Source organism: Triticum dicoccoides, chromosome 3A (genome assembly GCF_002162155.2).
Source record: "Triticum dicoccoides isolate Atlit2015 ecotype Zavitan chromosome 3A, WEW_v2.0, whole genome shotgun sequence".
Taxonomy (NCBI): domain Eukaryota; kingdom Viridiplantae; phylum Streptophyta; class Magnoliopsida; order Poales; family Poaceae; genus Triticum; species Triticum dicoccoides.
This window is the reverse complement of record NC_041384.1, coordinates 206,997,319-207,069,407: the sequence shown is the minus strand read 5'-3', so window position 1 is coordinate 207,069,407 and position 72,089 is coordinate 206,997,319.

The window sequence follows — 72,089 nt, the reverse complement described above, 5'->3', positions numbered from 1 at the left end:
GTGGAGATCGGCGGCGGGGTGATGTGTCGCGTCCTGATTGGACGGAGCGATGTGGCGGCGGGGCGGCGGACATGTCCGGGCGGCGTGGACGCGTCCGGCGGCGTGAGGGGAAGGATTTTTAGGGTTTGCACCGCGAATTTCGGAGTGGAACACATATATATAGGTGGAGGGAGCTAGGAGAGTCCAAATGAGGTGCGGTTTGCGGCCACGCGATCGTGATCGAACGACCGAGATGATGGAAGAGGTTTAGGTGGGTTTTGGGCCAAATTGGAAGGGTGTTGGGCTGCAACACACACGAGGCCTTTTCGGTCCCTCGGTTAACCGTTGGAGTATCAAACGAAGTCCAAATGATACGAAACTTGACAGGCGGTCTACCGATAGTAAACCAAGGCCACTTGGCAAGTCTCGGTCCAATCCGGAAATGTTTAATCCCCACGCACGAAAGAAAGGTAGAAATGACCACCGGAGGAGAACGGAGCGCCGTATTGCAAAACAGACAACGGGAAAAATGCTCGGATGCATGAGACGAACATGTATGCAAATGAAATGCACATGATGACATGATATGCAATGCATGACACGCAAGCAATGACAAGGCAACAACAGCGAATAACTGCACGACACCTGGCACATCGGTCACGGGGCATTACACATCACCTCGCCCTTAACTAGTCTCTGTTTATTTTGCAAATCTCGTTTCGAGTTACTACTTTTAGCAACTGAACCAGTATCAAATACCGAGGGGTCTTCTATAAATACTAGTAACGTACACATCAATAACATGTATATCAAATATACCTTTGTTCACTTTGCCATCCTTCTTATCCGCCAAGTATCTAGGGCAGTTCCACTTCCAGTGACCATTTCCTTTGCAGTAGAAGCACTCAGTTTCAGGCTTGGGTCTAGCTTTGGGCTTCTTCATGGGAGTGGCAACTTGCTTGCCATTATTCTTGAAGTTCCCTTTCTTTCCTTGCCCTTTTACTTGAAACTAGTGGTCTTGTCAACCATCAACACTTGATGCTTTTCTTGATTTCTACCTTCGTCGATTTCAGCATCATGAAGAGCTTGGGAATCATTTCCGCTATCCCTTGCATTTTATAGTTCATCACGAAGTTCTAATAACTTGGTGATAGTGACTAAAGAACTCTGTCAATCACTATCTTATCTGGAAGATTAACTCCCACTTGATTCAAGTGATTGTAGTACTCAGACAATCTGAGCACATGCTCACTGGTTGAGCTATTCTCCTCCATCTTGTAGGCAAAGTACTTGTTAGAGGTCTCATACCTCTCGACTCGGGCATGAGTCTGAAATACCAATTTCAGCTCTTGGAACATCTTATATTCTCCGTGGCATTCAAAACGTTTTTGACGTCCCGGTTCTAAGCCGTAAAGCATGGTGCACTAAACAGTTAAGTAGTCATCATACCGAGCTTTGTCAAACGTTCATCATAATGTTTGTATTTGCTCCTGCAATAGGTCCGTCACCTAGCGGTGCATCAAGGGCATAATACTTCTGTGCAGCAATGAGGATAACCCTCAGACCATAGAGCTACTCTGCATCATTGCTACTAACATCTTTCAACTTATTTTTCTCTAGGAACATTTCAAAAATAAACGGGGAGCTACATCACAAACTATTGATCTACAACATAGATATGCAAATACTATCAGGATTAAGTTCATGATAAATTAAAGTTCAGTTAATCATATTACTTAAGAACTCCCACTTAGATAGACATCCCTCTAGTCATCTAAGTGATCACGTGATCCAAATCAACTAAACCATGTCCGATCATCACGTGAGATGGAGTAGTTTTCAATGGTGAACATCACTATGTTGATCATATCTACTATATGATTCACGCTCGACCTTTCGGTCTCAGTGTTCCGAGGCCATATCTGCATATGCTAGGCTCGTCAAGTTTAACCCGAGTATTCTGCGTGTGCAAAACTGGCTTGCACCCATTGTATGTGAAGTAGAGCTTATCACACCCGATCATCACGTGGTGTCTCGGCACAACGAACTTTCGCAACGATGCATACTCAGGGAGAACACTTACACCTTGAAATTTAGTGAGAGGTCATCTTATAATGCTACCGTCGATCTAAGCAAAATAAGATGCATAAAAGATAAACATCACATACAATCAATATAAGTGATATGATATGGCCATCATCATCTTGTGCCTGTGATCATCTCATACTATAAAATTTAGCATCATGTCTTGACTATATCACATCACAACATGCCCTGCAAAAACAAGTTAGACGTCCTCTACTTTGTTGTTGCAAGTTTTACATGGCTGCTACGGGCTGAGCAAGAACCATTCTTACCTACGCATCAAAAACCACAACGCGGTATAGTGATTGCTTTTTGATCTTCAGAAAGAACCCTGTTCATTGAATCTGATTCAACTAAAGCTGGAGAAACAGACACCCACTAGCCACCTGTGTGCGAAGCACGTCGGTAGAACCAGTCTCGCGTAAGCTTACGCGTAATGTCGGTCTGGGCCGCTTCATCCAACAATGCCGCTGAATCAAGAATCAACTAGTGATGGCAAGCAATATGTATATACCCACGCCCACAACTCCTTTGTGTTCTACTCGTGCATATAATATCTACGCATAAACCTGGCTCGGATACCACTGTTAGGGAATGCAGTAATTTCAAAAAAATCCTACGCACACGCAAGATCATGGTGATGCATAGCAACGAGAGGGGAGAGTGTCGTCCACGTACCATCGTAGACCGTAAGCGGAAGCGTTATGAGAACGCGGTTGATGTAGTCGTACGTCTTCACGATCCGACCGATCCAAGTACCGAACGTACGCCACCTCCAAGTTCAGCACACGTTCAGCTCGGTGACGTCCCACGAACTCTGATCCAACAGAGCATCGAGGGAGTGTTCCGTCAGCACGACGGTGTGATGACGGTGATGATGATGCTACCGATGCAGGGCTTCGCCTAAGCACCGCTACGATATGACCGAGGTGGATTATGGTGGAGGGGGGCACCGCACATGGCTAAAAGATCAACTGATCAACTTGTGTGTCCATGGGGTGCCCCCTCCCCCGTATATGAAGGAGTGGAGGAGGGGGAGGGCCGGCCCTCTACTACGGCGTGCCCTGGGGAGTCCTACTCCCACTGGGAGTAGGATTCCCCCCTTCCATATAGTACGAGTAGGAGAGAAGGAAAGGGAAAAGAGAAGAGAAGGAAGGAGGGCCGCCGCCGCTCCCCCTCGTCCAATTCGGACTAAGCCTTGGGGGGGGGGGGCGCAGCCTCCCCTCTCTCTTTCCCCTAAAGCCCAATAAGGCCCATATACTCCCTGATGAATTCTCGTAACTCTCCGGTACTCCGAAAAATACCCGAATCACTCGGAACCTTTCCGATGTCCGAATATAGTCGTCCAATATATCGATCTTTACGTCTCGACCATTTCGAGACTCCTCGTCATGTCCCCGATCTCATTCGGGACTCCAAACTACCTTCGGTACATCAAAACACATAAACTCATATTACCGATCGTCATCGAACGTTAAGCGTGCGGACCCTACGGGTTCGAGAACTATGTAGACATGACCGAGACACGTCTCCGGTCAATAACAAATAGCGGAACCTAGATGCTCATATTGGCTCCTACATATTCTACGAAGATCTTTATCGGTCAAACCGCATAACAACATACGTTGTTCCCTTTGTCATCAGTATGTTACTTGCCCAAGATTCGATCGTCGGTATCTCAATACCTAGTTTAATCTTGTTACCGGTAAGTCTCTTTGCTCGTTCCATAATGCATCATCCCGTAACTAACTCATTAGTTACATTGCTTGCAAGGCTTATAGTGATGTGCATTACCGAGAGGGCCCAGAGATACCTCTTCGATACTCGGAGTGACAAATCCTAATTTTGATCTATGCCAACTCAACAAACACCATCGGAGACACCTGTAGAGCACATTTATAATCACTCAGTTACGTTGTGACATTTGGTAGCACACAAAGTGTTCCTCCGGTATTCGGGAGTTGCATAATCTTATAGTCAGAGGAATATGTATAAGTCGTGAAGAAAGCAATAGCAATAAAGCTAAATGATCATAATGCTAAGCTAATGGATGTGTCTTGTCCATCACATCGTTCTCTAATGATGTGATCCCGTTCATCAAATGACAACACATGTCTATGGTTAGGAAACTTAACCATCATTGATGAACGAGCTAGTCAAGTAGAGGCATACTAGGGACACTCTGTTTTGTCTATGCATTCACACATGTACTAAATTTCCTGTTAATACAATTCTAGCATGAATAATAAACATTTATCATGATATAAGGAAATATAAATAACATCTTTATTATTGCCTCTAGGGCATATTTCCTTCAGTTAGAGCATAAAGCATATTGGGCAATTAAGGAGCTCAATTATGATTTGAAACTTGCCAGTGAAAAGAGCTTATTTGATGTTAGCTCATTAGACGAATGGAGAACCCAAGCTTAGGAAAATGCCAAATTGTTTAAAGAGAAAGTTAAAAGATTACATGATAAGAGAATCCAAATACGGGAATTCAAAGTAGGTGAACATGTTCTATTACACAATTCTTTTTTTAGATTTTTTGCAGGAAAACTTCTTTCCAAGTGGGAAGGACCATATATGATCGAAGAAGTCTACTACTCTAGGGCATATTTGCTTCAGTTGCCACCATCAACTGCATACTCAGCTCATCATTCAGTCCCTCCAGGAACTTCTCTTGCTTCGCGGCATCTGTGGCCACATCATTTGGGGTGTAGCGTACTAACTTGCTAAACTCATCCACGTACCGCGCCACAGTACGATTCCCTTGGCGTAAGTTGCGGAACTGAAGCTTCTTCATACTCATGGCTCCAGTTGAGACATGTGCAATGCGGAATGCTTGCCAAAACTGATCCCAAGTGACATTGGCCACGGGGAAAGTGGTGGTGTAGTTCTCCCACCATGATGCTGCGGGTCCATCCAGTTGATGTGCGGCAAAGCGCACATTCTCAGCATCTGTGCAACCTGCGGTTGTCAGCTCCCTTCCAATCTTGTGGAGCCAGTCATCAGCAACAATCGGCTCGATGCTGCTAGAGAACACCAGCGGATTCAACCTTAGAAAACGGGCTAAGTTATCAACTGGGGGTGGTGGCGGTGGGTTGTTGTTGTTGTTGTTGTTGTTGTTGTAGCAACTACATCAACGCATTCTGCTGTTGGATCAACTGAGTGAGCTCCGGCGGGAAAACGAATCCGGGGTCACGTCTCGGAGGCATCTGATAGGTTTAGAGGGGTGAGAACAGAATAGAGTAAGGTCTAAAGAGATATTTCACTACCCATATGCACATGAGACAAACATATTCAATTCACACCACTCAATTCAAACAAGATTCATACAATTAACCTAACTACTATTACAAGATCTCGCATGATTTGTAACTACTTGGAAGAATACTAATAGTGATATGGTGGTCGACTAAAAATTTTGATCGGTGGAAGACTCCATAATATCTGCTCCAGCTTCGTCTTCATAATCATCATCGCTGTCGGGGTCGGAGTCTGTGTCATCTAGTATGATGTAGTCTTCAGAACGATTGTCCACTCCATGCTCGGGCATCACCACTGGTATTCCTAGCTTCTTCTTCAGGTCTTCATTCTTCTGCACTAGTATAGAAATTTCTTCTCCATATCCATCACGTGTAGCCTTGAGTTCTTCTAGCTCCATGTTCCGGGTCATCACCTTCTTCATATCTATCATGTTAGCGCACATCTGGTTCTCATAACGACAAATATGCTGATTCAACTCATGTATGTAGGCTGCAATAGATTTATCCTTCCTGGTGCGAATCATCTCCCATTCCTCATCTCGGCGTCCACATATCTAGTAGGTGGTGTCTTTAAGATCCTTGTTGTACACCTCGTCTATGTGTCCAATGGCGATGTGGGCGCTTGCTACCTCTTGAGCACTGCGTTGGTTTTCCCTTGAAGAGGAAAGGGTGATGCAACAAAGTAGTGTAAGTATTTCCCTCAGTTTTTGAGAAACAAGGTATCAATCCAGTAGGAGGCCACACGCAAGTCCCTCGTACCTACACAAACAAATAAGAACCTCGCAACCAATGCCATAAAGGGGTTGTCAATCCCTTCACGGTCCCTTACGAGAGTGAGATCTGATAGAGATGATAAGATAATAGTTTTGGTATTTTTATGATAATGATTAAAAGTGAAGATCGCAAAATAAAAGGTAATATAAATAGCTTGTTGATGGAAGATTAATATAATGGAGAATAGACCCGGGGGCCATAGGTTTCACTAGTGGCTTCTCTGAAGATAGCATAAGTATTACGGTGGGTGAACAAATTACTGTCAAGCAATCGATAGAAAAGCGAATAATTATGAGAATATCTAGGCATGATCATGTATATAGGCATCATGTCCGTGACAAGTAGACCGACTCCTGCCTGCATCTACTACTATTACTCCACACATCGACCGCTATCCAGCATGCATCTAGAGTATTAAGTTCATAAGAACAGAGTAACACATTAGGTAAGATGACATGATATAGAGGGATAAACTCAAGCAGTATGATATAAACCCCATTTTTTATCCTCGATGGCAACAATAGAATATGTGTCGTTTCCCTTTCTGTCACTGGGATCGAGCACCGCAAGATTGAACCCAAAGCTAAGCACTTCTCCCATTGCAAGAAAGATCAATGTAGTAGGCCAAACCAAACTGATAATTCGAAGAGACTTGCAAAGACAACCAATCATACATAAAATATTTTAGAGAAGAATCAAATATTGTTCATAGATAGACTTGATCATAAACCCACAATTCATCGAATCTTGACAAACACACCGCAAAAAGAGTTACATCGAATAGATCTCCAAGAAGATCGAGAAGAACTTTGTATTGAGATCCAAAGAGAGAGAAGAAGCCATCTAGCTAAAGATATAGACCCGAAGGTCTGAAGTAAACTACTCACACATCATCGGAGGGGCCATGGAGTTGATGTAGAGGCCCTCCATGATCGATGCCCCCTCCGGCGGAGCTCCGTAAAAGGCCCCAAGATGGGATCTCTTGGGTACAGAAGGTTGCGGCGGTGGAAATAGGGTTTCGTGGTGCTCCTGGATGTTTTCAGGGTATATGAGTATATATAGGAGGAAGAAGTAGGTCGGCTGAGCCACGAGGGGCCCACGAGGGGGAGGGCACGCCCAGGTGGGTAGGCGCGCCCCCTGCCTCGTGGCCTGCTCGGTTGTTTCTTGACTTCCACCCCAAGTCCTCTGGATCACGTTTGTTCCAAAAATCACGTTCCCGAAGGTTTCATTCTGTTTGGACTCCGTTTGATATTCCTTTTCCGTGAAACACTGAAATAGGCAAAAAAAACAGCAATTTGCACTGGGCCTTGGGTTAATAGGTTAGTCCTAAAAATAATATAAAAGTGTATAATAAAGCCCATTAAACATTCAAAACAGAATATATAATAGCATGGAACAATCAAAAATTATAGATACGTTGGAGACTTTTCAAGCATTCCCAAGCTTAATTCCTGCTCGTCCTCGAGTAGGTAAATGATAAAAACAGAATTTTTGATGTGGAATGCTTTCTAGCATATTCTTCAATGTGATTTTATTTATTTCAACATGAATGTTCATATCCGAAAGATTCAAGATAAAAGTTTAATGTTGACATAAAAATAATAATACTTCAAGCATGCTAACCAAGCAATTATATCTTATCAAAATAACATAGCCAAAGAAAGCTTATCCCTACAAAATCATATAGTTTGGCCATGCTTCATTTTCGTCACACAAAATGCTCTCATCATGCACAACCTCGATGACAAGCCAAGCAATTGTTTCATACTTAGCCTTTTCAAACTCTTTCAACTTTTACGGAAAATATGAGCATGAGCCATGGACATAGCACTATGGGTGGAATAGAATATAATGATTGAGGTTGTGTGAGAAGACAAAAAAGGAGAAAGTCTCACATTGATGCGGCTAATCAATTTTCTATGGAGATGCCCACCGATTGATGTGAATGCAAGGAGTAGGGATTGCCATGCAATGGATGCACTAGAGCTATAAATATATGAAAGCTCATCAAAGAAACTAAGTGGATGTGCATCCAACTTGCTTTCTCACGAAGACCTAGGGCATTTGAGGAAGCCCATCATTGGAATATACAAGCCAAGTTCTATAATTAAAAATTCTCACTATTATATGAAAGTGATAAAATAAGAGACTCTCTATCATGAAGATCTTGGTGCTACTTTGAAGCACAAGTGTGGAAAAAGGATAGTAACATTGTCCCTTCTCTCTTTTTCTTTCATTTTTTATTTGGGCCTTCTTTTTTTTCTTTGTTGGCCTTTTTTCTTTCTCTCTTTTTTGTTCGTCCGGAGTCTCATCCCGATTTGTGGGGGAATCATAGTCTCCATCATCCTTTCCTCACTTGGGACAATGCTCTAATGATGATCATCACACTTTTATTTACTTACAACTCAAGAATTACAACTCGATACTTAGAACAAAATATTACTCTATGTGAATGCCTCCGGCTGTGTACTGGGATATGTGATGAATCAAGAGTGACATGTATGAAAAATTAAGCATGGTGGCTTTGCCACAAATACGATGTCAACTACATGATCATGCAAGGCAATATGACAATGATGATGCGTGTCATAATAAACGGAACGGTGGAAAGTTGCATGGCAATATATCTCGGAATGGCTATGGAAATGCCATAATAGGTAGGTATGGTGGATGTTTTGAGGAAGATATAAGGAGGCTTATGTGTGATAGAGCGTATCATATCACGGGGTTTGGATGCACCGGCGAAGTTTGCACCAACTCTCAAGGTGAGAAAGGGCAATGCACGGTACCGAAGAGGCTAGCAATGATGGAAGGATGAGAGTGCGTATAATCTATGGACTCAACATTAGTCATAAAGAACTCACGTACTTATTGCAAAAATCTACAAGTCATCAAAACCAAGCACTACGCGCATGCTCCTAGGGGGATAGATTGGTAGGAAAAGACCATCGCTCGTCCCCGACCGCCACTCATAAGGAAAGCAATCAAAGAACACCTCATGCTTCTAATTTGTCACACAACATTTACCATACATGCATGCTACGGGACTTGCAAACTTCAACACAATTATTTCTCAATTTCACAATTACTCAACTAGCACACCTCTAATATTACCACCTTTATATCTCAAAACAACTATCAAGTATCAAACTTCTCTTAGTTTTTAATGCACTTTCAGGTTTTTATCTTGGATGCCTATGATATTAGGAATAATTTTATAACCAAAGAAAATTACCATGCTGTTCTAAAGGACTCTCAAATAATATAAGTGAAGCATGAGAGATCAATTATTTCTATAAAATAGAACCACCGCCGTGCTCCAAAAGATATAAGCGAAGCACTAGAGCAAAATTATCCAACTCAAAAGATATAAGTGAAGCACATAGAGTATTATACTAAATTCCGATTCATGTGTGTCTCTCTCAAAAGGTGTGTACAGCAAGGATGATTATGGTAAATTAAAAAAAAAGACTCAAATCATACAAGACGCTCCAAGCAAAACACATATCATGTGGTGAATAAAAATATAGCTCCAAGTAAAGTTACTGATGGACGAAGACGAAAGAGGGGATGCCTTCCGGGGCATCCCCAAGCTTAGGATTTTGGTTGTCCTTGGATTTTACCTTGGTGTGCCTTGGGCATCCCCAAGCTTAGGCTCTTTCCACTCCTTGTTCCATAATCCATCAAATCTTTTACCCAAAACTTGAAAACTTCACAACACAAAACTTAAACAGAAAATTTCATGAGCTCCGTTAGTAAAAGAAAACAAACCACCACTTAAGGTACTGTAATTAACTCATTATTTATTTATATTTGTGTTAAACCTACTGTATTCCAACTTTTCTATGGTTCATAAACTCTATTACTAGCCATAGATTCATCAAAATAAGCAAACAACACACGAAAAACAGAATCTATCAAAAACAGAACAGTCTGTAGTAATATGTAGGTTTCAAATACTTCTGGAACCCCAAAAATTCTAAACTAAATTTCTGGACGTGAGGAATTGATCTATTAATCATCTTCAAAAATAATTAACAAAATAGCACTCTTCAGTAAAAAAACGGCAGCAAATCTCGTGAGCGCTAAAGTTTCTGTTTTTTACAGCAAGATCGCAAAGACTTTCCCCAAGTCTTCCCAAAGGTTCTACTTGGCACAAACACTAATTAAAAGCATAAAATCACATCTAAACAGAGGCTATATGAATTATTTATTAATAAACAGAATCAAAAAGCAAGAAACAAAAATAAAATTGGGTTGCCTCCCAACAAGCGCTATCGTTTAACACCCCTAGCTAGGCATAAAAGCAAGGATAAATCCAAGTATTATCATCTTTGGTATGCAATTCTTCAATAGAACACTTATAACCCTTAGGAGTTTCCTTATTTCTATTAATGATTAAACTCCTAGGCAAGAAATCAAGAAAATCATTTGTAGCAAAAGGTTCCTTAATGATAGCGAGAAAGTTGGGGTGAACACCTATGGATTTGAGATCCGCATTTTCCTTACTAGAAGTTTCACCCTTATTTTTAGGAACATACATTAATTTGGCAACTTTGGTGGTATGAGGATTTGGAGTATTCCTTATGGTAGAAAAAGCGGACCCCAAGTTGGTAATAATACCCTCAAGTTTATCCATTCTAGCGGAATCTTGGTCTATTCTTTCATTAACTATGGGTTCTTTTTCTTTAAAACTTTTCAGAGTAACTCCTACCTTAGATCCATATTGGGTAATTTTGTTGTGGATATTTTTATCCAAATTCTCAATCAATTCCACAGTGGCAACTTTATTTTCAATAATTACGAGCCTTTGCATAACATGTTCCAAAGTTAACATAGTTCCATTAACCAAGAGAGGTGGTGTGCCAAACAAATCTATCATAGCATTATAAGAATAAAAAATGTGGCCACCCAAGAAATTTACTCCGGTAATGGTACCAAGAATATATCTATTCCAAGGAGTGATTCCTACATAAAAATTGTGAATAAGAACGGAAGTAGATTGCTTCCTAATAGATCTATTTTGTGCATTACAAATTCTGTACCAAGCATCTTTTAGATTTTCTCCCTCCCTTTGTTTAAAATTAAGGACTTCATTCTCGGGAGATAAAGGAGTGGATAAAAGACTAGCCATGACGACACACGGGATACAAGGGGCAAGCGAAAGAAAAAGCGATCGGAAAAAGAGAGCGAACAAAACGGCAAGGGTGAAGTGGGGGAGAGGAAAACGAGAGGCAAATGGCAAATAATGTAATGCGAGGGATAAGAGTTTGTGATGGGTACTTAGTATGTCTTGACTTGTGCGTAGACTCCTCGACAACGGCGCCATAAATCCTTCTTGCTACCTCTTGAGCACTGTGTTGGTTTTCCCTTGAAGAGGAAAGGGTGATGCAGCAAAGTAGCGTAAGTATTTCCCTCAGTTTTTGAGAACCAAGGTATCAATCCAGTAGGAGGCCACACGCAAGTCCCTCGTACCTACACAAACAAATAGGAACCTCGCAACCAACGCGATAAAGGGGTTGTCAATCCCTTCACGGTCACTTACGAGAGTGAGATCTGATGGAGATGACAAGATAATATTTTTGTTATTTTTATAATAAAGATTAAAAGTAAAGATTGCAAAATAAAAGGTAATAGAAATAGCTTGTTGACGGAATATTAATATAATGGAGAATAGACCCGGGGGCCATAGGTTTCACTAGTGGCTTCTCTCAAGATAGCATAAGTATTACGGTGGGTGAACAAATTACTATCGAGCAATTGATAGAAAAGCGAATAATTATGAGAATATCTAGGCATGATCATGTATATAGGCATCACGTCCGTGACAAGTAGACCGACTCTTGCCTGCATCTACTACTATTATACTCCACACATCGACCGCTATCCAGCATGCATCTAGAGTATTAAGTTCATAAGAACGGAGTAACGCATTAGGTAAGATGACATGATGTAGAGGGATAAACTGAAACAATATGATATAAACCCCGTCTTTTTATCCTCGATGGCAACAATACAATACGTGTCGTTTCCCTTTCTGTCACTGGGATCGAACACCGCAAGATTGAGCCCAAAGCTAAGCACTTCTCCCATTGCAAGAAAGATCAATCTAGTAGGCCAAACCAAACTGATAATTCGAAGAGACTTGCAAAGACAACCAATCATACATAAAAGATTTCAGAGAAGAATCAAATATTGTTCATAGATAGACTTGATCATAAACCCACAATTCATTGGATCTCTACAAACACACCACAAAAAGAGTTACATCGAATAGATCTCGAAGAAGATCGAGGAGAACTTTGTATTGAGATCCAAAGAGAGAGAAGAAGCCATCTAGATAATAGCTATGGAACCGAAGGTCTGAAGTAAACTACTCACACATCATCGGAGGGGCCATGGAGTTGATGTAGAGGCCCTCCATGATCGATGCCCCCTCGGGAAGAGCTCCGGAAAAGGCCCCAAGATGGGATCTCTTGGGTATAGAAGGTTGCGGCAGTGGAAATAGGGTTTCGTGGTGCTCTTGGATGTTTTCAGGGTATATGAGTATATATAGGAGGAAGAAGTAGGTCGGTTGAGCCACGAGGGGCCCACGAGGGGGAGGGTGCGCCTAGGGGGGTAGGCGCGCCCCTTGCCTCGTGGCCTCCTCAGTTGTTTCTTGACATCCACTCCAAGTCCTCTGGATTACGTTTGTTCCAAAAATCACGTTCCCGAAGGTTTCATTCCGTTTGGACTCCGTTTGATATTCCTTTTCTGCAAAACACTGAGATAGGCAAAAAACAACAATTTGCACTGGGCCTTGGGTTAATAGGTTAGTCCCAAAAATAATATAAAAGTGTATAATAAAGCCCATTAAACATCCAAAACAGAATATATAATTGCATGGAACAATCAAAAAAATTATAGATACGTTGGAGACGTATCAACGCTTTCCTAAACTCCAGGTTGGTGCGTCAAAAGAAAACTCGATGGGCTCGGTAATTGGTGCAAAAGTCATTCCTGGAACACGAACTTGTATCGTCCAGCGCTCCTCTTCTGGTAAAGTGGCGGTGAAGGTTCCGGTGAAGCTTGGTATGCCGATGTTCAGGTACCTAGTGACTTCCTTCAAGTGTCGTCCAAAAGGGGTCTCGTCATCCGGTTGAGTGAACTTGTTCCTTGGGTCCGACATCTATAGTGTAGAAATAAAGAAGAGTTAGAAATGAGTAGAGAAGAGTATCCAGTGGCTTTTCCTAGTGGTCGCGTCCTACAGTCAGCGTGTGTTCTGATACCATCTTGTAGCGACCCGATCCCAATGGACCGTAGTCTCTATGCTTAAGTGTCGTCCCTGGATCGGTATTGCTGACACACACAGTACTCGAGGATTTATAACAGAGTTCAATCACACACTTATTACATTGAGTGTCTCAAAAGAGTACTTATTACAATAATATGGCTGAAGGCCATCTAAATAACTTGCGGAAGCATCGAAGATAAATGAGTCCATCCAACTCCACGGCAAAACTAAGTGCATGACAATGACCTATCGCACCTTACTCTTCGTCTGAAAATTCTGCAACATGATACGTTGCAGCCGCGTAGGTCAGCACATGGAATATGCTGGCAAGATCAAACTATAGAGAATAATGATGCAAAAATAACTATTACTACATGCATATTTGACTGGTGGAGGCTCTAAGTTTAATATTTGCATAAAGCTAATTTTTCCCTACAACAAAGGAATAGATTTTAATTAACTACCAAGTTTATGTCATTATTGAGAAGGTTCCTCCAACTCAATCCCAAAATAATATTAATAACCCAACAAATTCATTAAGTAAGTGATGAGATCAATCAATAATTCAAATACCAGATACTCAAAATGTCCATAACCGGGGACATGGATAACCATGATTAGTTTATACACTCTAAAGAGGTTTGCACACTTTTCCCCACAAGACTCGACCACATACATGATCAGATGATCGAGGCATAGTCTTTCTGAAGCATTAACTCTTTACTCTGGGTAGACAGTACCATCCTACTTTCCCCTACATCTGCTAGCCTACCACTGAAAGAGGTAACACAACTTACTCAACTATGCCAGAGCCCATAATGGCTTGTGGCTGCACACGAAAGTTTTTGAGCATGAATAATATTATGATCCCTTTGAGCCTGGGTGGCATTTCATAGGATGATCACACAGGTACTCCGGGATATCCTAGGGCAACACTAGATTGCTCTAGGTGCCCGCAACCAATCCACCTAGATGTGTATTAAACTAGCCACCTTAAGTTTGCCTTAGTTAGAATCTCTCACAACTTGCATGAAACTCACATACCAATACCGTCTATGAGCATGGCTAAGCAATATGAACGTAGCGTATAATCCCGGGGTTGATAAAAAGACAATAGGTTCCTACCTCATCATCTACTTACCCATAACCACATGTTTACAATTCTACTCATGCAATGTTTGAGCGTTGAAACTTATGCATAAAAACTGGGTAATAAAGGGATATGATCAAAGTGTAACTTGCCTTGCTGACGATTGGGAAACCCTAGAGATTCGTAGTAGCAAGCTTCGCACGCCGGGTACTCTATTATAAACAAACAATAGCATACATAATCACTCAAGCATAAGATGCAAAGGTAAAACCAAATAAAAAGATCTGAATAGAAAGTACAAGCGAGGATCTTCGATTTGCAAAAAGAATCAATCAAATTGGAGATACGAAACTCAAACTACGATCAAAAGAAGTTCAAATATAAATCTGTTTGAAACCAAATTTTAAAACTTTCAAAAACATGTTCAAGTTGATTATCTAAACAAAGGAGAACGTAACGAAGAATTTGGCATTGGTTTCGTTGGATTTGGACAAACGAGCAAAAAGTAATGAGGGTTTGAAGATTAGGGACTAATCTGCAATGAAACTTATTACGGATAGGTCCCTAGCCGAAAATAAATAGAAAAAGAAAAATCTATTGGACGAGCGTCCGCTAACAGAGACTAACGAACGAAAGCGTTCATTGACAGATCTAAAAGAACGAACGTTCGCTATCTCATCTAACCTAAATAATAAATCGGCTAAAAAGAAAAACCGAAAAATGGGTTGGCAGTTTGGTTTATACCGATTTGACGGGAAAAACCCGGCGGCGGCGGCAAACTCTGGCAAGGGCGGGGTGGTGCGGGTCGACGGCTAGGCGGCGTCGATGGCGGCCAGCGGCGCGGGGCGGCGAAGCGGGGCAGCAACATGCGGCGGCTCAACTTGGCGGCAGGAGGCAGCGGCGGGCGATGTGAGGAGGAGGGGGCCGGGGGCCTCGGCCTTATAAAGAGCCGGGGGAGGTGGTGGCTTGGAGGAGGGGAAGGCGCCGGCGGGAGTCCGGCCTCGGCACGGAAGCCGATGGCGGCGCGACGATGGTGTCGGGCAGGAGCCACACTCGGTCGGGGCGACGCGGTGCTGGGCCGGCTGGGCTTCGGCCCACTCGGTCCGAAAAAGTTTTTTGAAATAACGCCATGAATAAAATCCAAAATAAAATAAAATAAAAATCCTAATATACTAGAAATAATTTTCACTATCCCCTCCTAATATTTGGGACAATGTGAACATTTTTCTGGGCTAAAATGCAATTATTAAAAATGCAATTTTCCCCTCATTTAATAAAATTCAACCGAATAAAATTTCAAAAAAAATTCAAATAAAAATAATTTTATTCAAAATTAAATTTACAACATTTCATAACTATTTTGAATAAGTCAAACTATTATCTTCTCTCATTATTTTATTTATTTGAAATAATTAGAAAAATAATTTGAATAAAACCACTTTGATCCAATTTACCAATTTTGAAAATTCAAAAATGGATTTTTGTGAAGACCTCCAACTCTCTCGATTGGTCCTTGAGCTGCTTAAGGCTTCATGGATCAAAAGTCCAAATAAAACAAATTCAAAATGCACAAATAATGGATGGCATATGATGACCTAATGATTAACATCCAAATCGAAAATTGGGATGTTACATGTGGCGCGTGAAGCAGCGCCCTGGTGAGACCCTCTGCAAGTACATTCAGCGCTTCAGTCAAGTGTGCCACAAGATCCCGTGCGCCTCTGATGAGGCCATCATCTTGGCGTTCTCCAATGGCATCACAGACATCAGGATGCGCAAGAAGCTCGCCATCAACGATGATTTGAGCTCAGCACTAGAACTGTTCAACATCACTAACAAGTGCGCCAAGGCTGAAGAGGACTGCCTTTTCATCCACAACGACCCCGACGCGGCGCCCAACAATAGCAAGGCCAAGGATAAGGAGGCAAGCGCAAAGGTCCCGTCGTGCTGGTGGCGGAGCCCAAGCAGAAGCGTGGCCACGACCGCGATGAGCCTGAGAAGGACCACCGTCAGTTTTGCGTCTACCACATTGTGCACACTCACAACAGCGAAGACTGCCAAGAGCTCAAGTCACTCCGCGATGAGCGCTTGGGCCGTCGATTGGACCGGGACGACTGCAGTGCCGACCGCAACGGTGGCCGCGGCAACTATCGGTGGGACAACTTCAACAGCAACCCCCAACATGGTGGTTGCGACTAGCCTCGTGAGGGCGCCTGGTGCGATCAGCCTCACGAGGAGCGCCCTCAGGGCAACGTTGCCCTTCCACTGCTACCACCACTGCCAAGAAGGAACGACAACAATCAGCATGACGAGGGGGCTGGGGGCTACCAGGAGCCTAGCGCGATAGCCTCCATCCTTAGCGGAGCTCAGGCTCCCGCATCCAACCGCCTCTTCAAGCAGTTCTCTCGCGAGGTGAATGCCGCCCTCACGAGGCTTGAGGCTGCACGACTGATACGTCTCCAACGTATCTATAATTTATGAAGTATTCATGCCATGTTTACAACAATTTTATATGGTTTTGGTATGATTTGCATGGAACTAACCCAGACTGACGTTGTTTTCAGCAGAACTACCGTGGTGTTGCTTTTTGTGCAGAAATGGAAGTTCTCCAAATGAGCTGAAACTTTTTGACGATTTTTTTGGAACAAAAGAGACCCCCGAAGCTTCATGGGAGGGCCAGAAGAGCCACGAGAAGGGCACAACCCACCAGAGCGTGCCTGGTGGGCCTGGCTTGCCCCGGTGGGTGGCGCTCACCTCGAGGCCCATCTTAGCGTGAAACCAATGCCAAAAAGTACTATAAATAGATAAACCATCAGAAGTAACCCTAAATCAGAAGTTCCACCGTCGCAAGGCTCCGTAGCCACCGTAAACCAATCTAGACCCCGTTTCGGCACCCTGCTGGAGGGGGGAATCATCACGGGTGGCCATCTTCATCATCCCGGCGGCCACCGCGACGAGGAGGGAGTAGTCCACCCTCGAGGCTGAGGGTTTGTACCAGTAGCTATGTGTTTAATCTCCCTCTCTTGTGTTCTTGAGATGTCACGATCTTGATGTATCGCGGGCTTTCTTAATATAGTCAGATCATATGGTGTTTTTCCCTCTCTATCTTGTTGTGATGAATTGAGTTTTTCCCTTTGAGATTTCGTTCTTATCGGATTGAATACTTTTATGGATTTGAGAACACTTGATATATGTCTTGCATATGAATACTCGTGGTGACAATGGGGTAGTGTATTGATTCACTTGATATATGTTTTGGCACTCAACTCGCGGATTCCCGAGGTGACATTGGGGTAATCTATGCATAGGGGTTGATGCATGTTCTTGTCTTTGTTTCTCTGGTAGAAATCTTGGGGCACTCTTTGAAGTTCTTTGTGTTGGATTGAGTATTATGAATCTGAATTTGCTTTGGTGTTATTTTAGTATGAACTCTTGGTTAGATCGATCGGAAAGAATAGCTTCATGTTATTTTAGTACAAACTCTAGGATAGATTGATAGGAAAGAATAGCTTTGAGGTGGTTTCGTACCCTACAAACAATTCCATCTTATGTTCTCCGCTAAATAGGAACTTTGGAGTGATTCTTCGTTGCACGTTGAGGGACGGTTATATGATCCAATTATATTAGCACTGTTGAGAGATTGCACTAGCAAAAGTACGGAGCCTAGGCCTTATTTTCAAGCATTGCAATACCGTTTTTGTGCCTGTTTACTATTTGCTACCTTGCTGTTTTTATTTATTCAGATTATAAAAATATATTTGTACCATCCATATTACACTTTTATCACCATCTCTTCGCCGAACTAGTGCACCTATACAATTTGCCATTGTATTGGGTGTGTTGGGGACACGAGAGATTTCTTGTATTTGATTGCAGGGTGGTTTGAGAGAGACCATCTTCATCCTACACCTCCCACGGATTGATAAACCTTAGGTCATCCACTTGAGGGAAAATTGCTACTGTCCTACAAAACTCTGCGCTTGGTGGCCCAACACGTGTCTACAAGAATAAAGTTGCGTAGTAGACATCAAGCTCTTTTCTGGCGGGGAGGTTAGGTAAGCGGCACTCACATCCCGTCAACAAAGCTCTTTTCTGGCGCTATTGCCGGGGAGGTGAGTGCTTGAAGGTATATCTTTATATCTTGCAATCGAATCTTTTAGTTTCTTTTTTATCACTAGTTTGGTTCGTAAAAAGAAAACTACAAAAAATGGAATTGAGGTTGCATCATATTATTCATCCTTATAATGTATTTCGTGAAAATGATGGAAAGGAAAATTGTGCTCAATTGATAGAGGAAGAATGCTATAAAATGTTTGGCATAAAATATTTGAATGATGAGCATGATTGCAATGTTGTTATTATGAATTCTTTCAATATCCATGATGCTAATGATATGCAAAACCATAAGCTTGGGGATGCTATGTTTGAGGAATATGATATTTTTAGTCCCCCAGGTTTTGATGAGAAAATTTATTATGGTGATAGCATGCCTCCTATTTACGATGATTATATTGATGAAAGTGGATTTGGAGAGGCCATGGCTTTATTTAGCGATGAATCCACTATTTTGGAAGAGGTTGCAACTGATTATGACAACAAAGTTGCTATCTATGATGATTATGGTGATGACATGTATGCTATAAAGAATAATTATAACCATGAAACTTGTCATCATGATTTTAGTTTTCAATCCCATGATAGTTATTTTGTTGAGTTTGCTCCCACTACTATTGATGAGAATAAATTTGCTTATGTGGGGAGTAATAAAATGTCTATGCTTGTGGATCATGAAAAGAATGATTTATGTGGTAGTTATATTGTTGAATTCATTCGTGATGCTACTGAAAATTACTACGAGAGAGGAACATGTGCTTCTACATATGTCAATAATATCAAGTTTCCTCTTTATGTGTTGAAAATCTTGAAGTTATGCTTATTTTGCCTTCCTATGATAGTTGATTCTTGATCCCATGATTTGTTCGCTCACAAAATCCCTATGCTTAGGAATTGAGTTAGACTTAAATGTGCTAGTCATATGCTTCATGATGCTCTGTTTATGTTTCAATTCTTATCTTTTATGCGAGCATCATTGAAATCATCATGCCTAGCTAAAAGGCATTAAAGAAAAGCGCTTGTTGGGAGACAATCCAACACTTTTACCTACTGTTTTTGTGTATTCACATGATTAGGCTACTGTAGTAATCATGTTTTATTTCTTTTGTTTCAATAAAGTGCCAAGTAAGACCTTTGGGATGGCTTACGGTGATAGTTGATTTGATCTTGCTGAAAAACAGAAACTTTTGCACTCAGGAAAACAATTATCATTTTTAACAGAAGCGTGATAAAATTCTGATTCTTTTTTTAGAAGATTAATAAACAACTTACCCACGTTTTCCTATTTTTTAGAATTTTTGGAATGCCATAAATATGGTTGGAGTACAGATTACTACAGACTGTTCTGTTTTTGACAGATTCTGTTTTCAATGGATAGTTTGCTTGTTTTCTAGTTTCTATGGCTTATATTACTCAATATAAATTCTAGAAATGATATGCTACAGTAGGGATTGTGTGATAAAAATTATGAATCTTGTCTTTGATAGTATCAAAAGTGAAATGGTTTGCTCTTTATCATACTAACCTATCTCACAAAGTCCCATTAAGTTTTGTGTGATTGAAGTTTTCAATTTTTGGGTGAGATGTCGATATGAGGAGAATAAGGATTGACAAGACCCTAAGATTGGGGATGACCAAGGCACCCCAAGGTAATATTCATGGAAGATCCAAGCAACTAATCTTGGGGATGCCCCGGAAGGCAACCCCTCTTTTGTCTGCAACATTATCGGTAACCTCACTTGGAGCTATGTTTTCATTCGTCACATCATATGTGTTTTTCTTGGAGCATTATTTTATTTTGTTAGAATTTGCTTTCTGTTATTTAGAATAATGTTTTGCATATTTTATTTCAATAAAAATGTCAAGTATAGTCTTTTTCATGCTTATCTTGCAAGTATATGAGTTGATGTTTCAAAACAATAAGTTTATCGATGTTGCAAAAATTCCCTAGAAAAGTCAGAATGTGATAAAATGTTGAAACTTTTTGCAAAATAAGATCTGATAAATTTTCTACAGTTTGGTAATTTTTAATAATCTTTGGAGTTTAAGAAGTATTGATACTCTTGCATTCTTTATAGACTGTACTGTTTTGGCAGATTGCTGTTATGTTTGCATTGTTTGCATATGTTTGCTTGTTTAATGATTCTATTTGAGGATAGGAGTATTAAATATGCAGAGGCATTTAGTATGCAATGTTGAATAATAATTTTAGTGATTTGCTACAGTAGAGAATGATAAGGTTTTGCATTGGTTTATACTAACATATCTCACGAGTTCTTGTTGAGTTTTGTGTGGATGAAGCTTTTGAGATTTAGGAAAAACGTGATATGAGAAGAACTAAGGAGACACAAAGGCTCAAGCTTGGGGATGCCCAAGGCATCCCAAGATAATATTTCAAGAAATCTCAAGCATCTAAGCTTGGGGATGCCCCGGTTGGCATCCCACCTTCTTCTTCAACAATTATCGGTTAGTATCGGTTGAGCCTAAGTTTTTGCTTCTTCACATGATGTGTGATATTCTTAGAATGTAATTTTATTTTGTTTTTGCTTGATATTTTAATAAAATACTTAGATCTGAAAGTTTTTGAGTAAGAGAGAGTCCTCAAATAGCTACCTATTTACTTAACTACTCGCTTGATCTTCACTTATATTTGTTTGAGCTTATCAAAAGCAATACATGAAAATTAGTTCCAAAGTAATAGATATCCAAGAAGGATATGATAAAAAACTTTCATGAAGATCATCAGACAAAATAAACTTGATTCCTCGTAATAGTTTTGAGATATGATGATGTGATATGTGAGTCATGTTGATGAGTAATTATGCTTTAGTAAGAATATTGGCGTTAAGGTTTGTGATTTCCTATGCAAGCACGAAAGTCAATAGTTGTGCAATGAAATTACATCCTACTTGTGGTGCCTTATTCAGTGTTAATCATGCTCAATGCTCGCTTATGAGATTATCATTTCTTGGTTGGTCGCTTCTCAATCTTTTTCTAGCCTTCATTTTGCAAGTATGATAACTGCTTGTGCATCCAAAATCCTTTAAACCAGTTTTGCCACATGAGTCCACTATACCTACCTATATGCGGGATTCTTTTGCCGTTCTAAGCAAATTTGCATGTGCCATCTCTAATTTTCAAAATAAATTTCTCTTTTGTGTGCTCGTACCGCTCGCGAAGCAGTGAGGGGTGGCCAATATTTTCCATGCTAGACATGTTATTCTCACGATGAGAGTTTATTCACTTGTCATTGCACGAGAGTAAGGCAAAGGTATTAGGGATGCCCAGTCCCAAAATGAAAAATGAATTTACTTTATGTTGCCAAATAATAAATTCCTTGGAAAGTGTTGGTATGGAGGGCACCTGTTGATATGGTTAGCCATGGAAAGTGAAAGTATGGTGGAAAAAGGAATAAACTTTATTTTATGTTTGGGAACCGCCTATGATATATCTAGCATGGAAAGTGTGGGGAGCTCTAAGTCATTTTCGTTGGTGAGAAAAATATGCCTCTCAAAATGTTTTTATCTCTCAATTTTCGCTTTGAGCTCTGGCACCTCTACAAATCCCTACTTCCCTCTGCGAAGGGCCTTTCTTTTACTTTATGCAATTTTTATTTTTAATTTGAGTCTCCATCTTCTCTTATAAAGCACCAACTAGGGGGCACTATAATCGTACTTGAGCATTGGGTGTAATTAATATGCGAGTGTGTTTCATGAATGGATCAATGATTGAGCATGATGGGCTAGGGATAACTTATTTTAGCGTTGATATTTTGAAAGAGATGGTTTCTTGGTGATATGCTTGAGTATTGATGTCCTCATGTAAAATTATAGACTATTACTTTGAATCATTCAAGTCCAAATGTATATGCTACAAAAGAAAAGAGTATATGATGAATATGATAGGTAGCATTCCACAACAAAAATTCTGTTTTAAATTGCTACTTTATTATGATAAGTTTTATGAGAAAGAGCTGTTGTTGTGATGCTAGGATAACTGATTGAAATGATCATTGATCAAAATTATGCACTTTGCTAGCATTCACATTTCATAAATTATTTCTTTTATCATTTACCTACTCGAGGACGAGTAGGAATTAAGCTTGGGGATGCTGATACGTCTCCAACGTATCTATAATTTATGAAGTATTCATGCCATGTTTACAACAATTTTATATGGTTTTGGTATGATTTGCATGGAACTAACCCAGACTGACGCTGTTTTCAGCAGAACTACCATGGTGTTGTTTTTTGTGCATAAGTGAAAGTTCTCCAAATGAGCTGAAACTTTTTGACGATATTTTTGGAACAAAAGAGACCCTCGAAGCTTCGTGGGAAGGCCAGAAGAGCCACGAGGAGGGCACAACCCACCAGGGCGCGCCTGGTGGGCCTGGCTTGCCCCGGTGGGTTGTGCTCACCTTGAGGCCCATCTTAGCATGAAACCAACGCCAAAAAATCCTATAAATAGAGTAACCATCAGAAGTAACCCTAGTGTGACGCCTGGATATTTAAGCTACAGTAATCTTCCACTAATGTTGCCACGTCACCACGATTTCTGTTGATAACCTCGTGTTGCTTCCATCCTGTTTGAATTCAAAATTTAAAATCAAGTCGAACGGTAATAGTTTTCAAACGTTCAAACTAAAATGTTCATAATATTCTCTAAATTCTCCTGACCTTTGACAAGTTGAATCCAACTTGATTTGACTCACAAATAAATTCCTAAGAATTCAATAAGTCGTCCAAAGGCATTTAAATGGGCCTTTTCAATTAAGCAATCTTCTCAACCTTTGCAATTGCCTCAAAAACTTTTGTGCAGCCCTAGAATATTGCATAGCATTTTTATGCATAGTTTGAGCTCCGACAAAAAAAAATCAAAAATCAATTACTATCTATACTAAATAGGAAACAGTAGCAGTTTTATTAAAATAGAAAAACCAAAAGGGAAAAGCTCCCTCCCCCTCTAGGCTTGGCCCAAATGGCCGAGGCGGCCCACTAGGTCCGACCGGCCCACCCGGCGCCCTCGTATAACGCCACCTCCCCGAACCCTAACCCCCACTCGATCCCCACTTTCCCCACTCCCATCGTTCCCCACTCCCCACTCCTCCTCCCTCTCCCCGCACCGTTTCTGGATCGAGGGGCGATTCCCCCGATCCCGCCAATCGCCGACCATGCTGCCCGGAGATGCCCCCCTTCCTCGCTGTCGTTGCCTCGTCCTCCTCCCCGGAACCACACTCGCCTTGTCATGGATTAGGGAAGGGGCTCGATCCCGCGCCACCCCGCCATCATCGCCTCGCCTCCTCACCTCTCCCACGTCGGCTCCGTCGCGCGTCACCTGCCTGAGGCCTCTACCTCGCCGTCGCCGACCAACATCGTCGTCGCCTACGGCGTTCTCGTCGCCTCCCCGACGGAACTTCCCCGCGCCTCGCCGACGAAACCTTGCACCGGGGTATGACCCCATCTCCCCCTACCCCTTCCCCTACGCCGCCCCATACTGCTGCTCGACGCGCTCCTGGCCTCGCCCGCTCGCGTCCGTGCTCCGGTGCCGCCCCGCACTGCCCCGCTGCGGCCCTGCCACCTCGCTCGACCGTGCCCAGTGCCACACCGCCGCGCCACGCCTCCAGCAGCTGCCGAATCGATCGTGAATTTCTTCTTGTTACCGCGCGTTCCTAATCCACTATGATTTGGATATTTGATCTGAGGGGCCTCTGGCCTGATAGCACTACCCATCACGTGGGCATAGTATGGGCGTTCTACGTCATATACATCAGCCGAAGCCTAATAGACGTCAGCGACTGAGCGGCGCGCGCCGGGTTGGACTGGAAAGCACCTACCTTGTTGAAGGAGGTAGCTAGGTCTGCACACCGGCCGCGTACGCAACATGCATGAGTTCCCGGGGAGATGGCCCATGACCCCTGGGGGCATAGGTTTAGTCCGGCGTGCTGGCCTCTCTATTAAGCCTAGGTCGGGTTGCGGCGTATTGTTTGGCCGAGGCCGGGCATGACCAAGGAAAGTGTGTCCGGCCGGAGTTAAGTGATCATGGTGGGTAAGTTGGTGCACCTCTGCAGGGAACAAAACATCTATCGACAGCCTGTCCTACGGTAACGGACACTTGGAGTTGTATCCCGATCGATACAACTAGAACTGGATACTTGTGATGAGAAATGGATTGTGATGAGACTTGGATATGAGATGAGAAATGGATAGTATGGCTCTGGGATTGCTTTCTCGCAGGGAGTCGAGAAAGGATCTCTGGCCAGGGTTGATAACACTTCTACTACTTTACTTTATGCTACTCTACTCCCTCCTGTTGCTGCAAGATGGTGGTTTCCAGAAGATGCTAGTCTTCGATAGGCTAGGCTTTCCCCTTCCCTTCTGGCATTCTGCAGTTTAGTCCACAGATACAACCCATTTTCCTTTGATACAGATGCATACTTAGTTTAGATCTGATGTACTCCCTCCGGTCCTTTTTAGTTCACATATAAGATTTGACTGAAGTCAAGCCTCGTAAAGTTTGACCAACTTTATAAAAAAAGTACCAACATTCACAATCTGAAATCAACATCAATAGATGTGTCATGACTTAAAGTTTCATATTGTATAACTTTAGCATGGAAGATGTTGATATTTTTTCATATAAATACGGTCAAACTTTGTGAAGTTTGACTTCAGAGAATTCTAATATGCAGAGTAAAAAGGACCGGAGGGAGTAAGTCTTGCGAGTACTTTGGATGAGTACTCACGGCTGCTTTGCTACCTCTTTTCCCCCATACCTGATTGTTGCAACCAGATGACGGATCCCAGGAGCCAGACGACACCACTGAAGACTACTGCTACCCCGAGGGTGCCTACTACTATGTAACGACCGCTAACAACTTGGAGTAGTTAGGAGGCTCCCAGGCAGGAGGCCTTGCCTTTTCGATCGTTGTTTCTTTTGTGCTAGCCTTCTTAAGGCAAGCTGGTTTAACTCATGTCTGTAGTCAGACATTGTTGCTTCCGCTGACTCTTGTGTATTCGAGCTTATGTATTCGAGCCCTCGAGGCCCCTGGCTTGTAATATAAAGCTTGTATTATTTTAATTTGTGTCTAGAGTTGTGTTGTGATATCTTCCCGTGAGTCCTTGGCCTTGATCGTATACATTTGCGTGTATGATTAGTGTATGGTCAAATCGAGGGCGTCACAAGTTGGTATCAGAGCCGTCTGCCTGTAGGTAGCCCCCTTTCCAACTCCTTGGCCGAAGTTGAGTCTAGTCATTGAAAAACTTTTACTAACATTGGCTGTGTGTCTTACGGACCCATGTCGCCATATGGGTGGTAAGGATCTTTTACTCCTCGTCTATACTCTGGGACCCTAATCTCTCTTCTATTCGGGTTAAATGGTTTTACTAACTCGAACATTAGGATCTCATGATCACATCCGCCCGGAGAGCCCCTTATTTCAGATGATCGCCTGCTGCATCAGAAGATTCTGAAGATACTCGACGATTTTCTCTTGAGACTTTGTGCCTGTTGCCTTTGGAATTCCCTACCACCGAAATATCCTTACGGGTAACTACACACACACTTACCAATCTTACATTCTATCCCATTGATCTTGTTATTACAAGATGCCCTGAACTGCTCTCCTTTTCCGAGAATCCTTTGAGCTTACTGCCTTGCAGTTTCTTGTCATATGAATACCCCTACGGATAACTTTGTGCACCTATCGAGTATCCGCTCACCCTCAGTTGATTCTTGTACTTCACAAAAGTCTTCATAATACCATTCGTTCTTGTGAAAATCCTCAACAGCCTATTGTTCTTGAATTTCCTGCTTGCTGGCATTATGGTTAATACCATAAGTCTAGTAATCTTATTGTCAGCCTTTTTCATTATCATTTTGAGTCCGTTGATACAATATGTTGCAAATGCTCGCAACCCTCAATCAGGTCCTAGAATTCATCCTTCCGGCTCAGACGTCATTTTAACATGTGCTGAATCTCGATCAATCAGATCGCCATCGATTGTACCCCTAAGGCTATTCTAACTATCCATCCCTAATCAGAGCATTCCTTCTGATCCCTTGTCTTGGAATTCATAATTCCTTTGCAATTGAACTTTGAGTTAGTCAGTTGTTTCTATAATCTGATCTCCTTGCATTCTTTCTTCCTCTGGTTGGATATTGAGGCTCACATCAGATCCCTTGTGGACCACCAGACCCCCTTTTTCGGATTTTATCCGACAACGTGCTGCATATTCAATAAGCTTGTGAGCCTCTCCTTGGATACATAATGCTTTTGGAAAATAGTATCCTTTGCTTTCTCAAGCATACTCTACTACCGAGCTTGTGTTATTTATTCTTGGAATTTATGATATATGTTCCTAAGATGCCCCGATGGGTTGAACCTATGCCTTCCCTAATCTGTGTGAACTTGAAAGTTATGCGGATTATACTCTACTGGCTTTTCATCAGATATAATTTCAATACTACAACTTCATCAAGAGCGAGAAGTAAAATGAAAGGTTATGCATTGTAGAAGTGGGAGTCGACCCTGAACCTTTGTGTTCATGCCCACAGACACGGTGTGAAACTTATCATGAAAGCTTCTTGCAAGGATATTTAATCATTTGAATAATTCTTATGGTATCATAAATTGGATCCCTTGCAGTTATGGTCCCGGCCATATTTCCTCCTTGATCCCATTGGGTAAGTTAAAATTACTTATCCTCTGCAAATCATTTCCCCCGTCCAACCTCTACTCCGATTTACCTTCTGGCATTACACCTAGTACATGATACTGGGAAGCTTTATACCCCATCACATCATTCCTAGCCTGATTGGCTATATTTTTATCGTGTCAACTTTTAACTATGTCACCTGGTCCTCCTTCCCGGAGCACAATTTTCGACGATGAGCTAAGCTTACGTCCATTTTCCTCATCATATCATTTCACCTTGAACAGCAAGCTTGATTTCGAGTTTGTGACGTACCCATGGTTCCAATAACCTTTTGCTTCATCATTCCTTTGACTTGGTGTCGTCGCTGATTGATTACATCTTCATGAAATCTCTCGACAAATGTGTCGTGATCATCATCGGCCTTATGAGCTCTTCCAGGATATCAATCGAGTTCATGATGAGAAATGCAATCCTTCCCCTCGATGATTTATGTTATCATAGACAACATTCTTGCCTTCCCCTCGATGATTTATGTTATCATCGACAACATTCTTGCCTTCCCCAACACAAACTTATTCATATAATTTTGGAATTACATCATTTTTGGCATGTCGATGGATTGTGGCTGAGCCCGTCGGCCACACCCTCATCTTTTCCCCGCTAAAATTGTATGACTTATTTTCTAAGTTGTTTCCGATGGATCCTTGGTGTATCCAAAGTCTGACCTTTGCTTGAAACCGTGTCAATGCTATCTCGAAGCATGTCTGTGGTACTCCAAACATCAACAAGAACATTGGAAGCGCAATGCTAAACCTTTCTTGATCTATTATCCAAACACCATTGTATGGGTAATATCATGATTCTTCCCTTGCCCCGTTTATCTAAATGCTTTTGAACTTGTTGTCATATCATGTATATCCTGCTCCGCTTCCCCTTGGGAAGGATTTGCTCCCAATTCTTGTGTGTAAACACATTTTCCTTTCCATTGGTCTGATTAATCTGATAAATTCTTTTTCCTTTCCATTGGGTTGTTTAACCTTCCTGTGATCTATATGATATAAGTAGAAATAATTCCCTGCTTATAAAATACCCCGATGTACAACCTTGTAGTAAGACCCTGTTACTATTGTTGATGACATTCCGGTAACCACCGATGGACGAGAACTTTGCCTATTGGTCCGCCTCGTTCAATGAGCAGGAAAATAGTTCTCTTCGTCCCTCACCTTGGTACCAACGTTGTTGTCAACATAACTAACAGTCTATCATCTGACATGTCTTGCTATCGGCCCTCTTTCTACTTTTTAACCCACATAGTGGGCCCGTAACCCACAGTTCCACAGGATCGAAACCTGACTCTCCTGGACTCCCCCTTTTTTGTCTCCAAAGTTATTCCTCATGCTTAGCTTCATATGTAAATCATGAGCCACCTTCCTAGAGATGATCTAATCTATTATCAAATGCAACACTTATTTTTCGTTGCTGTGAACCCCTCTCACTCACTGTTTCAGGCAACGAACGATTGCCTACCCGCTTGAAACTTCTTATTGCATCTGCTTACCTTACTCTTGATGACTTTCTTGAATTTCAACTCGAGAGATGCCTATACGCCACGTTCACTGAGATAGCCCTCTGGTACCTATCTTGTGTTAAGCTCCGTCCTCCCCGAGTCTTTCCTCCTTACTCCACCCCTTAAATCTCGAGACGAGATTTCTTGTAGTGGAGGAGAATTGTGACGCCCAGATATTTAAGCTACAGTAACCTCGCGTTGATAACCTCGCGTTGCTTCCATCCTGTTTGAATTCAAAATATAAAATCAAGTCGAACGGTAATAGTTTTCGAACATTCAAACTAAAATGTTCATAATATTCTCTAAATTCTCCTGACCTTTGACAAGTTGAATCCAACTTGATTGGACTCACAAATAAATTCCTAAGAATTCAATAAGTCGTCCAAAGGAAATTAAATGGGCCTTTTCAATTAAGCAATCTTCTCAACCTTTGCAATTGCCTCAAAAACTTTTGTGCAGCCCTAGAATATTGCATAGCATTTTTGTGCATAGTTTGAGCTCCGACAAAAAAAAAATCAAAAATCAATTACTATCTATACTAAATAGGAAATAGTAGCAGTTTTATTAAAATAGAAAAACCAAAAGGGAAAAGCTCCCCCCCTCTAGGCTTGGCCCAAATGGCAGAGGCGGCCCACCAGGTCCGACCGGCCCACCCAGCGCCCTCGTATAACGCCACTTCCCCGAACCCTAACCCCCACTCGATCCCCACTTTCCCCACTCCCATCGTTCCCCACTCCCCACTCCTCCTCCCTCTCCCCGCACCATTTCTGGATCGAGGGGCGATTCCCCCGATCCCGCCAATCGCCGACCATGCCGCCCGGAGACGCCCTCTTCCTCGCCGTCGTTGCCTCGTCCTCCTCCCCGGAACCCCACTCGCCTGGTCATGGATCAGGGAAGGGGATCGATCCCGCGCCGCCCCGCCATCATCACCTCGCCTCCTCACCTCTCCCATGTCGGCTCCGTTGCGCGTCACCGGCCTAAGGCCTCCACCTCATCATCGCTGACCAATGTCGTCGTCGCCTACCGCGTCCTCGTCCCCTCCTCGATGGAACTTCCCCGCGCCTCACCGACAAAACCCTGCACCGGGGTATGACCCCATCTCCCCCTACCCCTTCCCCTACACCGCCCCGTACTGCTGCTCGACGCGCTCCCGGCCTCGCCCGCTCACGTCCGTGCTCCGGTGCCGCCCCGCACTGCCCCGCTGCGGCCCTGCCACCTCGCTCACCCGTGCCCAGTGCCACACCGCCGCGTCGCGCCTCCCGCAGCTGCCGCGCTCACCGGCGGCCGCCCCTTGGCCCGCTGCCGAGCACCGCCACTCGCCCCTGCTGCTGCTCCTCGCCGGCCAGCCCGCGCCCCGGCGCGCCCACACGACCGTGCCGCGTTCGGACGGGCGCCCAGGCGCCATCGCCCGAAGCCCCGCAACGCCCCTGCGCCCGTTAACCCGCGTGGCCTCCTGGTCCACTTACAAGTGGAGCCCGCCCCTTTTTTTTTTAAAAAAAGAACAAAAAGAAATATGTATAAAAAATACTAATTTAATTAATTAATTATTTAATCATGTTAATTAACCCTAATTAATTATGTTTAATTAATCTAATTGCATATTAGTCTAATTAACCCTGTTTAGTTTCAATGTGTCTACCCCACTGCCCTGTTTGCCAGTCAATGGTCAACGTTGACTAATGACGTCATGCTGATGCAATAACCCCATTTTAGAATTAATAATAATTACAGAATATTGTTTAAATCTTTGGAAAATTATATAAATTAATCCGTAACTCGGATGAAAAAGTTTTCTTCATGAAGGTTGCTCAGAACGACGAGACGAATCTGAATACACGATCCGTTCATCTGCCACATGCCCCTAACTATCTGAACATGGAACTTTCCCTCTCCGGTCATCTGTCTGACACAGGTCCGGAACCGGGTAAACATTCCAGGGTGACTTCCCCCTTCACCGGTATCGTGTAGCACCGCGTTAGAGCACGCCTAGCGCTACGTATCGTCATGACATGCTTAGTGATACCTCTGTTTGTTATGTATTTACTGTTTCTTCCCCCTCTTCTCTCTGATAGACCTCGAGACCGATGCCGCCCCTGTGATCGACTACGTCGACGACGACCCCCTCCTTGCCAGAGCAACCAGGCAAGCCCCCCTTTGATCATCCCGATATTGCCCATTCCATTCTCTCATGCTTGCATTAGTTTTTGCTACTGTTATTGTTTGCTCCTATTCTGCTGCATAGCCTGTTTATTGTAACCTGCTATTCTTACCTACCTGCTTATCCTAAACTGCTTAGTATAGGTTGGTTAGTGATCCGTCAGTGACCCCCACTTGTCCTTGTTGCCCCTGCTTCATCATCAATGACTCAATCTACGTGATCGACGTCCAGGCCCCGACAACGCACATCACCCCTTAGTTGTACGACTCTGCAGAGTTACCATCGAGTGCCGAGGGTGGAACCTCTTACATCACTCCTGATGAGATCTCCATAGTGTAGCTTTACGGTCGAGGTCATCGAGGGTGATTTCCTCCTTAAGCACTTCTGTTACGGCTCTTTCGTGCAACCCATCAAACGTGAACCTCGAGGGTGGATCCTCTTATGTTCACCTTGATGACAACATTGAGTGGAATTCACCGGGGGTGATTCCTCGGGTTTTCCCCTTGGTGTTAGACACACAGTTACTATGGTTACTATGACTTTGCACTGAACCATGTTACTAAAGACGGGTCGACCCTGAGTGGTACCCGCGCGAGCTAAATTGCGAGTGATGTGGAGCTGGGTTGACCTGGAAGGTGCCCGCGAGATACTGACGAGGCATGGACGAGCATTCATAGCCCTTGCCGCAAGTACTCGAGACGGGGCGACGGGGTCACATCGATCGTGAGTCTCTGCTCGTTACCGCGCGTTCCTAATCCACTACGATTTGGATATTTGATCCGAGGGGCCTCTGGCCTGATAGCACTAACCATCACGTGGGCATAGTATGGGCGTTCTACGTCGTATACATCGGCCGAAGCTTAATAGACGTCAGCGACTGAGCGGCGCGCGCCGGGTTGGACTGGAAAGCACCTACCTTGTTGAAAGAGGTAGCTAGGTCTGCTCACCGGCCGCGTACGCAACGTGCATGAGTTCCCGGGGAGATGGCCCATGACCCCTGGGGGCATAGGTTTAGTCCGGCATGCTGGCCTCTCTATTAAGCCTAGGTTGGGTTGCAGCATATTGTTTGGCCGAGGCCGGGTGAGGTCGTCCTGGATTAGGGGGTCTCCGGACAGCCGGACTATATCCTTTGGCCGCACTGTTGGACTATGAAGATACAAGATTGAAGACTTCGTCTCGTGCCCGGATGGGACTCTACTTGCCGTGGAAGGCAAGCTAGGCAATACGTATATGGATATCTCCTCCTTTGTAACCGACCTTGTGTAACCCTAACCCTCTCCGGTGTCTATATAAACCGAAGGCTAGCTTCTAGGGTTTAGCCTCTCTGATCTCGTGGTAGATCTACTCTTGTACTACCCATATCATCAATATTAATCAAGCAGGACGTAGGGTTTTACCTCCATCAAGAGGGCCCGAACCTGGGTAAAACTTTGTGTCCCCTGCCTCCTGCTACCATCCAGCCTAGACGCACAGTTCGGGACCCCCTACCCGAGATCCGCTGGTTTTGACACCGACATTGGTGCTTTCATTGAGAGTTCATCTATGTCGTCGCCGTTAGGCTTGATGGCTCCTACTATCATCGATAGCGATGCGGTCTAGGGTGAGACTTTTCTCCCTGGACAGATCTTCGTATTCGGCGGCTTTGCACTGCGGGCTAATTCGCTTGGCCATCTGGAGCAGATTGAAAGCTACACCCCTGGCCATCAGGTCAGATTTGAAAGTTTGAATTACACGTCCGACATCCGCGGAGACTTGATCTTCGACGGATTCGAGCCACAGCCGGGCGCACCGCACTGTCGCGATGGGTATGACCTAGCTCTATCGCCGAACAGTACCCCAGAGGCCGCGCCCGCATCAGCTCCGACCCTTAGTTCGGAGCCAATTGCGCCAATTGAGGACGGGTGGTTAGACACTGCCTCAGGGGCTGCAGTCTCAACGGCGATCGAGCTGAACACCTGCCTAACCCTCTGCGCAGCCCGTGACTCCAAGGTGCCGGACTCTTTCCCGGACTCCGAACCATCCACGCCCCTGCCAATCGATTCTGATTGGGCGCCGATCATGGAATTCACCGCCGCAGATATCTTTCAACACTCGCCCTTCGGCGACATTCTGGATTCACTAAGGTCTCTCTCTTTGTCAGGAGAGCCCAGGCCGGATTATGGCCAACGGGATTGGGATGCGGACGACGAAGAAATTCGACGCCCACCCACCACCCACTTCATAGCCACTGTCGATGATTTAACCGACATGCTCGACTTCGACTCCGAAGACATCGATGGTATGGACGACGATGTAGGAGACGAACATGAACCAGCACCTATAGGGCACTGGAAAGCCACCTCGTCATATGACATATACATGGTGGATACACCCAACGAAGGCAATGGCGACGAGATAGCGGAGGACGACCCCTCCAAGAAGCAACCCAAGCGCCGACGTCAGCGGCGCCGCTCTAAGTCCCGCCAAAGAAAAAGTGGTGATACCGGCACAGGAGATAATAACACTCCGGATAGTGCCGAAGACAACAACAATCCCCTGCAGCAAGATTTAGAGCAGGAGGATGAAGGAGCCAGCTCTCCTAAGAGAGTGGCAGACGGAGAGGAGGAGGATGATCACATGCCCTCCCTCCGAAGACGAGGCAAGCCTCGGCGACGATGAATTCGCCGTACCAGAGGATCCCGTCGAACAAGAGTGCTTCAAGCGCCGGCTTATGGCCACGACAAATAGCCTGAAGAAAAAGCAGCAACAGCTTCAAGCTGATCAAGATCTGCTTGCTGACAAATGGACTGAAGTCCTCGCGGCCGAGGAATATAAACTCGAGCATCCCTCCAAGAGTTACCCAAGGCGCAGGTTACTTCCCCGACTGGAGGAGGAAGCATATGATACGGCTGATCGGCCACCTCATGGCGGCGATAGAGAGGCATTCCAGCCAAAAGCTCAACCTCCACCCCAACACCATTCAAATAAAAAGGCATGGGGAGATACGCCAGACCTGCGAGACATATTGGAGGACAAGGCAAAGCATTCAAGATTGATCTACGGATCATGAGGGCGCACCACTCTGCGAGACGACAAACGTCACGCCGGATATAGTAAAAGCAAATCCGGCCGGGCCAAACACAGCGGGCAAGACCCATTCGAGCTGCGTCGAGATATAGCCCAATACAGAGGCGCCACATACCCCTTATGCTTCACAGACGAAGTAATGGAACATCAATTCCCAGAAGGTTTCAAACCTGTAAATATTGAATCATACGACGGCACAACAGATCCCGTAGTATGGATTGAGGATTTCCTCCTCCACATCCACATGGCCCGCGGCGATGACTTACACGCCATCAAATACCTCCCACTAAAGCTCAAAGGACCAGCGCAACATGGGCTTAACAGCTTGCCAGCGGACTCCATTAGCTGTTGGGAACATCTGGAAGCCGCATTCCTCGACAACTTTCAGGGCACTTATGTGCGACCACCAGACGCCGATGATTTGAGCCACATAATTCAGTAGCCAGAAGAGTCGTCCAGGCAATTTTGGACTCGGTTCCTTACAAAGAAAAATCAAATCGGCGACTGTCCGGATGCGGAGGCCTTAGCGGCTGTCAAGCACAACATCCGAGACGAGTGGCTAGCCCAGCACCTTGGTCAGGAAAAGCCGAAATCTATGGCAGCTCTGACGACGCTCATGACGCGCTTTTGTGCAGGAGAAGACAGCTGGCTGGCTCGCAGTAATAACATATCAAAGAACCATGGTACCTCAGATACCAAGGATGGCAATAGCAGGTCACATCGCAACAAGCATAAGCGCCGCATTAACAGCAAAAATACCGAGGATGCGGCAGTCAATGCCGGATTCAAAGGCTCTAAACCCGGTCAGCGGAAAAAGCCATTCAAACAAAGTACGTCGGGCCCGTCCAGCTTGGACCGTATACTCGATCGCTCGTGTCAAATACACGACACCCCAGACAAGCCAGCTAATCACACCAACAAGAATTGTTGGGTGTTCAAGCAGGCCGGCAAGTTAATTGCCGAAAACAAGGACAAGGGGCCGCATAGCGATGACGAGGAGGAGCCCCGGCAGCCGCACACTGGAGGACAGAAGAGGTTTCCCCCGCAAGTGCGGACGGTGAACATGATATACGCAACCCACATCCCCAAGAGGGGGCGGAAGCGTGCGCTCAGGGACGTATATGCGTTGGAGCCAGTCGCCCCAATGTTCAACCCTTGGTCCTCCTGTCCGATCACCTTCGATCGCAGGGACCACCCCACTAGTATCCGTCATGGCAGATTGTAAGTGCATCTAGTGCCACCCCTAGTTGGTTTTGGAGTATTGACGACAAACCTAGTTGAGGGACTAATGTGTTTGTGAGAACTGCGGGATAACACAGATAGAAGTCCCTCATTGATTCGGTTTTCCTACCAGACATGACCCCTAAAAATGTATGAAGACATTGATGTCAAAGGTGGTATATGAAGATATTCTCATTGAAGACTATGACAAGAGAAGACATCGCATGAAGCCTATGGAGCTCGAAGACTTAGATCTTTCGTAGTTCTTTTTCTTCTTTGTTGAGTCATAGGAACCACCGTACTGTAAAGTGGGGTCCAAGAGAACTAGTCAGAATGACTGAAGTGATGCATAACCAAAACCTATGTCTTCGAGTGAAGACTATGAGAGCGAATCTTGTCCAGAGTCAGACAAGTCATCTTTGCTTGTAGCCCAAGTAAAGTTGCCGTGTGAGTTTGAAATCTGACCGTTGGAACACGTGTCAGTTCCTTAGTGACCCAGGGTCATTTCGGACAAATCAGGTCGGGTTGCCTAGTGGCTATAAATAGCCCACCCCCCTACAACCATAAACGGTTGGCTACTCAGAGTTAGAGTACGGCTTTTGTTGTTTGAGAGCAACCCACCTCGAAGCCTTTGAGAGAGAATTCCTTGCGAGGATAAAGCCCTAACCACCCAGAGCCAAAGAGTGTTAGGCATCACTTAAGTCTTCTTGTCTGTGTGATCTGAAGACTTATTACACTTGAGGACTGTGAATCCTCCAGCCGGTTAGGCGTCGCGTTCTGAGCATCCAAGAGACATCGTGGATTGCCGGTGAACGAAGTCTGTGAAGGTTTGGGAGTGTACCTTGAAGACTTACCAGAGTGATTGGGCGAGGTCTGTGTGACCTTAGCTCAAAGGGAATACGGTAAGGACTGGGTGTCCTGAGCTGCGTGTTCAGGACTGGGTGTCCGGGACTGTGTGTCCTTAGGTTTAAATACCTAGCCGCCCCAACCAGACGTACAGTTGTCACAGCAACTGGAACTGGTCCAACAAATCATTGTCTTCAACGAGTCACTGGTTTCATCCTTCCCTTCCCTTTACTTACTGTTACTCCTTGTGAAGTCATTGTATGATTGCATTATCTTTTGTCTTCACTGAGTGACTGCGTGTTCTGTTTGGCTTCATAATATCTTCCTAACTGATCCTCACTACATTGATGTTATTAGTCATTGTGCTTTCACTTCATTGAATACTTGACTATGGTTTGCCTAGTGTAGTCTACCTTCCGCTGCATGGTAATAGGTTTATTTCTATCATTTGTCTCTGAAACTTCCACGTTTTGAAGACTTTCATAAAAATCGCCTATTCACCCCCCTCTAGTCGATATAACGCACTTTCAATTGGTCTCAGAGTAAGGTGCTCCCTTGTTCTGTGTAATTCGGTTTAACAACCTGGAGTTTTAGCTATGTCGACTGCAGAGATAATCAAAGTCTCCGCTGCGTGCCCCGTCTTCGATGGAACTGAATATCCCTACTGGAAGAATAAGATGCGCATGCACCTTGAAGCCATTGACGTCGACCTATGGTATGTCGTCAAGAACAACATTCCCAAGGCTGGAGAAGGTGTCACTGCTGCTGACGTCAAGAAGTTCGTTCAACTGGACTCTACTGCCAAGAATATCATCTGTGGTCATCTGACCAAAGGACAGTATGGCCGCATGAGTGCTTTGGAAACTTCTAATCTAGTCTGGGACTGGCTCTCCAAGGTCAACGAAGGCGTCTCAACTCAGAGAGATCAAAGAATCAGTGTCCTTCGCAACCTCTTCAACCGCTTCAAGTGAAATGACAATGAGAATGTCCAGCTCACGTTTGATCGACTCACTGACATCACAAATGAGCTTCAAGCCCTCGGCACTACTGAGATCACTAAGCACGAAGTCGTCAAGACACTACTGAGATCACTTGACAGTTCGTTTGATACCCTAGCCCTGATGATTCAAGAACGTCCTGATTTCAAGACACTCGATCCGTCTGACATACTTGAGAGGCTCAACACACATGAGTTTCAGCTTTCTGAGAAAAGAGATATCTACGGTCCAAACTATGGGCGAACTCGTGCCTTGAAGGCAAAAGTTGTCTCCTCATCTGAAGAAGAATCTGACAACAGTTCTGATGATCCTGAAGACATTGGAAGGGAACTTGCTATGCTTGTGAAGAAGTTCCAAAAATTCACCAAGAAGAAATGTTTCAGAAAGTCTTCATGATCAAGCTCAAGGAATGATGAAGCTTCTGCTCATGACTACAAGAAGAAAACATGTCACAAGTGCAAGAAACCTGGCCACTTCATCTCTGAGTGTCCGCAGTGGGACAATGAGAACAAAAAGAAGAAGAAGAAGAGCAAGGAATATGACTCTGACGACAAGAAGAAGAAGAAATAATCAAAGTCTTCTTCCAAGTCTTCCTCAAAGTCTTCATCACACAAGAAGAGCTCATCTGGCAAGGCACGTGCGTTTGTTGGCAAGGAAATGGATTCAGAGGAGGACTCCGCTTTTGAGGAGGCGGAGGTGGAGTCTGAGGAGGAGTCTGATTCTAGCGTTGCAAGTCTGGCTACAGCATATGTTGCCAAGTCCATCTTCAACACTGAAGACAATGACTTCATCACCGACACCGATGCAAATGACAAGGACTACTCCGCTCCTACCTACTGCTTCATGGCACGCGGTGCCAAGGTAAACACACGCACTACTCACTATCAAACATCTAGTGAAGATGACTCTGATTGTGGTTCAAGACCCAGCTACAAAACACTTGCTAAAATTGCAACTGAACAACAGAAAGCTATGGAACATATTCAAAAACTGTTAGACAAAAGCGATGATCTGTTTGGCGCTGAAATGACTCGATCTGAGTCCTTAATTGAAGACATAAAAAATCTTCACATTAAGTATGAGGAACTTGAAAGTCGTCATGAAACGCTCTCAATAACTCATGAAAAGCTTTCCTATGATTATCTTCAAAGGAAGCAAGATCTTGAGAAATTGAGAGCGGCTCATGAAGATCTTCAAAAGGAAAACGAGTCACTTCGCGCCGAACAGATCAGTCCCGCTCAGGAAGGATTTGAACCACCATGTCTTAAATGCATTGAGCGTGATAATGATACTTCTGTTGCTGAATGTTCTACTGCTGTTACTATTGCAATATCTTCAACTGTTGATGTGGGAACTAACCCCTCTGCTGAGGATACCACTGCTATTGCTGATGAGAATGCTAGGTTGAAGACATTGCTTGAAACAGGGATGTACAAAAGTCTTAAAGGACATCAGACACTATGTGATGTCCTCAAAAGGCAGATCCTGAACCGAAACCCGAGGAAAGAGGGTGTTGGGTTCGTAAGGAAAATGAATGCTGATGGCTCTTACTGGAAACCTGAGCAGTACCCCAAAACCACATGGGTTGCCGCAAAGGAATCTTCAGCAGATCCATCCACTCTATCTGGCTTCACTTGTGCTAACCCCATTGTCATTGATGAATCCTTTGATGCAAACTATAAATTGTTTAAGAATCAGAATGGTGAAGTGTTTGCCAGGTACATTGGTACTAACTGCAGGAATGGACCGCCTATGAAGAAGATCTGGGTGCCGAAAAGGTGTTTGGAAAATCTTCTTGTGAATGTCATCATGACACCACAGGTGAAGAAGACAAACCCCAGACCACATGCTTCATAGGGCCCAAAGGCTTCATACAGACAGAGGACTCACCTGAGTCGCACTAACGCAAATGTTTTGCAGGGAAACCATACTCAGGCCTATGAATATGAGCGTGGTTCATCAAACCGCCATGTTCATAAGACCAAGAACTATTCTGCTTATTCTTATGAGTACTATTGTCCGCCTGCAAGACTTTTTGCTAGGGCTCCAAAGCCAAAGTTCTCAGACGCTGCACTTAGACTTATTGCTTCTAAGCCACCCTTGAAGATGTGGGTGGCTAAGAAAGCTTAACTCTCTTTTGCAGGGAAAGGTCTCCAGCAGAAAACCAAAATTGTCTGACGCTATTGCTGGGGACCTTAAACATCTTGTAGGGCGCAAGATCAAATGCCCGAATGGTCTTACTATGTACTTCGTTCCTGAATCGCTTGCTACTCTCCCTATTAGTCCTATTCTGGATCTAAGCTTTCATAACACACTGGTTCGTCAAATGTTTTTGCTTCACAATTCTCTTCGTGAAGCCTATCCCCCTAACTGCACTGTAGGGTATGACACCAGCATCTTCAGAATGGATTATTGATAGTGGGTGTACCAATCACATGACTGGCAAAAGAAGCCTTCTTATGGACTCAACCTTACGTCCATCCGACAAGAGTCACATCACATTTGCTGACACTGGTAAAAGTAAGGTATTGGGTCTAGGTAGAGTTGCAATCTCAAAGGATCAACACATGGATAAAGTCATGCTTGTTGAATCCCTTGGCTTCAACTTAATGTCTGTCTCAATGCTTTGCGATTTGAACATGATCGTAATGTTTGGAAAATATCGCTGCCTTGTTCTAATGGAATCTGACAAGTCTCTAGTGTTTGAAGGGTATCGGAAAGATGATTTGTACGTGGTAGACTTCTCAGCAGGACCACAGCTTGCCGTATGTCTTCTAGCAAAAGCTTCAGAATGCTGGCTCTCGCATCAGAGGCTAGGGCATGCTGGCATGAGGAACCTCCACACCCTTGCAAAGAAGAAGCATGTCATAGGCATCAAGGGCGTCAAGTTCAAGAAAGATCACTTATGCGGTCCTGTGAAGCAGGAAAGATGACGAGGGCCAAACATCCCTCGAAGACAATCATGACAACCACTCGACCCTTCGAACTGCTCCACATGGATCTTTTTGGTCCCACTCATTACTCAACTCTTACTACTACTTCTTGTCTCTATGGCTTTGTCATTGTTGATGATTATTCTAGATATACTTGGGTGCACATAATCCTCTACAAGACTGAAGTGCAGGATGTCTTCAGACGCTTCGCCAATCGAGCAATGAACAACTATGGCGCCAAGATAAAGCACATCAGAAGTGACAATGGCACTAAATTCAAGAACACTGGCCTTGATACATATCTTGATACTTTGGGCATCACACATGAATTCTCAGCTCCGTACACGCCACAGCAGAATGGCGTCGTCGAACGCAAGAACAGAACACTCATTGAGATGGCCCGAACGATGCTAGATGAATACAAGACTCCAAGAAAATTCTGCCCTGAAGCCATTGATACTGCATGCCATACAGTCAATCGTGTTTATCTTCACAAGCTTCTGAACAAGACATCTTATGAGCTCCTTACTAGCAAGAAGCCAAATGTCAGTTACTTCAGAGTATTTGGAGCCAGGTGCTAGATCAAGGATCCACATCACACTTCAAAATTTGCACCAAAAGCACATGAGGGTTTTATGCTTGGATATGGAAAGGATTCACACTCCTACAGAGTCTTCAATCTCTTTCATTATAAAGTGGTTGAAATAGTGGATGTGCAGTTCGATGAGACTAATGGTTCACAGAGAGAGCAGCTGCCAAATGTGCTAGATGAAGTTCCATCCAGTGAATCAATCAAACTAATGGGAACTGGAGAAATCATACCCTCTGAAGCTCAACCTGAAGAGGAACTTATCATATCCGCACCTGATCAACCTGAAGATAATGCTCAGCCTGAAGACAATCCCTCTAACAACGACAATGATCAGAGCAAAATCTTCGCCCTGTACATCCTCGTGTTGCCAATGAAGTGCAGATTGAGAGAATAATTGATAGCATCAATGCACCTGGTCCGCTCACTCGTTCAAGGGCAACTCAGCTAGCAAATTTCTGTGGGCACTTCGCATTCGTCTCAATAACAGAACCCAAGAAAGTTGAAGAAGCTTTCATGGAACCTGAATGGATTCAAGCCATGGAAGAAGAGCTTCAACAGTTTGAGCTGAATAATGTATGGGAACTGGTTAAGCGTCCTGACCCTCGGAAGCACAATATAATAGGCACCAAATGGATATACTGCAACAAGCAAGATGAGCATGGTCAAGTTGTCAGAAACAAAGCTCGTCTCGTTGCTCAAGGATATACTCAAGTGGAAGGCATTAACTTCGATGAAACATTTGCTCCCGTGGCTTGACTTGAAGCCATACGCATACTGCTGGCCTATGCAAATCATCATACCATACTCCTATATCAAATGGATGTGAAGAGCGCTTTTCTCAATGGCAAGATTGAAGAAGAAGTGTATGTTGCACAACCGCCTGGCTTTGAAGATCCAAAACATCCTGACATGGTATAAAAGCTCAACAAGGCACTGTATGGCCTCAAACAAGCCCCTCGGGCTTGGTATGACACACTCAAATACTTCCTGAAGAGAAAAGGCTTCATACCTGGTTCCCTCGACCCCACTCTCCTCACAAAGACATATGATGGTAAACTGTTTGTATGCCAAATATATGTGGATGACATTATCTTCGGCTGCACCAATTAGAAGTACAGTGAAGAGTTTGGATATATGATGCAAGAGCAATATCAGATGTCCATGATGGGAGAGCTGAAGTTCTTCCTCGGTCTACAAATACGACAGCAACGCAACGGCATCTTCATATCTCAAGAGAAGTATCTCAAAGATTGCCTGAAGAAGTTCGGTATGCAAGACTGCAAAGGCTTCACGACGCCAATGCCAGCCAAACATCATATGGGTCCTGACAACAATGGTAAATAGTTTGATCAAAAGGTATACCGCTCCATGATTGGTTCTTTGCTTTATCTATGTGCATCTAGGCCAGATATTATGCTTAGTGTTTGCATGCGTGCTCGATTCCAAGCGGCACCAAAGGAGTCGCATCACTTAGCTGTGAAGCGAATTCTTCGATATTTGGCTCACACCCCAACTCTAGGATTATGGTATCCAAAGGGCTCAGAGTTTGATCTGGTTGGATTCTCGGATGCTGATTATGCTGGTGACAAGGTGGATCGCAAGTCTACATCAGGCACATGTCATTTTCTGGGACGATCACTTGTATGTTGGTCTTCAAAGAAGCAGAACTGTGTATCTCTCTCCACTGCTGAATCTAAATACATTGCTACTGGATCTTGCTGCGCTCAGCTTCTATGGATGAAGCAAACACTCAAGGACTATGGCATTCATCTGAAGCAAGTGCCACTCTACTGCGACAACGAAAGCGCCATCAAGATTGCCAACAACCCAGTTCAGCACTCGAAGACAAAGCACATTGAAATTCGTCATCACTTTCTCAGAGATCATGTTGTGAAGGAATACATTGATATCATACACGTCAACACTGAAGAACAATTGGCAGATATCTTCACCAAGCCCTTGGATGAGAAGAGATTTTGCAAGTTACGGTGTGAGCTAAATATCTTGGAATCCTCAAATGTCATGTGATCAGGCACACATCCTAACACTTATGCATATTGATGACTTAGATGTGCAACACACGAAGTGAAGTATATCTTCAATCAATGAAGACATACATTCTAAGTGTGAATACATTAACGTGGAATTTGACTTCAGAACACCACAATAATTGTGCGCCGTGTCTGGGTCTAATACTTCCTATACGGTGGGTAACGCCACCACCAAAGGTTCTGTTTGAAGTGTTTCACTCATGGCGTTACATTTGCTATGTCTTCACATTTGGTTTGACTTCAATCTCAACATGTCTTCATGATTATCTTCACTATGTTGATTATATATATATATATTAGTGTTCTGTCCTCTACAACATTCACTTATAGCTATGTCTTCGTGTTGAATCTTTTGAACTAAGTGAATGTGATCGGACCCTAACCTCTCTATGCTTTTTATCTCAAACTTTATCTCTCCAAATCATATGCATTCTATTGAAACTGTCGAATGTCTTCTCTGCGTCCTTGTCAGCAGAAGATACAGAGACAAACATTAAGTCTGTTTTCAATGCTCATTCCTTCACCTGAAACCCGGAGAAGTGGGAACGACCACCCGACAATCCAGGCGTGCGTGGGACGTGGAACAACCCCCGATATGCTGCATGATGGCCACGTGTTCCTCAGATGTGAATCGCCAGGGGCACCTGTGTAATAACACTGAGCCACCCCTGTACCTATAAATACATGTCTCACCGCAGTCATTATCTCTTCTTCCACTCTCGCACGAACCCTAGCGCCACCGCTAGCCCTCGACGACGCCGACGATGAAGCGCTTCGCTGCCGCAACCTCTCCGACGCCGTCTTCACGCCGACCGCGGACATCGTCTTCTCCGCCGTCGCCGTAGGTGTCCTCCGTCGCCAAGTTAGGGCACGGACAATCGAACTGCTCGGCCTCCTCTTCCACTCCGTCTAGCAGTTCTTCGTGTGGTAAATAAAACTTCCTTTTTACGTCCCCTTTGATCCTATAGCTTCGTCACTTTCTACCACAAGCAGTCTATTCACACAAGTTGGATCTCTTTCATACTGCATCTCATAACATGCCTAGTATATTCACTTATGCTTCACAAAGTAGTTAGATTCCTCACTTGTACTGATCTCTGGATTCGTACAAATCTGGAACCAACTCCTTATCTATGAGTGAATGTCTTCGCACGATGAGGTCAATGCCTTCTAAACTGATTTATCTTCAAAATCTTCTGAGAATGCATATGACCTCTTCCCCTTCCCTCGCACCTTAATGCTGTCACAGGTACATGTCCGTGGGAGAATCCCTTGGTTCTCATAGTCTGCATTCATTTGCAGAATTCTTACAGCATCATATAAATTCTCCCGAAGCCAGTTCCTGTTTGTCCAGCAAGCGAAAACCTTTGAAGCCTTTGAACGTATTGAAGCCTTTTAGTTTAAAATTCATGGCTTCAGAGAAATCTGCAAGGAAGGGAGGCAGACAACATCGTGGGGGAACATCAAGAGATCTTCCCGATGACCTCTCAGAACTTTACAAGACAGATCCTGAAGAGGATTATAATCAGCGCAAGACCCGAATCCAGTGGATTCGAAGATATTGGGCAGAACAATGGTTCAAATACCAGTTTGTGACCCAAGAATATGCTGAGACAAAATGCCATCAAGCGACCGTGGGGAGACATCCTATACAAGAATCTTCAACCCAGGTCCAGAGAAGAAGCCATTGAACAAGGCTTCTATCCTTGCATGGTCCGTGGGCCACAGCCTGCAGATGCACACCCATCGTCACTACTATGGTGCCGTGACGACAATCTGTTCAAGCGCAACTTCCAGTTTGCCAAGAACTCAGCGAAGCAAAACAAGAAGTCTTTGGGATTAGACTTCAATCCTGGTCCCTCTGCTCCCCGGGCCGATGGAACTCGCGAAGCTGAACCCAATCTTCTTGGGCCCTTCTACAACTTGGAAGGTCTCATCACCCATATCGTGGTTCAAGGGACTGCCGTGAATGAGCCTGCAGATGCCGCTGAATCAGATGAAGCGCCTGCAGCGCCGAAGCCAAAGAAACTGAAGCAGCCAAAAGCTTCAAAGCCTGCCTCTGCACCAAAAAATCTCATGGGCGAAGCCACTGGCCACTGCACCTCCTGAAGACAGTGTGCAGTCTGAAGATTTGTCACACATCTCCAAGCCCCAGAAGGTCAAGATACCTCTGCCACACACCGGCCAAGAACTGACAGCTGCTGCTATTCTGCGCAACGACGCCATTGATCTGTCCAGTGATGAGGATCTTGCAGATGACGCTCTTGAGCAGCTGATCAAGAGCAAAGAAGAAGCAGAAATCTTCAACAATTTGCCTCTCTTTGACGTGGCAATCATCCACGACTTCATTGATGAGTGGTTTGAAACGCCCAACCTCAGCTTTGAAGACCTGCAACTTCCCATTGGTCTCAGTGTCGCCTTCCATGGTGCCATTGCTTCAGAGCTAGCTCTAGCTTAGCGCATCGTCGAACTGAAGCAAAAGATAGACAATGAAAAAGCTCGGTTCAAGAAGCATATGGCCAAGCTCAACGTCCAAGAGGTCAAGAACTTCAAGCTCATGTTGCACGAGCTTAAAGAAGCTTTTCTCAAGAAGCGTGAAGAAGCTCAAGGTTCTCATGAGCGCATGAAGAGCCTGGCTGACAAGTGTGTGCAAGCCTACAATGAGGTTGAGAAGTGCAAGGCCCTTGGGCGTCCTGGCATCGACCCCAGGATGGCTGCAAAGAAGAAGAAGAAGCCCGCTATGGCCGAACCAGATGCACCGAGGCAGGAAGCAGATCCCATTGTCTTCCCAACTAGCATGACTAGCTCGAAGCCAAAGGCCAGGTCAACCGCTTCTGAATTGAAGAAGACGAGGACTGCTGAGGCTGAAGCCAGAAAGAGAAAACATCCTAAAGCCTCTGCTACTGCTCCCTCCAAGAAGAAGCGGAAGACCAAGAAAGAACGGGCTGCTCCCACAGAGCCCTTGATTGTTGAACCCATCTCCATGGTTCGCCCTGACGCTGAACCTCAAGAGCGCCAACTGACTGTCCATGAGCCTGCTTTCACAGAGGCTCATGAAGCTGAAGACTCTCCAGCAGCTGATCCCATCGCTGCTGAAGACATTGGTCACAATGACCATGTTGAAGATGATGCAGTTCTTCCTCAGCTCGAGCACCAACAGGTATCATCGCCTGTGCTAACGCACAGTGAGCTCATCAACATTGGTCGTCCTTTGACGCCAATTGCTCAGGATGAATCATGGGCTGATCGCCCACAAGGACAAGAGGAAGAAGACTTTGAGGCCCAGCCAACTCCAACTCCACAGGCGTCGCCAGTGTTACGCAGGCTTCGCAAAGGACCAAGGCCTCCAGTCTCTGAGTCTGAAGCTAAAGCTGCTGAAGACATTCCGGCTGCATCAGCCGATGAAGAAGAAACCCCAAAAGCTGCTACTCCCCCGTCCCACCAAGAAGCTGTTCTCGAGGAGAACGTGACTGTGCCCGACCCTCCAGCTCGTCAAGTGGAGGTTGAGAATCTTGAGGCTGCCACCACCAACACCAATGAAGCCACTAACACTGTCATGGCCGAAGCTAATCTGGAGCCTTCACCAACCCTAGCACCAGAAGTCAGCGAAGCCACTGATCCCACTGCTTCTGTTCCCGCGCCTACTGCTGGTCCTCAGTTCGACTATCATCTTGAGCACAGGCCTTAGGTACAGAAGCCAATCCCAAGATTGCCCAGGTTTCCAGGTCCTGCATCAGCACCTAGATCCTTCAATGTCAATGGCTTCAAAGCAGACAACACTTTCTTCAATAGCTCCAGGAACCCCTACTCAAGGGAAAGAATATCAGCTGATCAGTTCTGGAGCTATCCACAGTGAAGCTATTACTCCTGCATTCTATATAATCAAGGTCGCATCTTCCCACATAAGCATCTTGACATTGAAGCAATAGCTGGTCTGCCCTATCTGGAACAAGCTCTGGATTGCTTCAAAGAGGTTGGATTGCTGCCGTTTGTCACCGACCAAGAGCACTGGAATGAAGAGTTGCTGCTCCAATTCTATGCCACACTTCACATCCGTGGGTACAATAGAGATCCGAAGACTTGGGTCCTGGAGTGGATGACAGGAAATGTTCATCACGAAGCCAAAGCCTTTGATATCATTGAGCTCACTAGTCTGCCCACTCCTGACGATCTCTACGAACATGGCTGTCAGCTTCATAGTGAAGCTGTGGAGAGCATCTTTCAGAAACCTGAACCTAACATGAGTCAGATGCTCAGTATGATGAAGCCATTGCCCCAAGATGCTGCATATCCCAAGGAGTTCTTCGTTGAAGACCTTGAGTATCTGCCACAGACTATTTATCACATCATAAGGCAAACTCTCTGGCCCATCAAAGGACATTCTCCACATGCCAAGCTAGAAGGTGCAATGAAGACTTTGGTCTTCTATATTCTTCATGGCAAATGCTTCAATGCACATGACTTCTTCATCCGCCAACTTGCTGCATCAGGCTCTGATCTTTTTGGCTTGAAGTTCTACGCTCCATGGATAATGCGGCTGATCAAACTTCACTCTGCTATCTGATATCAGCCATCTGCTCGCAATCATCGGATCTTTCTGCCTGATGTGGATATGTCTGTTGAAGCCATTTATCCTGAGCCTGCCAAGGAACCTCTAAGTCTTCAAAATGCGGAGCATCAAAGTTTTTCTCAGAACATTGAAGGAGTTGAAGCAGTCACTCGTGTGTATCCTTTGGCTGGAACTACACGTGCACCACATCCTGCCCTTACTGAAGCCACCGATAGCACAATTGCCCAACGACCCAAGAAGCGCACTCGTGTTCTCAACGACCAAGAGCTTCTGGTGGCTCTTCATCAGAAACAGGATAGGCATCATGACTGGCTGAAGCGCCAAATGCAAAGCCTCTTGGTGGATGTCAACCGCATTTGCAATCTTGCCACCAAGAATGCCTTTGTTGCCCATGAAACCGCTCGATGCACATGGAAAGGGCTGACGCTGATGTGCTCTAAAGATGATCTTCAAGAAGATGGCTTCTCTGAACGCTTCAAGTTTGACTCCACACCTCCTCGAAGGGCAGTGCTGCGACGAACTCCATCTCTTGAAGACTCTGAGTTCTCTTCCTCTGCTGCAACTGTGAATGCCAGAGTGATCGAGGATGAAGACGATGCTACTTCACCGCCACCTCCTTCAGCATGCTTCAACACCGCTCCAAGTTCTTCTACACCGCCGAACACCACCGACGACCCTGCTGCTTCACCTACTCTTCATGGGAACGAGTAGATGCTCTATGTCTTCAAACCTTTTTGGTCCTTACTGACAAAAGGGGGAGAAGCATATGAGTTTGATAGTCTTCAAGCGGGTCCATATGGGCGGTTACTTTATATTTTGCTTCGTGTTTACAACTCTCGTTTTGATACATTTGGTTCTTTGAGTTGTAACACTTAAACTCGATGGTCGTCTGCTACTTATTTGCCACCTTGTGATGCGATGATAAATTCTGCATGTGCGACGATAAATTCCGCACTTAGATCATTTTGCAGACGTCCATTTTCCATTATGCATGTCATTATCTTCACATACCTTCACATGCATAGTGGATTGTCATCATAAGTTGAAGAGGATCTCTACAAGCACAACCTGCCATGTGCATTTGCATTCCAAAAGCAAATTACTTATAAGCACATCTTCAGGGGGGAGCCCTTGCAACTTATGAAGACAATTCCTCATCCTTTACAACTTCACATATTATATTCCCCGTTGAAAACTTCAACTAGTTTGTCATCAATCACCAAAAAGGGGGAGATTGTAAGTGCATCTAGTGCCACCCCTAGTTGGTTTTGGAGTATTGACGACAAACCTAGTTGAGGGACTAATGTGTTTGTGAGAATTGCAGGATAACACATGTAGAAGTCCCTCATTGATTCGGTTTTCCTACCAGAGATGACCCCTAAAAATGTATGAATACATTGATGTCAAAGGTGGTATATGAAGATATTCTCATTGAAGACTATGACAAGAGAAGACATCGCATGAAGCCTATGGAGCTCGAAGACTTAGATCTTTCGTAGTTCTTTTTCTTCTTTGTTGAGTCATAGGAACCACCGTACTGTAAAGTGGGGTCCAAGAGAACCAGTCAGAATGATTGAAGTGCTGCTTAACCAAAACCTATGTCTTCGAGTGAAGACTATGAGAGCGAATCTTGTCCAGAGTCGGACAAGTCAGCTTTGCTTGTAGCCCAAGTAAAGTTGCCGTGTGAGTTTGAAATCTGACCGTTGGAACACGTGTCAGTTCCTTAGTGACCCAGGGTCATTTCAGACAAATCAGGTCGGGTTGCCTAGTGGCTATAAATAGCCCACCCCCTACAACCATAAACGGTTGGCTGCTCAGAGTCAGAGTACGGCTTTTGTCGTTTGAGAGCAACCCACCTCGAAGCCTTTGAGAGAGAATTCCTTGCGAGGATAAAGCCCTAACCACCTAGAGCCAAAGAGTGTTAGGCATCACTTAAGTCTTCTTGTCTGTGTGATCTGAAGACTTATTACACTTGAGGACTGTGAATCCTCCAACCGGTTAGGCGTCGCGTTCTGAACATCCAAGAGACATTGTGGATCGCTGGTGAATGAAGTCTGTGAAGGTTTGGGAGTGTACCTTGAAGACTTACCAGAGTGATTGGGTGAGGTCTGTGTGACCTTAGCTCAAGGGGAATACGGTAAGGACTGGGTGTCCTGAGCTGCGTGTTCAGGACTGGGTGTCCGGGACTGTGTGTCCTCAGGTTTAAATACCTAGCCGCCCCAACTAGACATATAGTTGTCATAGCAACTGGAACTGGTCCAACAAATCATTGTCTTCAACGAGTCACTGGTTTCATCCTTCCCTTCCCTTTACTTACCGTTACTCCTTGTGAAGTCATTGTATGATTGCACTATCTTTTGTCTTCACTGAGTGACTGCGTGTTCTGTTTGGCTTCATAATATCTTCCTACCTGATCCTCACTACATTGATGCTATTAGTCATTGTGCTTTCACTTCATTGAATACTTGACTATGGTTTGCCTAGTGTAGTCTACCTTCCGCTGCATGGTAATAGGTTTATTTCTATCGTTTGTCTTCGAAACTTCCATGTTTTGAAGACTTTCATAAAAATCGCCTATTCACGCCCCCTCTAGTCGATATAATGCACTTTCACGGATTCGCTGCACTGGTCCTAGACCCAATCATCGACGGATTTCACCTCACTCGAGTCCTTATGGACAGCGACAGTAGCCTGAACCTGCTTTATCATGACACAGTGTGCAAAATGGGTATAGACCCCTCAAGGATCAAACCCACAAAAACGACCTTTAAGGGCGTCATTCCAGGCGTAGAGGCCCATTGCACTGGCTCAATTACACTAGAAGTGGTCTTCGGATCCCCGGATAACTTCCGAAGCGAAGAGTTAATCTTTGATATAGTCCCGTTCCGCAGTGGTTATCATGCGCTGCTCGGGCGAACCGCATTTGCTAGATTCAATGCGGTACCGCATTATGCATACCTCAAGCTCAAGATGCCAGGACCTCGCGGAGTTATTACAGTCAATGGAAACACAGAGCACTCTCTCTGAACAGAGGAGCACACCGCGGCCCTCGCAGCAGAAGCGTAAAGCAGCCTCTCAAGGCAATCAACCAGTTCGGCGCTTCAAAGCCCGGACACCTTCAAGCGCGCTCGGGGCAATCGGCAAATAGACCGCCTGGCACGATCTGAGCTCGCGTAGCAATACGGTGGCCACCCCGATCCCAGCCCAACGGCAGTATTCGTGCCGCGTGTACATAATTATGCATTAAAAATACCATGGGCACAGGTGGGGAGGGGGGCACAACTGCGGCACGCCCCAAAAACGCGGCCTAAACCGCACTAGGGGCTTCCCGTTTGGTTATTTTTCTTTTTCTTTCAGGACCTTAATCTCTGGAAACACTATCCGGCAGCACTATTGCCGAACACATCATACAACAACCAAGGAGGCGAACAACTATGTCATACCACGGAATTCCCAGGTTGATTACAGTAACGAGCGAAATACTCGATTTCACATCATTCCTCAGCTTGCCCTTGGAAGGGACATAGTCCTACTCTTTGCTTATCGCACTATCTGTATCACTCTGCTTTAACGCAATTTTTCAATAAACAATGCATGACATTACGACTATTATTGCATTCTTGTTATATATATATATCTATGTGTTCATTAATGACGCCTTGCAACCGTACACTCTGGTACGGCCAATACACCAGGGGCTTACGTACCCCACAATGCGGTGTGAAAAGTCCGAACACTTTCACAAGTGTGGCACCCCAAACTTATAGCATTATATGCAACAGCTCCGAATCATGTCTTTGGTCAAATGTTGGGTTTGCCTGGCTCCTATGTTTTGGTACCTTACGTTCAGCTCTATTGGCTAAGGTAGCACTAGGAGAACTACTGCGATTGTGCCCCAGTTCTGCCGGGCTGAGCACCTCAGTAGAGAAAGCTAAAACTGACTGTCATGATAAGCCGAGAGACTGGTTGCTGTTCGGTGAGGTTTTTCGAGTCCCTAAAGACTTATGCCGCTTAGGGCGAGGGGCCGGCCCTGTCCGTCTTACAGGCGTGTATCGCGCCCCGAATTCGGCCTTCCGAATACCAGGGGCTTCACCGAAATTTAAAATTATAGAATTCTATGGCTAAGTGAGAGTGATAAAGCATTATTAGTCCGGTTGCCTTGTTCGTTGTGCTGCGCACCTCCCTCGAAGGACCCAAATATGGGAACAAGAGTGCTCAGGTTTATCCCGAACACCCCAGCACTCGGGGCATGTGGGCAGAAGCCGAGGACTAGCCATCTCTCAAATTGGATAAACAGCCAAACATAAGGTAATATTTTAAATTCCAACAAGCGTTGCATAGCACATATGAAACAAGTTTTCATACATACAGGATAAAACGAGCAAGTCTCATTCAAATATTACATCTTTTGAACACTCGTCCGTGATGAGACGGGCGCCCGGCAGAACACCCTCGTAGTACATCTCGGGGTGGTGGTGCTCCTTGCCCTCTGGTGGCCCCTCCTTGATCAGCTTCACGGCGTCTAGCTTGACCCACTGCAATTTCACACGGGCGAAAGCCCGACGTGCACCTTCAATGCAGACAGATCGCTTGACGACCTCCAGCCGCGGGCTGGCATCCACAAGCCGCCTCACCAGGCCGAAGAAGCTGTTCGGAAGAGCGTCGCCAGGCCACAGCCGGACTAGAAAGCTCTTCATGGCCTGATCGGCCGCCTTATGTAGCTCAACCATCTGCTTCAGCTGGTCGCTCATTGGCACCGGATGTTCAGCCTCAGCATACTGAGACCAGAACAGCTTCTCCGTCGAGCTTCCGTCCTCGGCTTGGTAAAATTGTGCGGCATCGGACACATTGCGGGGCAGATCTGCGAATGCTCCTGGAGAGCTCCAGATTCGAGTAAGCAATCGGTAATTAACTTTGACATGCTTGCTTTGCATATAGAAAGCCTTACCCGCCGCTATATTCTTCATCGTTTCGATCTCTTGGAGGGCCTTTTGGGCTTCGGCCTTGGCACTCTTTGCACTCTCAAGGGCCGCGGCAAGCTCAGACTCTCGCATCTTCAAGTCAAGCTCCAACGCCTCGTGCTTTGTCACGAGAGCCTGGAGCTCTTGCTGCACCTCGCCCACACGAGCCTCGTGCTTCTCTCACTCGGTGCGCTCCTCGGCCGCTGTATCTTTGGCCTTGGTTAGCGCTTGCTTCAGGGTCGCCACCTCGGTCGTGGCCCCTAGCAAACATACAATGATCCTGTCATTTTGCAATCGCGTCCTTTTTTACATATACATTTCTATAGATAGGGTATTACTTACCCCTGTTCTCCTCGAGCTACCTCTTGGCAAGGTCGAGCTCTTTCCTAGACCCCTCGAGGTCCAGCTTCAGTACGGCGACCTCCGCAGTTAGTGCGGCAGACGCCAGCAGCGAAGCCTGCATACGCATATTGACATACTTATATTAGACTCCTGTGATATTATTTGATCCTCTGTTCGGCTTTTCTTTGTGAACACCGAACAAAGCATCAGGAGCTACTGTCTATGCGGTAATATTTCTACTATATTTTAAAACACTTACCTCGAAGCCTGTTAGAAGGCTGGCACAGGCTTCAGTCAATCCGCTCTTGGCGGACTGAACCTTCTGGATAACCGCACTCATGATAGTGCGGTGCTCAGATTGTTCGGCGCCTCTGGATGGACAGAGGCCACCGGCACAGGCGTCTTGCCCCTCTTAGAAAGAGGCCGCCTGCCCGAGCCTGGAACCGCTGGAGGGTCCGGCGCGGTGTTCGGCTGAGGGCCGAACTCGAAGCTCTCGGGGGCCCCGTCCCCTCGGCTCCCGGAGTCCGGAAGGTCGCCTTGAGGCGCCTCCGGGACTGTCTCCCCTCGATTCGGTGCCTCTTGAGACAACACCTCGGCGTCGTCGGTAGGATGAGGGGAGGTGGCGGTCGGGACTGGATCGCTATCCATGTCCGACGAGCCCAGGGAGCTGTCCGATGATACCTTGATATTGGCTCGTGGCGGCCTGCATAATTAGGTTCGGCGATTAGGGAAAGCAGTGCGACAAAGGAATCCTATGAGTTACTCTAGTATCCAAATACTTATGATCTCCCCGGGGGCTTGACCCTGGGCAACCACTCGTCTTCGCCTTCATCGGCGGCGGTGGAACTGTCCGGAAGGAGAGTCCTTCCCTTCTTGGACCCTCCGGCCTCCCTAGTTGGGGCGGCCTTCCTTTTCTTGTCTCCCCCAGTCGGTGGGGGAGCATCTTCTTCTTCTTCTTCCTCGTCTTCGGGGGAAGAGTGCGCCATAGAGTCATCGGACGGTGAGTCCGACGACGCCTGGCGTCGGGAACTCTTTCGGGTTCCCTTGGCCTTCTTGGTCTTCTCCGGCACCTTATAAGGGGCCGGAGTCAGCATCTTCGCCAGAAGAGCGTCAGCGAGGCCTTCGGGCAAAGGAGCCGGACAGTCGATCTGTCCGGCCATCTTCTGCCAGTCCTGTCAAAGGTACGGGAGTTTAGATCCCGCACAGAGCCAATCTATATAAAATAAGTATCCTATGAAAGGTAAACAGCTTACCGCACTGGCTTGGCGCTTCGCGCTAAATCCACGATCCTCAGTAATAGGGGGGGGGACCTCGGCACTTTTGAACAGCACCCTCCAGGCGTCTTCATGAGTTGTGTCGAAGAGCCTGTTCAGAGTTCGGTGCTGCGCCGGATTGAACTCCCACAAGTTGAACTCCCGTTGTTGGCACGGGAGTATCCGGCGGATGAGCATAACTTGGACTATGTTGACAAGCTTGAGCTTCTTGTCCACCATGTTTTGAATACATGTTTGGAGTCCGGTCAGCTCTTTCGAATTACCCCAGGACAGGCCCTTCTCTTTCCAGGAGGTGAGCCGCGTGGGGATGCCAGATCGGAACTTGGGGGCCGCTACCCATGCAGGGTCGCGTGGCTCGGTGATATAGAACCACCTCGATTGCCACCCCTTTATGGTTTCCACAAAGGAGCCCTCGAGCCATGTTATGTTGGGCATCTTGCCCACCATGGCGCCTCCGCACTCCGCCTGGCGGCTGCCCACCACCTTCGGCTTGACATTGAAGGTCTTCAGCCATAAGCTAAAGTGGGGCTTGATGCGGAGGAAGGCCTCGCACATGACGATAAATGTCGAGATGTTGAGGACGAAGTTCGGGGCCAGATCGTGGAAATACAGGCCGTAATAGAACATGACCCCCGGACGAAGGGATGGAGAGGGAATCCCAGTCCGCGGAGGAAATGGGTGAGGAATACTACCCTCTCATGGGGCCTGGGGGTGGGGATGAGCTGCCCCTCATCTGGGAGCCGGTGCGCAATGTCGTCGGGCAGGTATCCGGCTCTCCTCAGTTTCTTGATGTCTCCCTCTGTGACGGAGGAGACCATCCACTTGCCTCCCGCTCTGGACATGATTGGAGAAGGTCGAGGTGGAAAGTGCGGACTTGGGCGCTAGAGCTCGAGTGTGCGAAGACGGATGAGCAAAGGAGGAAGGCGTGAATAGAAAGGTGAATCCTCATCCCTTTATATGGGCGGACAAAACTAAGCGTCCCCACTTGCCTGGTAAAACTCGCTTATCCCCCAAGCGCCGCAATTGATGGCGCGGTTGGGTTACCCACGCCCGTATTGATGAGAATCCCGTAATAAGGGGACACGACCTCTGCTTTGACAAGACGTGTCGAAAACACTGCCTCACGTTATGTGCGGGGCTGGTTAAAAGAAACGGTTCGAATAATCACCGGGCCATGACATAACGTCATGCAGCCAAAACAAGCCAGCAAATTAGATCTGCGAAAATATTATTCTCTCTACGGTGGAATGTGGAACTTATTTTACAGGGTCGGACACTATCCTCGTATTCAAATTCTTCTATGATGTATTCGGAGAAGGAACCCGCCTTGCAATGCCGAAGACAATACTGCACGCTGGACTCATCGTCATTGAAGCCTGGTTCAGGGGCTACTGAGGGAGTCCTGGATTAGGGGGTCTCGGGACAGCCGGACTATATCCTTTGGCCGGACTGTTGGACTATGAAGATACAAGATTGAAGACTTCGTCTCGTGTCTGGATGGGACTCTACTTGGCGTGGAAGGCAAGCTAGGCAATACGTATATGGATATCTCCTCCTTTGTAACCGACCTTGTGTAACCCTAACCCTCTCCGATGTCTATATAAACCGAAGGGTTTTTAGTCCGTAGGACAACAATCACAACATACAATCATACCATAGGCTAGCTTCTAGGGTTTAGCCTCTCTGATCTCGTGGTAGATCTACTCTTGTACTACCCATACCATCAATATTAATCAAGCAGGACGTAGGGTTTTACCTCCATCAAGAGGGCCCGAACCTGGGTAAAACTTCGTGTCCCCTGCCTCCTGTTACCATCCAGCCTAGACACAGTTTGGGACCCCCTACCCGAGATCCACCAGTTTTGACACCGACACCGGGCATGACCCAGGAAAGTGTGTCCGGCCGGAGTTAAGCGAGCATGGTGGGTAAGTTGGTGCACCTCTGCAGGGAAGAAAACATATATCGATAGCCTGTCCTATGGTAACGGACACTTGGAGTTGTATCCCGATCGATACAACTAGAACTGGATACTTGTGATGAGAAATGGATTGTGATGAGACTTGGATATGAGATGATAACTGGATAGTATGGCTCTGGGATTGCTTTCTCACAGGGAGTCGAGAAAGGATCTCTGGACGGGGTTGATAACACTTCTACTACTTTACTTTATGCTACTCTACTCCCTCCTGTTGCTGCAAGATGGTGGTTTCCAGAATATGCTAGTCTTCGATAGGCTAGGCTTTCCCCTTCCCTTCTGGCATTCTGCAGTTTAGTCCATAGATACAACCCATTTTCCTTTGATACAGATGCATACTTAGTTTAGATCTGATGTAAGTCTTCCGAGTACTTTGGATGAGTACTCCTGGCTGCTTTGCTACCTCTTTTCCCCCATACCCGAGTGTTGTGACCAAATGACGGATCCCAGGAGCCAGACGACACCACTGAAGACTACTGCTACCCTGAGGGTGCCTACTACTACGTGACGGCCGCTGATGACTTGGAGTAGTTAGGAGGCTCCCAGGCAGGAGGCCTTTCCTTTTCGATCGTTGTTGCTTTTGTGATAGCCTTCTTAAGGCAAGCTGGTTTAACTCATGTCTGTACTCAGATATTGTTGCTTCCACTGACTATTGTGTATTCGAGCCCTCGAGGCCCCTGGCTTGTAATATAAAGCTCATATTATTTTAATTTGTGTCTAGAGTTGTGTTGTGATATATTCCCATGAGTCCTTGGCCTTGATCATACACATTTGCGTGTATGATTAGTGTACGGTCAAATCGAGGGCGTCACACCTAGATGAGAAGTTCTATAGCCGCAAGGCTCTATAGCCACCGAAAACCAATCTAGACCCCGTTCCGGCACCCTGCCGGAGGGGGGAATCAGCACCGGTGGCCATCTTGATCATCCCGGCGGCCACCGCGATGAGGAGGGAGTAGTCCACCCTCGGGGCTGAGGGTTTGTACCAGTAGCTATGTGTTTAATCTCTCTCTCTCTCTCATGTTCTTGAGATGTCACGATCTTGATGTATCACGGGCTTTGTTAATATAGTCGGATCATATGGTGTTTTTCCCTCTCTATCTTGTTGTGATGAATTGAGTTTTTCCCTTTGAGATTTCGTTCTTATCAGATTGAGTACTTTTATGGATTTGAGAACACTTGATATATGTATTGCATATGAATACTCATGGTGACAATGGGGTATCGTATTGATTCACTTGATATATGTTTTGTCACTCAACTCGCGGATTCCCGAGGTGACATTGGGGTAATCTATGCATAGGGGTTGATGCACGTTCTTGTCTTTATTTCTCCGGTAGAAATCTTGGGGCACTCTTTGAAGTTCTTTGTGTTGGATTGAATATTATGAATCTGAATTTGCTTTGGTGTTATTTTAGTATGAACTCTTGGTTAGATTGATCGGAAAGAATAACTTCGTGTTATTTTAGTATGAACTCTAGGATAAATTGATCGGAAAGAATAGCTTTGAGGTGGTTTCGTACCCTACAAACAATTCCGTCTTATGTTCTCCACTAAATAGGAACTTTGGAGTGATTCTTTGTTGCATGTTGAGGGACGGTTATATGATCCAATTATATTAGCACTGTTGAGAGATTGCACTAGCAAAAGTACGGACCCTAGGCCTCATTTTCAAGCATTGCAATACCGTTTTTGTGCCCGTTTACTATTTGCTACCTTCCTGTTTTTATTTATTCAGATTATAAAAATATATTTCTACCATCCATATTACACTTTTATCACCATCTCTTCGCTGAACTAGTGCACCTATACAATCTGCTATTGTATTGGGTGTGTTGGGGACACAAGAGATTTCTTGTATTTGATTGCAGGGTGGTTTGAGAGAGACCCTATTCATCCTACACCTCCCACGGATTGATAAACCTTAGGTCATCCACTTGAGGGAAAATTGTTACTGTCCTACAAAACTTTGCGCTTGGAGGCCCAACACGTGCCTACAAGAATAAAGTTGCATAGTAGACATCAGCGGCCCCTCAAGTGGTCATAGTACGCCATCAACTTCGACTCCAAGGACCACCTCAGGTGCTCGGCCACTGCCGGTGCGCTCCCCATGTTGTGCACTCCCACCATCAGCAACGTCGCTATCACCAAGACTGTCATCGATGGGGGTGCTGGCATCAACGTGATCTCCATAGCGACCTTCGAGATGCTCCTAGTGCCCTATGACCAGCTGATGCCGAGCAGGCCCTTCTCTGTGGTGACGAATGGGTCTACCACCCCCCTGGGGCAGGTGTGCCTCCCCGTCACCTTTGGCACCGGCTTCAACTACCACACTGAGCTCATTGACTTCGACGTGTCCCACATTGGCCTCTCGTACAACACAATCCTGGGGTACCCCGCGCTCGCCAAGTTCATGGCGGCGAACCACCATGGCTACAATGTCCTCAAGATGCTTAGCTGTAGTAGTGTCATCACCATTGCCTGTGACGAGAAAGACATAGTTTGCTACCTTGAGCACGCCTTCTGGGGCGTCGCTATTGAGAACTCCGATGGCGAGGGCGTCACCGCGCCTCCCGGGGCCGCCCCGTGAAGAATGTAGCGACCCGACCTCAGATGGTCAAGTCTCTGTGCTTCAGTGTCATCCCTGGATCGGTAATGCTGACATAAACAGTACTCGAAGGATTTATAACAGAGTAGCAATCACACACTTATTACATTGAATGTCTCAAGAGAGAACTTATTACAATAAATATGGCTTAAGGCCATCTAATACGATAACAGCAAAAGGCTTGGAAGGTAAAGTGAGTCCATCAACTCCAACATCATAGCTAAGTGCATGACAACGGCCTAGCGAACCTTACTCCTCGTCTGAAAAGTCTGCAACATGATACGTTGCAGCCCGACAACAGGTCAGCACATGGAATATGCTGGCAATGTACCACATTAGAGTAATGAACAGATAAATGCTATCACTACATGCATATATGGCTGGTGGAGGCTGTATGGCTAATATGTTTTGCGAAAAGCCAATTTTTTCCTTCAACAAAGGAATATATTTTATTTAACTATCATGGTAGTTGAAACATCATTGAGAAGGTTCCTCCAACTCAATCCCAATTAAAAGTAATTATCAACCCAACAAAAATTAATTTAGAGTGATGAAATCCATATGATAATCCAAGAACCAGATACTCAAGATGTCCATAACCGAGGACACTACTAACCATGATTAGTTTGTACACTCTGCAGAGGTTTGCCCGCTTTTCCCCACAAGACTCGATCTCCTCCATTGGATTTATTACACTACATGGTGTTTGAGAAACGGATGACCGAGACACAGTCTTTCAGAAACAATAACTCTAACCTCGGGTGGACAGTTACACCTACTTTCCCTCTACATATGCTAGCCCACCACTGGAAGAGGTCATGCAACATACTCAACTATGATAGAGCCCATAATAGCTTGCGGCTGCACACGGAAGTTTCTAGCATGAATAATCTTATGATCCCTTTGGGCCTGGGTGGCGGACCGTAGGATGATCACACAGGTACTTCGGGATATCCTAGGACAACACTGGATTCTCCAGGTGCCCACAAGCAATCCACCCAGATGTGTATTAAAGTTGCCACCTTAAGTTAACCATTAATTAACAACTCACATCTGTCATGGATCTCTCAAACCAAACCACATCTACGAGCATAGCATGGCAATATAAGCGTACATTGAAAATAACTCCCAAGGGTTTGATGATAAACAGGGCAATAGGTACTACCTCATCAACTACTTCCCAATACCCACAAGTTAAACACTTCCTAATCATGCAATGTTTGAGAATTGGAACTAATGCATAAAAACTGGGTATGAAAGAAGTATGATCAATGTGTTACTTGCCTTGTCAACGATCCGCAAAACCTAGTGACTCGTAGTAGCATGCTTCGCACTCCGGGAATTCTATCGCAAACAAACAATAGCATACATAAGCACTCAAGCAATGAAGCACGGGTAAAACTCAAAGAAGAGGATCTAACCAGAATGTTCAGATGAAGAACTCCGGTTTGCAAAAAAAAACAAATCAAATGGAGCAACGAAACTAAAACTACAAAAGAAACAAGATCCGATTACTAATCTGGACTAACGTCAAATTTTACTATATCAAAATCTTGTTCAAGCTGGTTAAACAGAAAGAGGGCTTCGAGATGAAGACCTAGGTGCTTGAATCGCCTGATTCCGATAAACGAGCGAAAAGACAAACTAAAACTAAGATCAGGGCAGAAATCGCGATCGAGAATAATCGCGGAAAAACCCTAGGAAAAGAAAAACTAACGAACAGGCTAACGAACAAACGTTTGTTAAAACGAATGTACGAATGAACGTCTGCTATTTAGCTAAACCGCGGAAAACTGAACAAAAACCTATCTAAAAAAAACCAAGCGGCTTTCTAACAAAAACCGTCGGCGGCGGGCGACTACCTCGGCGAGGTCCGGCGAGCGGCAGCGACCGGACCCGGCGGCGAAGCGACGGATCGGGGCGGCGGCGACGCTGCGGCGGCTGGCGGCGCGAGGCGGTGGCGGCGGCTAGCGGCGGCGTCGAGTCGGCGCTAGGGTTTGGGGCGGCGGCGGTGCGACTTGGGCCTGGGGGTCGCGGGCCTCGGCTTATAAAGCCGCCCGGGCGCAGTGTCCAGGTCGGACACGACCCGGTAAGTCGGTTGCGTTTTTTTATAAAACCTGACGCAGAAAAACAAAGAAAAAAAAATACTAAACGGACTCCAAAAATCCTGAAATAAATTTTCCCCATCCTCTAAAAACATAGCGGACAAAGTGAACATTTATTTTGGCCTCTAATGCAATTTTGAAAAACGCATATTTTTCCTAATTCAAATAAAATAGCGATAAAACCCAAATAATATATATTATTTGATTTTAGTATTTTCCTCCAATATTGCATTTATTTTGGAGAAGTCATATTATCTCCTGTCGTTTATTTTTTTGTATGAAATATTTTCGGAGAGAAAAATAATTAAAACCAAAGTGATCCTTGTTTTGATATTTGAGAAAAATTCAAATATGAGAACTAGGAAATCCTGAACTCTCTTCGAGGGTCCTTGAGTTGCTTAGGATTTCGAGGATCGCAAAATGAAATGCAATAAAGTATGATATGCATGAATGACCTATGTATAACATTCCAAATTGAAATTTTGGGATGTTACAAACCTACCCCCCTTAAGATGAATCTCGCCCTCAAGATTCGGGTTGGCTATTAAATAGGTGTGGGTGGTCTTTGCGTAGATCATCCTCTCTTTCCCAGGTGGCTTCATCCTCGTTATGGTGGCTCCACTGAACTTTGCAAAACTTGATAACCTTGCTGCGAGTAACTCGGCTGGCAAATTTGAGAATCCTGACTGGTTTCTCCTCATATGTCAAATCACTGTCTAACTGAATTGCTTCCAGGGGCACTATATCTCTTAGAGGAATATCAGCCATCTCCGCATGGCATTTATTCAACTGAGAAACGTGAAACACATCATGAACTCCCGACAGTCCTTTGGGTAACTCCAACTTGTAGGCAACCTCTCCCATACGTTCCAAAACTCGGTATGGTCCTACAAATCTCGGGGCTAACTTTCCCTTAACTCCAAAACGCTTAACTCCTCGCAGAGGTGACACTCGTAGATATGCTCTGTCTCCGATTTCATAGGCTACCTCCTTGCGTTTTGAGTCAGCATAACTCTTCTGCCTAGACTGATCTACTTTCAGCCTATCTCGAATCAGCTTAACCTTCTCTTCAGATTCTTTGATATAATCCGGTCCAAACAACTGATGGTCTCCAACTTCATCCCACATCAACGGTGTTCTGCACCTTCTTCCGTACAGGGCTTCAAACGGTGCCATCTTCAAACTAGCCTGGTAGCTGTTGTTGTTCGAGAACTCCGCATAGGGTAAATTATCATCCCAACTAGACCCGTAGTCTAGCGCACAAGCTCTCAACATGTCCTCCAAAATCTGATTGACTCTTTCAGTCTGTCCATCTGTCTGTGGATGAAAGGCTGTACTGAACTCTAGCTTGGTTCCCAAAGTCTGGTGCAATTGATGCCAAAAATTTGAAGTAAACTATGTTCCTCTATCTGATACGATGGTCCTCGGAACTCCATGCAGACATACGATCCTGGTCATGTATATCTTGGCCAACTTCGCACTTGTATATGTGGTTTTCACTGGGATAAAGTGAGCTACTTTGGTCAAGCGATCCACTACTACCCAGATAGAATCATATCCCGATCGGGTCCTGGGTAATCCAGTAATAAAATCCATGCCAAGCTTATCCCACTTCCATTTGGGTATCAGCATAGGCTGCAGTAATCCTGCTGGCTTCTGATGTTCTGCCTTCACTCTGACATACATCACATATGGCTACATACTTGGCAATATCCTTCTTCATTCCAGTCCACCAGAAACGCTCCTTCAAATCCAAATACATCTTAGTGTTTCTGGGGTGTATCGGGTATGGCGAGTCATGAGCTTATTGAAGTATCAACTTCCTGATCTCTGCATTATTGGGCACATAAATGCGGTCCTCAAACCACAAGGTGTTGTGCTCATCCTCACGAAAACCTTTGGCCTTTCCTTTGCTCATTCTCTCCTTTATCTCAGCAATTTCCTTGTCATCCTTCTGAGCTTCACGAATCTTTCCCAACAATGTAGACTGAACTTCCATTGCTGCAACAAAACCTCTAGGAACAATCGCCAAACGAAGTTCCCTAAGATCCTCGGCTATCTCCTTTGGCATCCCTCCCATTAAGAGAGTATTGACATAACTTTTCCGGCTCAAAGCGTCTGCTATGACATTGGCCTTTCCTGGGTGATAATGCAGCTTCATGTCATAATCCTTTATAAGCTCCAACCATCTCCTCTGTCTAAGGTTCAACTCCTTCTGGGTGAAAATTTACTTCAAAATCTTATGATCCGTGTACACATCGCAACGGTTTCCAATAAGAAAATGTCTCCAGGTCTTAAGCGCATGCACTAGGACTGCTAATTCCAAATCATGCGTGGCATAATTCAACTCATGCGGTCGAAGCTGTCATGAGGCATATGAAACAACTCTTCCGTCTTTCATAATTACTCCTCCAAGTCCTAAGCGAGATGCGTCGCAATACACTTGGAAATCCTTGCGTATATCCGGCAGAATCAGCACCGGGGCTGTAGTCAGGCGTTTCTTCAACTCCTGGAAACTGGCCTCACATTCTTCTATCCATTTGAACCTGGTGTCCTTCTTCAGCAACTCCGTCATGGGCTTCGCAATTTTAGAGAAATTCTCAATAAATCTCCGGCAATGTCCTGCTAGTCTAAGAGAACTGCAGATCTCTCCAACTGAAGTGGGTGCCAACCACTTCGTGACAGACTGAACCTTGGTAGGATCCACTACTATACCCTCTCTTGATATAACGTGTCCAAGAAATCCAACTTCCTTCAACCAAAACTCGCATTTGCTGAACTTCCCATACAACTGATGTTCTCTAAGTTTTTCAAGAACTAAACGCAAATGCTCCTTGTGTTCCTCTTCATTCTTCGAGTATACTAAAATATCATCAATGAACACCACGGCAAACTTATCCAAGAACTCCATGAACACCTTGTTCATCATACTCATGAAATAGGTAGGGGCATTAGTCAATCCAAATGACATAACCGTATACTCATATAGCCCATACCTTGTGGTGAAAGCTGTCTTAGGTATATCCTTTTCTCGAATCTTCAGCTGGTGATATCCTGATCGCAGGTCGATCTTCAAGAACACTTTAGCTCCTTGTAACTGGTCAAACAAATCATTGATCATCGGTAGTGGGTACTTGTTCTTGATCGTCACTTCATTCAACGCACGATAATCAACAACCATTCTCAATGATCCATCCTTCTTCTCAACTAAGAGTACTGGGGCTCCCCATGGTGATGAACTCCGTTGGATGTAACCTTTCTCCAATAACTCCTTAATCCATTTCTTGATATCCTCCAGATCATTCGTGGGCATCCGGTATGGTATCTTTGATACAGGCCCGGTGCCTGGCAACAACTCTATGAAAAACTTGATGTCTCGATCTGGCGGCATGCCTGGTAACTCCTCTGGAAATACATCTGGGTAATCCTTCACAACAGGCACTTCCTCCCGAACAACTCCCGTGAGAGAATTTACTTGGGTTCTCCTTGGCGTATGCCTGGATACATACTTGATCCTTTTTCCCTCCGAGGTGGTAAGCAGAATTGACTTACTGGCGCAATCGATGTTTGCTCCATACATCGACAACCAATCCATTCCTAGTATCACATCCAATCCTTGCGATTCCAGAATTATCAAGTCAGAGGGGAAAACATGACTACCTATGGTTAATGGCATCTGAAAACATCCACTGCTTGCCATATACTCAGCTCCGGGTCAGGTTACTAGCATAGGTGTCCTAAGAACGTTAGTGGGCAACTTATACTTATCCACAAATCCCCTTGATATGTATGAATGCGATGCACCAGTACCAAAAAGAATGATTGCAGTAAATGACTTAACTAAAAACTTACCGATAACTGCATCTGGTTGCTCTTCAACCTCCTCCACGTTCACGTGGTTCACTTGTCCTTTGTTAAATGGATTTGGCTTCTTCCCAGAGCTCCCATTACCATTTCTGTTCTTCGCTTTAGGGCACTCAGTGGCATAGTGTCTAGTCTTTCCGCACTTGAAACAAGTGATGTGACTTAGGTCCCTCTTGGCGGGTGTGGCTGGATTGGAGCGGTTCTGATTGCTGCTTGCTCCATTCCCATTCCCATTCTTTGGGCCATTATTATTATGAGAACTTCCTCCATTGTGAGTGTGGCCTGCATGGTTATGGGTAAGCCCTCCCGAGTTCGGGGTAAAGCGAGGCTTCTGCTGAGCTCCTGAATTGTACTTCCCTTGTCCATATTTCCTCTTGCGGCTCTCTATCTACTACTGCTTCCCTTCGGTCATGAGTGCTTTATCTACCAACTCCTGGTAGTTGTTAAATGTTGCCACCATTAACTGCATACTCATCTCATCATTCAACCCTTCTATAAACTTCTCCTGCTTCGCGGCATCAGTGGCCACATCATCTGGGGCATAGCAGGATAACTAGCTAAACTCATCCACGTACTGCCCCACAATACGTTTCCCTTGGCGTAAGTTGCGAAACTCACGCTTCTTCATGCTCATAGCTCCAGTTGAGACGTGGGTTGTGCAGAATGCTTGCTGAAACTGATCCCATGTGATATTGGCTATAGGAAAAGTGGCTGTGTAATTCTCCCACCATGAGGCTGCTGGTCCATCCAATTGGTGTGCGGCAAAACACATCTTCTCAGCATCTGTGCAACCTGCGCTGGTCAACTCCCTTCCAATCTTGCGCAGCCAGTCATCCGCAACTATTGGCTCGGTGCTACTGGAAAACACCGGCGGCTGCAACCTCAGAAAACGGGCTATGTTGTCAACTGGAGGTGGTGGCAGTGGGTTGTTGTTGTTGTTGCCTTGGTTCTGAACTAACAAGTGCATCAAGGCATTCTGCTGCTGGATCAACTAAGTGAGCTCCGGTGGGAAGACAAATCCGGTATCACCTCTCGGAGGCATCTGATGGGTTTAGAGGGAAGAGATTAGAACAGAATGAGGTCTAGTGAGGAAGCACTACCCATATGCACATGAGACAAACACAATCATATCATATCACTCAGTCAATCAAGCAAGGGCATACTATTGGTCTAACTATCATTATAGTGCTCAGACTATACTATATACATGGGGGAAAATTCTACTTGATCATATGGTGGTCTACTAAAAATTTTGATTGGTGGAAGACTCCATAATATCTGGTCCAGCTTCATCTTCATAGTCATCATCACTACTGTCGGGGTCGGAGTCGGTGTCGTCGATGATGATGTAGTCTTCAGAACGTATCCCCTTGGGTTCGTCGTCATCTCTTCCTGGTGTGGGGTCTCCCATGAACACTCCGATCTTCTTTATCAGATCGTCATTCTTCTCCAATAGTATTACGATTTCCTCCTCATATCCGTCGCGCGTAGACTTGAGTTCCTCTTCTAGCTCCATGCTCCTGGTCATCGCCTTCTTCAAATCTATCATGTTTGCGCACATCTGGTTCTCCCGGCGTCGAATGTGCTGGCTTAACTCCTGGATGAAAGCTGCAACAGACCTGTCCTTCCTGGTACTGATCATCTCCCATTGCTCATCTCGGCGCCCACATATCTGGTAGATAGTGTCCTTCAGCTCCTGTTTATAGACTTCTCCAATACGTCCTATAGCAATGTGGGCTGCCATACTCTTGCCTAGACTCCAAGTTGGTGCATCAAAGGAAAACTCTATGGGTTCAGTGACTAGTGTGAATGTCCTTCCTGGGACTTGAACTCGAATCATCCAGCGCTCCTCCTCTGGTAAAGTGGCGGTGTAGGTCTCGGTGAAGCTGGTATTCCAATGTTCAGGTACCTAGTGACTTACTTCAAGTGTCGTCCAAAAGGTGTGTCTTCATCCGGTTGTGCAAACTTGTTCCTCAAGTCCGCCATCCTAAAGAGTAGAAAAATGGAGAGGAGTCAGAAATAAGTAGAGAAGAGTGGCCTATGGCTTTTCTTAGTGGTCGTGTCCTACATCTAGCGTGTGCTCTGATACCATCTTGTAGCGACCCGACCTCAGACGGTCAAGTCTTTATGCTTCAGTGTCATCCCTGGATTGGTAATGCTGACACACACAGTACTCGAAGGATTTATAACAGAGTAGCAATCACACACTTATTACATTGAATCTCTCAAGGAAGAACTTATTACAATAAATATGGCTTAAGGCCATCTAATATGATAACTGGGGAAGGCTTGGAAGATAAAGTGAGTACATCAACTCCAACGGCATATCAGAGTGCACGACAACAACCTAGCAAACCTTACTCCTCATTTGAAAAGTCTGTAACATGATACATTGCAGACCGACAATGGGTCAGCACATGAAATATGCTGGCAATGTAACACAGTAGAGTAATGAACAGATAAATGCTATCACTACATGCATATATGGCTGGTGGAGGCTGTATGGCTAATATGTTTTGCGAAAAGCCAATTTTTCCCTACAACAAAGGAATATATTTTATTTAATTATCATGGTAGTTGAAACATCATTGAGAAGGTTCATCCAACTCAATCCCAATTAAAAGTAATTATCAACCCAACAAAAATTAATTTAGAGTGACGAGATCCATATGATAATCCAAGAACCAGATACACAAGATGTCCATAACCGGGGACACGGCTAACCATGATTAGTTTGTACTTTGTACACTCTGCAGAGGTTTGCGCACTTTTCCCCACAAGACTCGATCTTCTCCGTTGGATTTCTCGCACTACATGGTGTTTGAGAAACGGATGACCGAGACACAGTCTTTCAGAAACAATAACTCTAACCCCGGGTGGACAGTTACACCTACTTTCCCTCTACATCTGCTAGCCCACCACTGGAAGAGGTCATGCAACATACTCAACTATGATAGAGCCCATAATAGCTTGTTTCTGCACACGGAAGTTTCTAGCGCGAATAATCTTATGATCCCTTTGGGCCTGGGTGGCGGACCATAGGATGATCACACGGGTACTCCGGGATATCCTAGGACAACACTGGATTCTCCAGGTGCCCACAAGCAATCTACCCAGATGTGTATTAAAGTTGCCACCTTAAGTTAACCATTAATTAACAACTCACATCTGTCATGGATCTCTCAAACCAAACCACTTCTACGAGCATAGCATGGCAATATAAGCGTACGTTGAAAAGAACTCCCAAGGGTTTGATGATAAACAAGGCAATATGTTCTACCTCATCAACTGCTTCCGAATACCCACAAGTTAAACACTTCCTAATCATGCAATGTTTGAGGATTGGAACTAATGCATACAAACTGGGTATGAAAGAAGTATGATCAATGTGTTACTTGCCTTGCCGACGATCCGCAAAACCTAGTGACTTGTAGTAGCATGCTTCGCACTACGGGAATTCTATCACAAACAAACAATAGCATACATAAGCACTCAAGCAATGAAGCACGGGTAAAACTCAAATAAGAAGATCTAACCAGAATATTTAGATGAAGAACTCCGGTTTGCAAAAAAAAAACAAATCAAACAGAGCATCGAAATTAAAACTACAAAAGAAACAAGATCCAATTACTAATCTGGACTAAAGTCAAATTTTACTGTATCAAAATCTTGTTCAAGTTGGTTAAACAGAAAGAGGGCTTCAAGATGAAGACCTAGGCGCTTGAGTCGCCTGATTCCGATAAACGAGCAAAAAGATAAACTAAAACTAAGATCAGGGCAGAAATTGCGATCGAGAATAATCGCGGAAAAACCCTGGAAAAAGAAAAACTGATGAACAGGCTAACGAACGAACGGCCGCTGTCTGTGACTAACGGACGAACAACGTTCGTTAAAACGAACATACGGACGAACGACCGCTATTTAGCTAAACTGCGGAAACCGAACAAAAATCGATCTAAAAAAATAAAAACCGAAACTTAGGGTTTTTGAAAAAAGACCGAGCGGCTTTCTAACGAAAACCGGCGGCGGCTACCTCGGCGAGGTCTGCCGGGCAGCAAAGAGCAGATCCGGCGGCTGGCGGCGGCGCCGGGGCGGCGCTAGGGTTTGGGGCGGCGGCGGCACGACTTGGGCCTCGGAGGTCGCGGGCCTCGGCTTATAAAGCCGCCCGGGCGCAGTGTCCAGATCGGACACGACCCGGTAAGTCGGTTGCCTTTTTTTATAAAACGTGAGCAGAAAAACAAAGATAATAAATACTAAATGGACTCCCAAAATCCTGAAATAAATTTTCCCCATCCTCTAAAAACATAGCGGACAAAGTGAACATTTATTTGGACTCTAATGCAATTTTGAAAAACGCATATTTTCCCTAATTCTAATAAAATAGCGATAAAACCCAAATAAAATATATTATTTGATTTTAGTAATTTCCCTCCAATATTTCATTTATTTTGGAGAAGTCATATTATCTCCCCTCGTGTATTTTTTTGTATGAAATATTTTAGGAGAGAAAAATAATTAAAACCAAAGTGATCCTTGTTTCGATATTTGAGAAAAAAATCAAATATGAGAACTAGGAAATCCCCAACTCTCTCTGAGGGTCCTTGAGTTGCTTAGGATTTCGAGGATCACAAAATGAAATGCAATAAAGTATGATATGCATGAATGACCTATGTATAACATTCCAAATTGAAAATTTGGGATGTTACAAAGAAGCAGCAACTACTTCCCAAGGACCGCCTGAAACAAAGAAGGCGACGGCTCGTGGCGACATCTAGGGCCCCACCCCTGTTGTAGGGGCTTGCTCTCCTCCCGCATAGGAAGGCATGCCTGGTGCGTCCCTTCAGGCGGGCTTGGGGACTTTCACTTGGAAAGCATCCGACCTAACCGGCGTGTCGAGGAAGTTGTTCGGGCACGACTTGGAGGCGTGACTTGGTGCGCGCCCCTCAAGCAAGGAGCACAACGCTAGACGCCAAGGAAACAAGAGTTCATTGCTCAGGAATTTTGCAATCTATGGGAAGCTCGAGCCATCCAAGGCGAGCGTCGCTCCGCATGTCCCGCCAGCCCAGTTGCTGTCTCCAGGAAGGAAGACAGGGTCCGCATGTGCGTCAAACTCACGGGCCTCAACAGGGCCAGCTCCTAGGACCTCTTTTGTCCACCGCGCATTGGCCTAAGCAGAGGTCTCGCCACCAACTACACCCGCATGCCCTTCGGCCTGGAGAACGCCGCCACCACCTTCCAAAGGTTGGCGCGCATCGCGATGGCACCTCGCAAGACTTCAGCCTCTCACGAGCCCCCAAGGCTTCAGGAGCCCGTCGGCCCCCGAGAGACGGACCTCCGTGACACTCCCACAACTGCATGTTGCCAGGTGACTTTTTGGTTTGATCTAAATTGAGGGCTGATACGTCCATTTTGCATCATGCTTTTATATCAATATTTATTGCATTATGGGCTGTTATTACACATTATGTCACAATACTTATGCCTATTCTTTCTTATTTTACAAGGTTTACATGAAGAGGGGGAATGCCGACAGCTGGAATTCTGGGCTGGAAAAGGAGCAAATATAGAGACCTATTCTGCACATCTCCAAAAGTCCTGAAACTCCACGAGAATTATTTTCAGAATATATAAAAAATATTGGGCGAAGAAAGTACCAGAGGGGAGCACCCACCATCCATGAGGGTGAGGGGCACACCCTCCCCCTGGGCCCGCCCCTGCCTCATGGGCCCCCTGGTGGCCATCCGATGCCCATCTTTGGCTATATGGAGTCTTTCATCATGGAAAAAAATCATTAGCTAGCTCACGGGACGAAACTCCGCCGCCACGAGGCGGAACCTTGGCGGAACCAATCTAGGGTTCCGGCGGAGCTGTTCTGCCGGGGAAACTTCCCTCCGGGAGGGGGAAATGATCACTATCGTCATCACCAACGATCCTCTCATCAGGAGGGGGTCAATATCCATCAAGATCTTCACTAGCACCATCTCATCTCAAACCCTAGTTCATCTCTTGTATCCAATCTTTGTATCCAAACCTCAGATTGGTACCTGTGGGTTGCTAGTAGTGTTGATTACTCCTTGTAGTTGATGCTAGTTGGTTTACTTGGTGGAAGATCATATGTTCAGATCCATTATGCATATTAATACCCCTCTGATTATGAACATGAATATGCTTTGTGAGTAGTTACGTTTATTCCTGAGGACATGGGAGAAGTCTTGCTATAAGTAGTCATGTGAATTTGTTATTCGTTCGATATATTGATTAGATGTATGTTGTCATCCCTCTAGTGGTGTCATGTGAGCGTCTACTACATGACACTTCACCATTGTTTGGGCCTAGAGGGAGGCATTGGGAAGTAATAAGTAGATGATGGGTTGCTAGAGTGACAGAAGCTTAAACCCTAGTTTATGCGTTGCTTCGTAAGGGGCTGATTTGGATCCATATGTTTCATGCTATGGTTAGGTTTACCTTAATACTTCTATTGTAGTTGCGGATGCTTGCAATAGGGGTTAATCATAAGTGGGATGCTTGTCCAAGTAAGGGCAGTACCCAAGCACCGGTCCACCCACATATCAAATTATCAAAGTACCAAATGCGAATCATATGAACGTGATGAAAACTAGCTTGATGATAATCCCCATGTGTCCTCGGGAGTGCTTTCCTTTCTATAAGAGTTTGTCCAGGCTTGTCCTTTGCTACAAAAAGGATTGGGCCATATTTCTGCACCTTATTTACTTTTATTACTTGTTACCCGTTACCAATTACCTTATCACAAAACTGTCTGTTACCGATAATTTTAGTGCTTGCGGAGAATACCTTGTTGAAAACCGCTTATCATTTCCTTCTGCTCCTCGTTGGGTTTGACACTCTTACTTATCAAAAAGGCTACGATAGATCACCTAAACTTGTGGGTCATAAAGACTCTTTTCTGGCGCCGTTGCCGGGGAGTGAAGCGCCTTTGGTAGGTGGAATTTGGTAAGGAAAAATTTATATAGTGTGCTGAAATTTACTGTCACTTGTTACTATGGAACATAATCCTTTGAGGGGCTTATTCGGGGTATCTTCACCCCGACCAGTAGAGCAAAGAGTTGCTCCTCAATCTACTGAACCTACTAAAAATGTTTACTTTGAAATTCCTTCGGGTATGATAGAGAAACAGCTAGCTAATCCTTTTACAGGAGATGGAACATTACATCCCGATTTGCACCTAATCTATGTGGATGAAGTTTGTGGATTATTTAAGCTTGCAGGTATGCTCGAGGATGTTATCAAGAAGAAGGTCTTCCCTTTATCTTTGAAGGGAGATGCATTGACATGGTTTAGGCTATGTGATGATATTGGATCATGGAACTACCAACAATTGAAATTGGAATTTCATCAGAAGTTTTATCCTATGCATCTTGTTCATCGTGATCGTAATTATATATATAATTTTTGGCCTCGTGAAGGAGAAAGCATCGCTCAAGATTGGGGGAGGCTTAAGTCAATGTTATATTCATGCCCCAATCATGAGCTCTCAAAAGAAATGATTATTCAAAAATTTTATGCTCGGCTTTCTCTCGGTAATCGCTGCATGCTCGATACTTCTTGTGCTGGCTCTTTTATGATGAAGACTATTGAATTCAAATGGGATTTATTGGAGAGAATTAAACACAACTCTGAAGATTGGGACCTCGACGAAGGTAAGGATTCAGGTATAACACCTAAGTTTGATTGTGTTAAATCT